The following is a 64,448-nucleotide window of genomic DNA, read 5'->3' on the forward strand; positions in this document are numbered from 1 at the left end:
ATCAAGGGAAGCCGCCTGTATGGGATGTGCGCAAGACCCAAAGATGGCCCTCCTCCCCTTGGTGCCTTCAAAGTGCTATCCTTCTTCTCTGTTTGAAGGTGTCTGCAAGCTGTTCAGCCCTGGATGGGGATTCCTTTGTGGAGAGGCAATCAATTAGCCTGAACTTCATTTACATCTCCCAGTCTGGACTGACCTGCACAGTGTCTGAGACTGTCCTGCCTCCCCACTCTCTCACCTCACTGGGGCCCTCTCGGTATTGTCTACAGCCCCAGTGAACCAATGGGGTCTTCTCCCAAATCACAGCCCAATCCAAGTATTGTCTTCCCTGCACAGACACAATTCTGGGAGTGCCAGAGACATCTCAGCCAGAGTCAGAACTCATTGCCTACTTCTGAGCTTTTCCTGCTCACAGGACCTGAACCTTTTCTACCCTACCCCTCCAAGAGACGAGTGCTTCCTCCAGGCTACATTCCTCAGTTGGAACTTGTTTCATGATTTTATCTCCAGCGAAATAGGCTCTTAAAAAAAAAACAGGGTCGCACCTTTTTCGCGGGTGGCAGGACAAGGTCCAGCGGAATTCAGCTCTGCTCCTGACAGGGCAGGCACATCTTCCCTTCCCTTTTACTTGACATCAACAAACCTGGTTTTGGATATGAGTATCTATATCTTCATACCCCCAGTTACAGTGGGCCAGACCCCCTGTGAAGGTCATCCTGCAGGTCCAGAGATAAGACCACCCCTCTGGCCTCCCTTTGGAGATAGAGCCATTTTTTATGTCCCCCTTAGCTTATCCTGGCTTGATCACACCCCCAAGTGCTATAGTGCTCTTGCCTCTTCCCTGGCCAGGGAAGAGAAACAAAATTTTGTTCTATAAGGATCATGACAGCACCATGGGTTCCCTTGGGCCAAGACAGAGTACTGGGAAGGTCTCAATTTCCTCATCTACATTGCTGACAGACAAACCCATGGTGAATTTCACAGCACCATGCCCAGGAGGCAGGTCTCAGCATCCTGAGGAATGTTGGCTCCACCAGACCTCAGGCACAGTGGGCTTTGCAGGGTGTGGTGAGTGCCAGCCTAGGAAGAGGCATCTCCCAGCCATGCCCAGCCTGGGCCCAGGGCTCATGAGACAGGCTACAGTCTGCCATGCAGAACGCAGCCCTGTTGCCCACTGCAGCACCCTCCAGGCCTGGCTTGTGTCCCAGGTGACTCCAGGAGGGCAAGGGGGCATCTGAGAGGTGGTGAATGGCAGCTGCAACTGAATTAATTGGGTGGAGAAGTGGGCTTTAAAAGGGGAAAAGGCTCTTCCTACTCCCACATTCTCCAGCAGTGGTGGCAAGGCTGGGCACAGGAGAAGAAGGCCATGTCTGATCACAACCAACCTGCCCTTTTTTACTGTGCTACCACTGCAGATATCTCCACCCTGTATGAGCAGAGTGCCTCTCATTTGAGATGGATGCAGCATTAATATTTTTAGTTTATTTAGGTTAATTTAGATGGTTACATCTGAACATCAAAATTCTGTGACAGCTGCTGGCGTGGTTTGAAGCAGCAGAGGGACGTTCAAAAAGGATCCACTCCTGTGGACTGCTCCTGTGCTTAATCCTTTTTTCAACAATTTCTGCATTCTTTGGGGAATAGAATGTCCCCTCTCCAAGGCTGGTGTCAGATCTAGGCATCTTAAGACACCCACAGGAGTCCACTAGTGCTGACAAGCCCGCCCTCCATTACAATCATTGACCCGGGCCAAGGTCACTGTAAAGGAAAGAGCTTTATGAAAGGGCTTCTTCAATCATCTGAAACTGAGTTGGAGGTGGGGACACCAAGAAATGTGATTATAGTGGGATAGAAGAGATGAAGGCTACTCAGAAGATTAGCTTGGGATAGCTTAGAGTAGCACTCAAAGATTTATGGAGTGTGCAAATGCAGAGAAAGCTGGGCTTTGTTGTGCATTTCTAGGTAATGATACACATTAAGAAGGTTTTTTGTTTGTATCTGTTGTGAGACGGTTGGCGATGAAAGAGACGGGGCAGATTGCTTGGATGCAATAAGCCGATTTTATTGATACAGAGCTGAGCATTTATACTTTTTTTGCAGTTATATAAGCAGTTATATAAGCAGCAAACACTATAACAACCATATCTATGTTTCTTAATAACATTGCAAAACCAGAAGCTAGCACTATCACAGGTACATACCCAGCATGCCTTTTATGCTGACTGTTTCATTATAGGCCTTAGTGCCTGCCACGGTTTGCAGTCTAGCAGCGTTAGCGCGTCTGCTTCTGACATGAGTTTAGCAGTGCTCTCACTTCTGCTTTCTAGCTGTATCTCCACATGTATCAGTCTCATAATCTTGGCTGGATGAGTGACAACCAGCTAGTGCAAGAGAGCCTTTTTGTGTGTTGGGGAACAGCTCAGACAGGCATGCCCTCCTACCTGGGTATCTAGTTCTGGTTGACTTGTGTGATTACCATACAGGAGGAATTACACTGTTCAGATAATGCAAAAAGCATTTTCCTACACAGCTGTAGCTTTCTTTAAGCATGGAAATAAGAAGTCACCCATTAAGGAGTACTATTTAAAATGTGATTTATTTGCAGTATTTGGAGTACTTATGTACAAGCTATTTGTTCTGCAAGAAAATCTACTTTCCATACATTTCCTCTGCTTTTAAAATGCTGAACATTTAACTTTTTCTCATCTCTGTCTTGCTGAGCAGCCATGCTATGCTGCTTTGGCTGGAGCTATTGCTCATTTAAACCTGCATTAAGGGACAGAGAATGAGACATGTGGCATCAATATTCTCTAACTATTCCACTTGCACATAAAAGAAAATCATGAATCCTGGGTTCTCAATATCACCATGTAACTACTGTCATTCATAGCAACAACCAGAAGCAGAGGAGCTTGGAAAGCTGTCTGAGGATTAGTTTGAAAGACTTTACCCTTGGGATGAAATGGTCTCTTTGTAGCATACAGTTACTGCATGGGTCCTATTATATTAAGAGAGAAAAAGATGGGCTACTTTCTCACTGAAAATACATGTCAAGTGGGATTGAAAGATCTAGAGGGACATTGTGATGAGAAAAAAAGGAATAAAAAAGATAGAGATAAAAAGGATTACTTCAAAGCATCAAAATGATACCATTTTGCATAAGTATATGTGTATTAAAAAGAGTTCCAGCTGGTATCCTTAGATTAATGTTATTACCTACCATATATATAATGAAAACAGATGCACTTTCTATCTTCCTAAAAGATGATGCTTACATTAAAGCAGTATTGATTTTCAAACTATAAATACGAAATCAATACTACAGCAGGTATGAGACTCATGGACTTTCAAATGCCTCTCTGACTGTCCTAACAGAAATGTGACCCCTGAGTCATGTTAGTGTCATGATGCAAAATTGTTTCAGGCTGGAAATACTGTTCAGCTTTGCTTTCCTCCCTTCTGCTCCAATGTTCAAGTGCTGATTCCCGCCTTCAGCCAGGAGGTATTATACAATGCAGACCAGTCTTAGAGGGCATTTAGCTGATTTGAGTGAAATTTATTGGATAAACACAGAAACAGCTTCCTGAACGGCAAAACTCTTCTCTCTCCATGCTCAGCCATTGAGTTAAGCTGGAATCACCTTTGGTTCCATTTGCTTACTCAGCTGAGATATACTCCAGGAAAAATAAAACTGCTTTCACCAAAAAAAGGGAGATTAAAACTCAAATGGGCAGTGGAGATTCAAAAAGGTGTCATCACTTAGGGCCTGTCTTGAAAGATAACATGTTTGGATTTGAATGCAGTGAGATGGGACATAGCTGACCCAGGTCTTCCACAGCTTTGGTGGGGCCTCTAGCTACAGATAGGGGGTGAGTTAGGGGTTGGAAGGCTCTGATGTCTTCAGCTGCATTGCAACAAGCACTTCCTCTCCATTTCAAAGGTGCTGGTTTCTACCTTCTAGGTTGTGAGAGCAGAAAGTTAGGAGACACCTCGCAGCAGTATTGAATAAGGCACTCTCAGGGAAGGACACACACAAAAAAATGTAGCCTTCACACATAAGCCTTCCACAGTGAGTAGCTGAGTATGTCTATTAAGAGAAATCTCCCACTATACCCTGAAAGATCTCCCTTTCAGGATATAAGATGAAAAGTGAAGAGTTTCAGACTCCGTGGAAACCTTGGACAACTGGGAGGGACTGAGGGGAGAGTGACTGTGACAGAAGGCTCTGTCATCATTGACATCCCATTCCTGGTCCCAGACCTCACAGGTGCAGCAGATTATTGCTCTGCATGGTGAAGATCTCCTCCTTCTGCTAACCTTTGGCACAAAACATATATAGGCTTCCCCCAGATTCCCAGAAATAAGGTAATTTTTATACATTAGTGAGAAAAAAATGGATTAGTGGCTGAAGGCCAGAAGAGTTGAGGGTCACCTGCAGATGTCTGTTTCATTGATAATCTCTAATAATTAAGATATATAGCATAAGCATTCCTGCACTACCCTGCAAGATAAAAGATTGAGGCTAGACAAATACTGGCACTTGCACATGGTAGCTTCTAGTCACTAGCAAGTTACAGCAAATCTTCATTTTATCTTCTGGAGGGCGTTGCAAAGGATCCCAATCTCACCTGCAAAGGAAATAATCAGAGCAGTTAATTCCATAGCTAGCCCATTTCTAACACTCCTGTATATTTTTTACCCTTTATCTCCATTCTCTTAAAGAATAGGGTGGGCAGAGAAGTGCTGAATTGGACATATTTATTAGGGTATTACTGGAGTCAGGTTTGCAGAGTCAGCCTCTTGGCTTCATCAGCCATACAAGGTTGGCTCACAGGATCAGAGGAGCTGGCTCTCTGCAGGCTAGCCAATGTGAGGGGGAAAATGTGATTAAACCCACGTTTCTCCTTCTCTTCCTTACCAAAACCAGCTAGACCCACACATCAGGATCCACCTCAAGGCCATCTGACCTTCTCTAGCATCTCCCTCAAAACTGGGTCTTTCAGATTTAAGAAGCTACAGTCAAGTGAAAATGCTTGTTGAAGCTTGGTTAGAATTGGGAAGTTATTTTTTCATGAGAAAGGAGATGTGTGCTGCCTTATCTTCGATAGGCTCAGAGCATTAAATGCAACCAGATGGAATCTGCCTTGTGGTTCCTATTTCTGACCCAAGTTTTGAGGAATTCAAGGTAAAAAATCTGTAATTTCTTACTATTGATGGTGTCAGCTAAGTTCTTCAGCTGCTTTGCATTGTCCAAGACTTCAATCCTCTGGGTGTAGGGATTATACCGAACAGAGAAAGGACGAGGGATTGTTTGAGCAAATTTCCTGATGAAAAAAGCCATAAACAAATGTACAGTTGAATTTTTTTTTCCACTAACTCTTTTCTCGGTGTGTGCATTTGTTGATTGTGGGGATAAGAAAATCTATGGGAGGAAATAACTGAAATTCCTGCTGAGTGATCTGAGACCTGTAACGTTCTGCAACACACTTGAAACTGCATTTGTCCTTATCACCTCTGTTTTTCCTGAACAGCACTAATTAAGCCATTGACATGGCAACACCACTCCTGGTATAGGCCAACTATGTAGCAACCAGGATCTGCCAAGCTTGAAAACCTATTTTCCTTTCAGTAGTGCAAAATGTAGGAGTTCTAATCCAAGTCTGAGTTTCTGGGAAAATAAGGTCAAGTCTCTATGCCATCCTGGTGTGCCAAGGTGCAAGCAGAGACCTACCTTCAGGCATGGTTTGTAATAGCTTCCAGGTAATTTAAGAGCTAGAAGATGGTTAATGGAGTGAAGCAGCATTCTCTGTTGCAAAATAGTTAATTCCATGTCAGAAGCATTAAGATTTTGGTATCTTGGAAAAATATTAATTTGCATAATCACAGAACTGTGGAAAGAAGGACTCTGAATGAGATGAGATGAGATGAGATGAGATGGTCAGAGCTATTGTTCCAGGCTCCTTGTAGACCCCAGCAGGATACTGGCTTATATATCTGCTTTGTATTACTGAAGTTATTGCTGAAAGAGGAAGGGAAGCACGCAGGAGCTGATTATGGAGCCCCACTACACAGACTGTCACTCAGCAGGGTAAATCCCCTACACGAGAACAGTGGAATATGCTGGATACCACCCCCATAATGCTTCTTCAGTTTAAACCTAATTATTATCAGCTAAGGACATTGTCTCCAGCAGAATTCAGTGTGAAAAGGCCACAAGGTGTGACAGTGAAAAAGTATTACGTTGACTATGATGAATTTAGCAGCATTGGTATAGTTTTTCTAAGAGGAGAGATCACATTAGAAGATAGCTTTCCTAAATCTCAGCTGAAGGTGAGATGCCTGTTAGAAGATGAATGCCTTAAGCTGAGATCTTTTAGGTCAGTATAAGAATAATTCTTCAGAAAGGTATTCTGTTACACACAAACACACATGTCCAGATGCAAGCCACTAACACAGGCATTGGGCCAAGCCCCAAAACCTCTATCTCAATTTAACCACTTTTGTAATTTGGCCACTGAAACAAGTAAAAAATCTCCAAGATATTCTGTTGCTGCTAACTAAGGCAGCATCTTCCACTTCCTCAAGGAACTTGCTACTCAGTTGGAGATGTATACAGAGAAGACAGAAGCTGTGTGCAGGATATTAATAGCACAGACCAGAAGAGAAGGCCATTTTTCCCAGGTCTTTCCCCAGAGAAAAGGGCACAAGGAGAAGCTGCAGGCTTATGACAACTAAGGAAGCAGCAGGGGAGAGAGCTAGGAAGGCCTCAGAGCTGGGGAGCCTGAGGTAGCAGAATATCTTGGGATGCAACATAGTTTCTCTGTGAATGGTACAAAGATAAGGGACTGCAGGTCTGGGACAAGTCCCTGTGTGGCATCTCCAAGTGAAAAATCTGTTGAGTGTGAACCAAGGCTAACTCCCAGTGGCTTGACTAACATCCAGAAATATGGTGTGGTGTGTTGTGTTTCAACAGGAATAGAAATTCTGTCAAGGTGAAAACCAAGCTGAAGCCCAAACATGGGCTGAGATATCCCTGTTACAAGAACCAGAACTGAACCTGGACATAAGTTCAGAGGAAAAGGAGTGGATGCCACGAGAATTTTTCACAAGAACTGATAATTCTAGTAATGGTAAATTTACTTGGTTTGCATTAATTAGACAGATTTAACCTTAAATGTTGGTGTAATTGCAATTGAACTGATAATTTTTTTGTTGCATTTTGGTTAGAGAGATGAAACTCTTAGTTACACTAAGCACAATTCTTGGCTTCATACGTAAGGTATATTCCTGTTATTGCTCATTTTTGCCCAAGATTCTGAAAATGTAAAATGTTTATCATCTTTAGGCATTGCAGAATTTTTTCTAATGCCTCTCAAAACATGACTGTAAACCCAAGACCCCTTATGGCAATGGGATCCAATGTATTTGCAACAGATAAGAATGGGTTCTTCTCTGGAATGACTGGATTACCTCAGCTTTTCTTTTGCATCTTTAAAACTTTCAGCAACATAGTAGATAGGCTGGAACTCAGTTACGGGGTATTTCTGCACGGAAGTCTTCTCCAGGATTAGAGGCTGAATCTCAGGCTTACTTGATAAACAATACTATGAACAAAAAGGTAAGAAATTTATTTCAGTTTAAGAGGGTTTGAATGTGCTGTGAAAGAAATAAAGAGCCACCCCATTTCAGACAGGGAAGAGTTGCTCCTGTGGTATAAAATGATAATGTGATTTATTGGGAAAGAAGCAGGTGTGAGTTCCCTGTGTATCCATACACTTACACATTTATCAGAGCTCTACAATGAAGCACCACATTTCATGCTACTTCTATGCACAAAGTATGAAGCGGCACCAAAGACCTGAAGACATTCAGAAAATAAATTTGAATAATTCTAAAGATACTTGAAAAATTTTCTAGAACACACCTGCAGCTCCCCAAATGAAGACAGCAGCCCCGCACCATATGCCTTGAGGGAATCTCCTTCCTTACACAGTCCAAACTCAACTGTAAACCAGTAAACCTGGAAAGAAAATGAGACAGAGACTTACAATTCCTTGGTCAAAAGTAATATGTGTACACCATTTATTTGAAGACATTTGGAGTTTTCATTTCTATATAAAATGTTGTCGTGTCAAATCCAAGTGTATAAATGCAATAAATGTTCCTTCAGATTGAAGTTTTCCTGGGACAAGCACAGCACTAGATTCTGTGTGCCTGGGAATCAGTTCAGTTCCCTGACAAACAAAGCTGTGTTTTACTGTGCTTATCTTTGTCAGCAGGGGCAATGAAACTATAGTAATAAAGCTTTACTGTGGCTGGCCAACCCAGGGGAAGTTTGAACATTAGTTTAGAAAAGTTTGAGTCCTGCTTCATACGGGGCATCTGACTGCAGCAGGGGCTTAACAGGCTGTTGGTGCAATAGGGAAGGAAGATGGTGTGTGGCCCAATTTGACTCCTGGGTCTGTCCTTTTGGAGAGATACCTGCCCTGGTTCAGGAAAACTACCCCATCTATCAGACACGTCAAAGCTGGTGAAATTCTTTGTCCAGGTGGCCCCCAGTTGGCATTGGGGCGCTAATCTCAGAGGAACACCCTCGTTTTTATTCGAAGTTTGCAGTTCTGGGTCTCAGTAGTCTCAGAGGTAGCATCCAGGTGAGCTATGTTGACTGCAGAGGACATGATCTGCCTGGCAAAGTGCAAGAGATGCTTGAAGGTAAAACAACTACAGAAGCTGTCTCTTGAAATTTCCTGTGGGGATGTAGTAACATACAATCTTTTCTTGCCCAATATGTTTGTGCTGGAGGAAATCTAGTTTGGGCTTCTGTGTTTAATCACAACTGTCACTTTGAATAAGGGGTGCCAAAGCTATTTTCCTTTAATGCAACTGTTTCAGGGTGGGGTTTTCCAATCGTGCTCTTCCCTCTGATCCCATTCAGCTCTATGGGAGTTCTATCAGTGACTTCAGTGGCAGCAGAATTAAGGCAACACAGGGTGCATTGGAAAATTGAGCCCTCATTTATTAAATTACCGTAGCAAGTTTCTCGATGAAATCATCTGGAGCTCCCAGAGATGCCAGTCCAATTTCCTGTAACAATAAACCACTATTCTTCAAGCTGTTTATTGCAAACATTCTTCCTGCCCCCTCTTATGTCATTGCTCACATTTTAAATGTTACCATTGCTTACTACCACACACAAATGTTTACAGGACACGTTCCTATCATGCAAGATCAATTTTAAACCAGAAATCTCGCCAAAAATGAACAAAGGGTCTTGTCCAAATGTCATTTATAAGGCATGATCCTTTGTGCCTGGTACAAAGCCCATTGAAGTCAAATAAAATTTTCCTCTTGCATTGACAGGCTTTTGATCAAGTCTACAATGAACATCTGAGAGAATGATAGGGGTAAAAGGAGGCAAATCAATCACACCTACATACCTTATATATTTCTCTTTGTTTTGATGGGTCCTGATTAAAGGAGTTTTCCTGGAGCCTTGAATGAGCTATTTTTTCTGAATGACAGGGCATGATTTGAAAGAGTTTATTCATACCTTGGAAGATAAAGGAGATTTTTCTGGGAGGCATGCACTAGCTGGATTCAAAAGACAGACACGTGAGACTACGTATAACCAGGTTCCTTTCTTGATTTGCTCTAGGGAGGACTGCATAGTGCAAAAATCAGAGGGCTCCCCCCACACACGGAAAAGACATTGGAGCAGCTGTCACCATGTCAAATCCTACTAAGCCAAGGTACAGTAGCAAGTTGTCTAGAAGGAAAAACCAGTTCTGGGAAAGGACAAAGCCTGAATATGATACTGAGACCTTACTAAGATCAAACTGACTTTAAAATTTTGAGATGTTACATCAAGCCAGCCTTCCTGCCTTCCTTGTTTTCCTCATTCCCTCTTCCGCATTCCTCTTTTTCTCTCTTTTTTCGTTCTTTTTTCACTCTTCCCTTTCTCTCTTTTCTCTCTTTCGTTCCCTTTTTTCTCTCTTCCCTTTCTCTCTTTTCTCTCTTTCGTTCCCTTTTTCAATCTTCCCTTTCTCTCTTTTCTCTCTTTCGTTCCTTTTTTCACTCTTCCCTTTCTCTCTTTTCTCTCTTTCGTTCCCTTTTTCTCTCTTCCCTTTCTCTCTTTTCTCTCTTTCGTTCCCTTTTTTCTCTCTTCCCTTTCTCTCTTTTCTCTCTTTCGTTCCCTTTTTTCACTCTTCCCTTTCTCTCTTTTCTCTCTTTCGTTCCCTTTTTTCTCTCTTCCCTTTCTCTCTTTTCTCTCTTTCGTTCCCTTTTTTCTCTCTTCCCTTTCTCTCTTTTCTCTCTTTCGTTCCCTTTTTTCTCTCTTCCCTTTCTCTCTTTTCTCTCTTTCGTTCCCTTTTTTCTCTCTTCCCTTTCTCTCTTTTCTCTCTTTCGTTCCCTTTTTTCTCTCTTCCCTTTCTCTCTTTTCTCTCTTTCGTTCCCTTTTTTCTCTCTTCCCTTTCTCTCTTTTCTCTCTTTCGTTCCCTTTTTTCTCTCTTCCCTTTCTCTCTTTTCTCTCTTTCGTTCCCTTTTTCTCTCTTCCCTTTCTCTCTTTTCTCTCTTTCGTTCCCTTTTTTCTCTCTTCCCTTTCTCTCTTTTCTCTCTTTCGTTCCCTTTTTTCTCTCTTCCCTTTCTCTCTTTTCTCTCTTTCGTTCTCTTTTTTCTCTCTTCCCTTTCTCTCTTTTCTCTCTTTCGTTCCCTTTTTTCTCTCTTCCCTTTCTCTCTTTTCTCTCTTTCGTTCCCTTTTTTCTCTCTTCCCTTTCTCTCTTTTCTCTCTTTCGTTCCCTTTTTTCTCTCTTCCCTTTCTCTCTTTTCTCTCTTTCGTTCCCTTTTTTCTCTCTTCCCTTTCTCTCTTTTCTCTCTTTCGTTCCCTTTTTTCTCTCTTCCCTTTCTCTCTTTTCTCTCTTTCGTTCCCTTTTTTCTCTCTTCCCTTTCTCTCTTTTCTCTCTTTCGTTCCCTTTTTTCTCTCTTCCCTTTCTCTCTTTTCTCTCTTTCGTTCCCTTTTTTCTCTCTTCCCTTTCTCTCTTTTCTCTCTTTCGTTCCCTTTTTTCTCTCTTCCCTTTCTCTCTTTTCTCTCTTTCGTTCCCTTTTTTCTCTCTTCCCTTTCTCTCTTTTCTCTCTTTCGTTCCCTTTTTTCTCTCTTCCCTTTCTCTCTTTTCTCTCTTTCGTTCCCTTTTTTCTCTCTTCCCTTTCTCTCTTTTCTCTCTTTCGTTCCCTTTTTTCTCTCTTCCCTTTCTCTCTTTTCTCTCTTTCGTTCCCTTTTTTCTCTCTTCCCTTTCTCTCTTTTCTCTCTTTCGTTCCCTTTTTTCTCTCTTCCCTTTCTCTCTTTTCTCTCTTTCGTTCCCTTTTTTCTCTCTTCCCTTTCTCTCTTTTCTCTCTTTCGTTCCCTTTTTTCTCTCTTCCCTTTCTCTCTTTTCTCTCTTTCGTTCCCTTTTTTCTCTCTTCCCTTTCTCTCTTTTCTCTCTTTCGTTCCCTTTTTTCTCTCTTCCCTTTCTCTCTTTTCTCTCTTTCGTTCCCTTTTTTCTCTCTTCCCTTTCTCTCTTTTCTCTCTTTCGTTCCCTTTTTTCTCTCTTCCCTTTCTCTCTTTTCTCTCTTTCGTTCCCTTTTTTCTCTCTTCCCTTTCTCTCTTTTCTCTCTTTCGTTCCCTTTTTTCTCTCTTCCCTTTCTCTCTTTTCTCTCTTTCGTTCCCTTTTTTCTCTCTTCCCTTTCTCTCTTTTCTCTCTTTCGTTCCCTTTTTTCTCTCTTCCCTTTCTCTCTTTTCTCTCTTTCGTTCCCTTTTTTCTCTCTTCCCTTTCTCTCTTTTCTCTCTTTCGTTCCCTTTTTTCTCTCTTCCCTTTCTCTCTTTTCTCTCTTTCGTTCCCTTTTTTCTCTCTTCCCTTTCTCTCTTTTCTCTCTTTCGTTCCCTTTTTTCTCTCTTCCCTTTCTCTCTTTTCTCTCTTTCGTTCCCTTTTTTCTCTCTTCCCTTTCTCTCTTTTCTCTCTTTCGTTCCCTTTTTTCTCTCTTCCCTTTCTCTCTTTTCTCTCTTTCGTTCCCTTTTTTCTCTCTTCCCTTTCTCTCTTTTCTCTCTTTCGTTCCCTTTTTTCTCTCTTCCCTTTCTCTCTTTTCTCTCTTTCGTTCCCTTTTTTCTCTCTTCCCTTTCTCTCTTTTCTCTCTTTCGTTCCCTTTTTTCTCTCTTCCCTTTCTCTCTTTTCTCTCTTTCGTTCCCTTTTTTCTCTCTTCCCTTTCTCTCTTTTCTCTCTTTCGTTCCCTTTTTTCTCTCTTCCCTTTCTCTCTTTTCTCTCTTTCGTTCCCTTTTTTCTCTCTTCCCTTTCTCTCTTTTCTCTCTTTCGTTCCCTTTTTTCTCTCTTCCCTTTCTCTCTTTTCTCTCTTTCGTTCCCTTTTTTCTCTCTTCCCTTTCTCTCTTTTCTCTCTTTCGTTCCCTTTTTTCTCTCTTCCCTTTCTCTCTTTTCTCTCTTTCGTTCCCTTTTTTCTCTCTTCCCTTTCTCTCTTTTCTCTCTTTCGTTCCCTTTTTTCTCTCTTCCCTTTCTCTCTTTTCTCTCTTTCGTTCCCTTTTTTCTTTTTCCTTTCTCTCTTTTCTCTCTTTCGTTCCCTTTTTTCTCTCTTCCCTTTCTCTCTTTTCTCTCTTTCGTTCCCTTTTTTCTTTTTCCTTTCTCTCTTTTCTCTCTTTCGTTCCCTTTTTCAATCTTTCTCTCTTTTCTCTCTTTCGTTCCCTTTTTCAATCTTTCTCTTTCTTTTTGTTCTCCTTTTCTCTCTTTTCTTTCTTTTCTTTTTTTATTCCCTTCTTCCCCCGTTCCCCACCTCTCATTCACTGCTCTCTCTCTCGTTCCCTTCTTCCCCCATTCCCCTTCTCTCATTCGTTGCTCTCCCTTTCTCCTTCCCTTCTTCCCCCTTTCCCTTCACTCATTCATTGCTCTCTCTTTCTCGTTCCCTTCTTCCCCCTTTCCCTTCTCTCATTCTTTTCTCTCTTTCTCTTTCCCTTCTCCCTTTCCCTTCACTCTTTTTGTTCTTGTTTTCTCTCGTTTCTTTCTCTCTTTCTTTTCTCTTTTTTGTTCTTTTTCCCTCTTTCTTTCTTGTCTTTTTTCTTTCTTCCTTTCTTTTCCTCTCTTTTCTCTTTTCATCTTTCTCTTTTTCTCTTTTCATCTTTCTCTTTTTCTCTTTTCTTTCTCACTTTCTTTTTCTCTACTTTTCTTTCTCTTTTTTTCACTTTTCTTTCTCTTTTTCTTTCCTTCTTTTTTTCTCTCTCTTTCTTTTCCTTTTTCATTTTTCTCTCTTCCTTTTTCATTTTTCTCTCTCTCTTACTTTCTCTTTTTCTCTTTCTTTTTCTCTTTCTTTCTCTCTCCTTGTCTCTTTTTTTTTTCTCTCTTTCAGTCTTTCTGTCTTTATGCCTTTCTCTCTTCATGTACTTTCCTGTTTTCTGGTACAATGCAGCCAAAATTTTACTGCTTCACCGAGGTTTGGCTTCTTTTCCAGAGACATTAGCACTACCAAAACGAAAGCTCCTCTCCAGGCTTCTCCCATGCTTAGAGCTGGGACAGTTCCTCACTTTACTCAGCCTCCAATGTTGCTCCAATAGAAAACAAAACAAAATCTCCACTTCCCCTAACATTTGAACATCATGGCGAGGTAATAACCCATCTGATTCATGAGCTATGTGACTTCACTCAGAAGGATCAACATCTGCAGAAAGGTTTTAAGATGATGGCTGCACAGGGCCTGTCACAGGCAACTCACACAAGATCATGTTTGGAGTTGGACTTCATGATTTCACCTATGTGAATTGTGTCCAGATTTCAAGCAATAAATAAATCATCTCAGCAACTCTTAAACAGTATCTTTAAGATGAATCTGCACCAACCTTCACCGGTCTTGGATCATCCTCTAAATTACTGTGTGTTTAATTATATAAATAATATAACCACTGAGTAACTTACCTGGGAAAACTGAGCAAAACTGGGATCAGCAAAAAGAGGAACGTGTCCTAGCAGCTCATGACAAATATCACTGCAGGAAAACATTACATGTGAATAACTGTGATTCAGGAAAAGTCCAGCAATGCTGGAATAATGCCCTAGAGCCAGCACATAGTCAAGAGCCCAGTGAATTTGCTCCTACCAGCAGCTATCATTCACAGGAAAACATTTTGCTCTAAAATTACTCTTGTGATGGAAGTGCTTGCAAACCCCAGGGTTTTCTGTGTTTTTGCATCATACATCACTCAGCATGGACTGTTGGATTTTTCAAATACAGAGAAGTGATTTGGTGAGATGGAAAGGGGAAAGGGATAAGACATCCAAAAAAGGCAAAGTCTATGGAAGACATTACAGGCTGGCTTTGTGCATGATGACAATAGGGTAAAGAAAAGCAGGAAGGAAAATCACAAGAATCAAAAATAGAAAAAAGAAAGGGAAAAGATTTTGTGGAAAGTAGAAAGCAAAAAATCCAGGAAGAATTGCAACTATATGAAGCAGAATAAGAAATCTCTTTTAAAAATGGCAAGTGGAAAAGGGCAATGGATGGGGACAGAGAGAAACTGAAATGAAAAAGGGATGGGTTCAATGGTCTGGGTTTCTCCTATCTTACTGCCAGAAGTAAGTATTGCTTGCAATATATCGAGTCCTCCCTGTGCTAGATTTCATACCACTATTTGGGTGCTAATAGCTTAGCTAAATGCCATTGTACACTGCTCTCTTGCATCCCAGCCACCACACGAAGAGGCCTTCAGTAGCAAAACTGTCTCATCTGCCCCAGGAGAACTTGCAGAAATGGATGCAGATTGCTAAACAGAGTAGAAATGCTCTGTAAATGTCTTCAGAAGAGAGCAGTCCCTTGGCTGCTCTCCATTAGCTCTGTTCCCAGGAGTGCTCCAGAGTCCCACATGGTTATTCCGAGTTGGACCTGCTGTTGGAGTGCTGCAGCTTTACACACTTCTCGTGCCAGAGTACTTACGGCTCTGGGGTGTACATGGGCTTGGAGGCGTGGCGGATGTACTGCGTCGAGTGGAACACCCGAAACGCCAGCCCGGCCAGGAAATCCCGAGAGGAGAGCAAGCCTGCAACAGGACGCAGGCGGAACCCAGTGCAGCCTGAAGGGAGACAAAAAGACGGCGTCTTAAAAACAGCTGATGTGTTTGACTTATCTTTATCCAGACTCCTCACAGTGGGAAAAGTCTGTTGGTTGGTTGTTTTGAATCTCCTTATGTTAAATAGAGTTTGTGTCACGGCAGGCAATTTTCTGCCCATGTATGCCACCAGCACAGCATCTGAGCATCTGTCCCATTATGCCCCTGGAAGCATTAGAGAAGGACCTGGGACACAGGATAAGTGATGTGCCCAAATATTATAGGAAGCCTTTGATAAATCGGGGATTGTTTTTCCTTCTCTGGAAGCACCACCCCCACTGATAGCTGAGGCCTTTCATTTCATTTGGTTCTTTAAGGTGCTTCAAACTTACTCTGCAAGAAATTTGAAATATCTTCAAGCTGGGGAATATTGTCCTCCCGGTAGCCACAGTACTTCTCCAGAAGTGGGAACACGTGGTTGTGTTCATAGCAAGCATGAGTTGGATACAGAGTCTTCAGCTCCCTGAAGACAGTGCCCCAGGTTTTCTTCTCCTCTTCCGTATAGGTGACACGAGGAATAGGTTGGCCGCTAGACAGAAAATTGATACCCTCAATAGCAGCAACTGAAAATGTCCTATGCCACCAACATCATGCTCTTTGTCCTTTCCCATCTGCCATTTTTGAAGCATATTGCATTGTGCTTCATATTGCAGCTTTACTAGGACTGGCCAGGAGCTGCTGGTGCAGGAGGGGAGATGCTTTTGGGCAGACATACAGGTGCAAAAGGAGCCTCACTTGTCCCTAGGCACTGGCTGGAAAGGAATCTACTGACCTTGGCTGAGACAATGGCCTTCAGACAGCTCCTTGCATTATTGTGCTAAAAATAAATCAGTGTTTATTTGTCTTCTAAAGGTGTTCTTCTAAAAACACTTGCTGGCTGTTGGTTTCAACTTATTTTTCCTTCTAGATATGAAGGAGCCATTTTATTTCTTGCTCTAAAGAGCATTATGTTTTTAAAAAAAAAAAAACAGGGAAACCATCAGCTCCATAAAACTCCAGTGCTCTGTACCATAAAAGACTCAGACTCCAGCCAGTTTGACTTTTTATAATTGTAAGGAGTAATTATGAGTTAAATCCCACCCTCAGGCCTCCACATGCTTAGCTCATGCTGAAGCTAACAGGGTTATACAATCCCAAGCAATGCAGTTCGGCCTCCTGTGAATAACCAATTCCTTTGCAATAGTGTTAGGGCCATAGGTGAATCCAGCAGCTTTGAAAAATCAAAGGGTTTTAAGCAACTTAATAGGGTTAACATCACTGCTGGAATAATGCTAGAGTTTTCCAAGCCCCAAAGACCCACTGTGAAACTCTTGATGACACCCCACCATCTCCCACTCCCTCATTTTTTTCTTGAGCCTCAGGGCAGCTCCTCTGGAGAATGATCATTTTCTGCCTCTCTGTATTAGCTCTCCTTGATCTGTGGAGCTTTAAACATCAGGTTGAATTATGAGGATTGCAGGGGGATTTTTGTTCCTATAGCACTCCTAAATAATCCTCAACCACCTTCCAGGGCTACAGGGGGAAGCTATGGCTTAAAAACCTTTCAAATTTCAACTAAAAAAAAAAAATCTGGGGATCAATGGGGCCAGAAGCAAAGGAAGGCAGAGGAAAAAGGCAAGCTAAAAGCAAAGGAAGTCCAAGAACTTCACATTAAAGGTGCATTTGGGACTTCAGTCCAGGTCTGTACAGACTGTTTCCAATGTGTCTGAGGATCTGGATAACAGACTGAATATTAATAAGTCACATCTTGGAATATACTGGTTTCAGTTTGAATCTCAGGGGGAAGGGGTAGTTAATATTTTTAATTTTTTGTAGGACTTGGTGAAACTGCAAACTAGAAACTAGAATTTGTGATCCATTACGCAGGAAAGGTAAATCTTCTGTGGGATATCTATGAACGGACACTAGATCTGTTCACACCTGGAAAGAAAATCTTATCCAAATTTTCTAGCTACAAACTGGGCTTCTGCCTTTTTTCACCTGACATTCTGTACTTTTCATCAACCAGTCCAATTTTGTCTCTCATTTTGTGATTACATTATTAGCTCTTTGGCTCAGGGGCTATCTTTTCATCCTGTGCAAAGTGTAGCACAAAATTTACAATATATGTTAATTTTCTCTTTGCAATCACAGTTTTTATCAGTCCCAGCAAGAATCAGGCCCAGTAGTACTGATCTATACACAAGTGTCTCTGAGAACAGAATTTTTTCTCCTCCAGATCTGATCATTGAAAGCAATCAATCAAGCCTGTTCTAACTGAATTCATCATCTCTATTAATTTATTTTTCTTGGGAAATGAAAGCACAAATTGCTGATTGCAGCTGGATTAGACATGATAAAAGTAGAGTATCAGACACTGAATTAGCATCAGAACCATAAGTTATTCATTATTTTAATAGTCTATGCAGATCCTGCTTTAATGTTAATGATAGGCACTCCTCCCCCAGCCCTGGTTTAATGGGGAACACCAGATTTATTCAATGCTCAGGTCTTTGTAGTAGCAACAGTCTGCTGCTCAATTAGACAACAAAGCTTGGAGAGAGGGGTGTTGTGGGGAGGAAAGGGAGATGATGTCTCTTCTGAACGTGTGCCTGGAACAATTTACTTTTGTTTTGCTGCGATTTGGGGATAAATGCACGAACAGGAAGATCTAAACACATGGCAGAGAAAAGCCAACAGATGCTTGTGGAAAAGCAGGGATTGCCAGCAGGATGAGCACCCTAGGAGAGGGCAAGAGATGAGGGCTTGCTTTCTGCCCATGCAGTGGGTACTCACTGTCTGTAGTTGTAGGCGATATCCGCGAACTCCTTCCTCCGGGCCCGGTACACAGGATCTTTGAACCCCTGAAGAGAAACAGCCACGGTCACTGCATGCATAAGGGAAAAGGTGAAGAGCCTTCCTCCCAGTGAGCACCCTCAGGTATGGCTGGTGCAGTCCAAGAAGTGCAGCAAGATCAGTGGGAAAGCTGCCTCTGTTCTGCCCGGCTCCACTCACACAGGGCACCGCTCCTTCTCGGGCTGCAGAGCCCCCGGAGCAGCCACTCAGCCACAGTCCCTCACCACCCCTCGCCACCCAAGTCCTTTTGTTTTCTCATTTCCCCTTCCTGTAACATAGGGAAACTTGCTCCTTTTACAGCAACAACAAGGTGCTCCTGGCAAGAGCAGCACAGAATTATCAGTACTTGGATAACCCTGCCCTTCTTGTTTCCCTTGAAGCTTGCTGCTGTCCCTGGCACAGCTGGGCTGCTCTAGAGGAGCAGAATCAAAACACATTAGAAACACATTCATCAACTCAGCCAGACTTCTTAGGCAGATTTTCAGCATGAACCACACTTAAAAGCGCTCATTTTCAAACTGCTAGAGGATCAGTAGCCATTTAGCAGGCCAAAAACCCCCTATTTGTAGTACAAATTCAACCATTTGAAGGGAATTAATGACTACAAAGAATGTCTAATAGACCTTGTGGTTGGGAGCTTGACCTTTGCAGCTAATTACCAACAAAACCAAGGATAAGAAATAAAACCTCTAAATCTTCATCTGGGATAATCATTCTTCTACCCCAGTGTGCCTGCTGTTTAGACTAAAAGATCCCCAGGAACAGGAGTGCCTTCATGACCTGGAGTGTAGAAACATCCTCCTTCCAAGCTAGGATGCCTTTCTGCAAAGCAAATAGGAACAGCTCCCTGGGCACTGCATCCCTTAGTGGTGAATAGCACAACTGGACTGAGAGGCCACAAAACAAAACCAAGAACAGGAGGTAGCTGAAGTGGAGTGTAAATTCAAGAGTGTGGATCAAAAAGATGTAGCCAATGGCCAAAAAAATGCGCTGTCCAAGATTAACCTTTCATGGAGGTCGTTGTGATTAAATTCCGTGCATCACTTAACTACAAAAACACAGGCTCCTTTAATGTCTCTTGTTCTGCACTCTGTGGACTGTCACACCTATTTACCCCAGCAGCTAGATTTCTTTTTCAAGGCACAAGTGCTCACTAACTAATTCTAGGAACTGGAGGAGAGACGCTTCATTCCTTTATACATATTTTTCTTTTTATATATTTTTCTTTTCTTTTTTGGATTCTTTTTTTTCAAATACAATCTTGGTCTATTCCTGCGTGACACACAAGGGGGCCATTGGCTCAGTGTACCTCCTTTCATTCTGCCTTTCATGTGACCACAGTGAACATCATGAATCATTGTACATGGTACATAACACGTCTCGAATTAAGCAATAGGTAGTGAATGACTAATCACCCCATCTCAATTAAACTAATAGCAGCAATTTTTGTTGCACTGCATGTAATTTATTTATAATCATCCTGTCTCAATTAAACTAATAGCAGCAATTTCTGGTGCATTGCATGGAACTCAGTGTGTTTTGACAAATGAAAGTGAGTTGTTGTTTGCTTGGAGAGGGAATAGAGGCAGAAAATATTCTTGTATGTGAACAAAACTGAAAAACTGCAAAACAAATTTTTTTATCGCTAAGTCAATGAACAAAACTTTCTGATGCTGCCATTTAAACCACACACTTTTTGAACCAAGAACCTCTTCTTTTGTCATGTCTCACCACAAAAGTACCATGTCAGAGTTAACAAGCACATAACAATACACTGAGCTATATCATGTGTATGTAATCAAGGATGAAAAACTTTCTATCTCTGGGCTATAATATGTTGCTTTTTCTTGTTAGTGACACACAAAGTGAGCCTGAAATCACTACATCAGAGCCTCTTGGGAAAACTACAGGTGTCCTTGTGGTGGCCCTGTGCTCTGAAAACCACTACGACTTTTAAGATCTCCTGGCATTTGCTCAATGATAGCAACCTTTGGTTTGATTTACTCCATAATCAGGGATTGGGCTGATTCTAACCCTAGAAATGTGGTAACCTTCTTGTCCTGTACCATGTGAGATTTAGTCTACTAGATCTGTACTAAAGCAGAGCAAATGTAAATGAGAGAAACATCTGTGCCAATAAATAGAAAAAATGCTAAAAAAAATTCTTACAGGATGATCAGCATCCAATTCTGCTCCATAGCTTAGGATCTGATTGGCAAACCTGTCCAGCTCCTGGATACTTCTCGGGAACCACGGCACTGCAAAACAGAAAAGAAATAGAGACTGGTGTATTTCTTTGTTACGTGGTTTTGGGCCTTCTTCTGATATTTTCATCTTTTCATCATAAATATAAAGAAACATGTGCTAAATTCTTTCAATCCTTTTCCCTGTAGTAGGAGACAAGAACAAACCAAGCAAGTTGCCTTGAATTTGTAGTTGTTTTGCACTGTTGGAAGAATACAGAGCATCAAGAGTGTCTGACCCTTGGTGCAGAGACTGCTTGTAACGTTTGTGATTTTCTGTTTATTACTTCTGTTCTCTTGGCTTGTCAAAATGTAGAAAATTTTCACAATAAGCCAGAATCACCCCTTTCAAAGGAACAACAAGAAACCCCACAACAAGGATACAGAATTTTTGTGCTCTCTGAAACTCTCTTTCTAAGACCTACTCGGTGGCCCCACTTGAGCTAGGATTCTGAAACAAAACTATCAATGGCATTCTAATACCTCAGACTAGCATTGGATCAGTGCAGTCGTTACGCAATAATGCATTAACTTGATTAACTTTCCTGGCCTGGTTCTCTATTGCCTTGTAACTCATATTCTATACACGCTGTCTATAGCCCAGCCAGCAGGAGAGAAGGACCATGTTGACTACACAGCGTGTAACGCCCATGCGACCCTCTCTTTACCGAAGGACATAAGGTGAAGGACAAAGGAGAAGCACAGGGACATCCAGATGTGATGTGTTGAGATAGAAAAAAGAGTAAGTCAAGTGTGTTCATGGCAATTCAGTACAAAGACTGAACAGGGGCAGCCTGTATCAGTAAAAGTTTGCAATTCATTGAGACACTTTCTTGCACAAATGGGTGTTGCTTGCTCAGCCAGTGCTTGGAAAACATCTGATCCCCCTCTGTGGCTCTCTGCTCAGCTGGGAGCCCTGCTGCTCGGCCATACCTCCCCATCTTACGTGGGGGGGTTGTGCCAAGTGAACCCGATCCTCGGCCAGCAGCTGCTGAACGAGCTCCCTGCAGTGCCTTGGTGATGGGGCTCATACCACACCTGATGGACCACCTACGGGATCGGAGGATCTCTCTGTCTCCGGGACTATTCAGCCGTGCTTTGTGCTGAGCCTCACAGCACGGAAGGCACTGGTGGCACTGGGTTTCTGCGAGGCACCTGCGCAGAGGCGCTGCAGCAGCCTTTCAGGGCACACTTTGGCCGCAGAGAGAGCGCCCGCTCCCCTGACTGCTGTCCCACCGCCAGCCTGGCTCCGTGCAGCGCTCCCGCTGGGAGCCTTCACATCAGTTTCCGACAGGCCAGGAGGAGCAGGCAGCTGGCAGCTGCTGGCCAGGAAGATCCTGGGCTGCCCGGGCTTCCCGGGATGCAGAGACCCGCCGCGGCGCTCAGCGGTACCCCCGGCCGTGCCTCCCCTTCTCCCGCCTAGCAGAAGTGCGATTTGCTCCGCCCCTCTCCAGGATGCGCACGCTTCTCTTTGCCATGAAAACCAGACTTGAGCAAGTCACTAGATGGCAGCAGCAGACCCAGGAAAGTCCTCAAATGGGTTTCTTCGCTGCTGGATGTACCGCTGGTTCTTCTAGTTGCTCCAGAAACACTCTCCCCCCTCGCTGTTAGAAACTTTCCGGCACCTCCAACTCCTTCACGTAAACTGGTCATAGGGGGGAGTAGAAAAAGGTGTGTTTGATCCATAGGGAGGGGTCACTACTTAGACCAAGTGTAAGGTGAGCACATGCAGCCATCCTGCCCATTTTCTATATGGCTTTATCTCCTGGCTGTATCACTGAGTTTTCTGTGATGGCGGGGAATTGCTTCACTGGTCTGTGCTTCAGACTCCCCACTACCAACCTGAGGTGAGGCACACTGGTGAATGGTTTTGTATTAGGCGCTAGGAAAGAAAGCTGCCTGGCAGTCCCACAGCAAAGGATTTGTCAGTGTGAGAGAGAATAACCACTCTTCTCAAGGATGCACCATGACCTGAAGGGTCGAGGCTGTGCAGAAAAATTGCTGGTGGGGGCTGAAGTCTGCACTGCATTTCAGCAGTGATGTCTGTAGGGCTTTGCTGGCCTGAATCTGGAAGGTCTCACTGGGCAGGGTTTGAATCATTGCTGACTTAGTTTCCACGCTGACTTACTTTCATTAAACGTTTTATTCTCAAGATTGCCTTAGTACTTGGTGCAGAGCTCATGATAAACTCGAGGAAAAACTGACTCTAGGCTGATGTGGTGTCGGTCCTGGCTGTGGAGATAGCTGACTTCCTTTTTCCCTACACAGGCGCAGCAATTTGTCTTCCTGGCATGTAGTACTGATCCTGCCTACCCAAACACCAGCAGCAGCTAAATGAGAGCAGCTCTGAGCTTGCAGAGTTGGGTGAAAGTGGCAGGCTGTGAAAGGAAAATCCCAAAGATACTTCATGCTGTTTGCACCGGCATAACTGGTGTTAAGTTGGGTCCTGGAAAGTGCTGGAAAGAGCCTTCTCAGCTCTCATGGAAACAAGAACCAAAGATTCTGAGCAGAGTCCTGGGGCAAACACTGCGCTAAGTCCATAGAGCCTTCACATCGAGGGCCAGGGTGAAAAAAGGCTACTGGTGGGTCTTCTGCTTAGATATGATGTGCCAGGATGCTGTCCCCAGGCCTCCCAGAAACTATTGAAAAGACCAAATCAGATTACCCCCCGGCTGAATCTATCCCATATTTTGTTTGCAACATCCTCCTCCAGCCCGTTCACCAGACTCGCTGTCTGTCTGCACAGCCATTAATGAATTGCCAGGGCAAGCTCTTGCAACAGTGGGCCTCTGTGAAGGTCTGAGGAGCAAACGTGGGCTGATCAGTAATAAATATTGATTTGTCTGTAAGTGAAACAGCAGCATTTATGGGATGGTGCTGGACACCCAAGTGGTGACCAAATTACCGTGGGGTCAAATGCTGAGCAGAATGCTAATAAGCCATTTATATGAGAGGCAGCGAAGCAGGGGCAACGAGGACTTCTGCAGAATCCTCCATTTGGACCATAGTGAGGAGGGTCAAAGACAGGTCTATGCAATTTATAGCAGTTCAAGGCCCAGGTTTAGCCCTTTTTTAAACAGTCTCAAATGCTCCGGGCCAGCCTCAGGGTCTAGCAAACAAGGCCCCTACAGATCCTCAACTCCCAGCTTGTTTCAGAAATGCAATAAATTGTCTGCATTTCCCTAATGCTGCAACAGAATAATATTTAATTATTTTTATTTATGGGCTCCAAGTTTTTGGAAACAAGATACCCATCTTGTTTCCAAAAAGAGTCATTAAGAGATGCACTGTGTTTTTACAACACATCTTTCCATCTACACAAAGAGCTTTGGGCCCAGCAACTGCCAGCCCTTCTCATCTGAAACTCTAAAGCTACATTTGGATTTAGAGCATTATGCTGGCCTGCTCTCACCTAAAATTACACTGTTGATCCAAATCTGATATTTGTAACTATTTAAATGTGTCAGTTAAATTTTGCATTTAGTTACGAAAAGATATTTAACTTAGTTACGAAAAGATAAAAAGCAGTTACAGGGACCCAAAAAAAAAAAAAAGAGAAAGAAAAAAGAAAAAGCCATTCATTTATCCCTTGCCCAATAAAGCACATATACACAGTGTTTAACACTGAGCTATACAGAAGGGACAGAATACAGAAATTTCCTCTGAGTGCCCACAAAGCAGTGCCCCAAGAATGGGACTGTGTGCTTCCCACAGGAAACAGAAAAATAAGGTTTTTCTTTCTCAAATCAAGAGCATGAGCAAAATGAATCCTTAGCGGGGAAGAAATAAGAGCATCTTAGGCAGTGGTAAAAGAATCAGTCCCACGGGATCCCAGACTTCCTCTGGAAGAAAACCTTCCCAGCCTTTACCTGCCCACTGAGACAAGTGTGGCAATAGCCCCACAAACCATATGTCTGAGATTTTGCTCCCTGCAGGCACAGTGCTCTTGTTCTGTGTTTTGGGAATACGATTTCTCACAGGCACATCTGTGGACTAGGACCAGATTTGCCAGAAGGATACGTTTGAAAGACAAGCTGGCCTAAAATGCACCACAAGGCCTGTTATTTGTAATGCCATCACTGATAAAGGAGAGCATCTTACCACACTTCCTACAGCTCGGGCTGTCCCCATCTCACTCTGCCCTTGTAGCTGCCTCTGCCCAGGATTTGCCACCCACAGCTCATCCCCTAAGCAGGGCTTGTTTGACCTTTCAAAATATGGTCCTTTGGGGATTTCAGTTTGACTGGACCCTTATTACTCATGAGAGGAGCTGAAATCAAAAAAAAAAAAAGAGAGAAAGAGCAAAAAGAAATATCACTCTTCCTCTCTCTCCTCAGCAATAAATTGTTCCCGTTTCATACTATTTCTGAATTACTGAAACTAACAAACAAATACAAGTTATCCTCTCAAACAGAAGGGGATCAAGTCCCTTTTTGAAGCACTGACAGGATAATCTAGCTCAAAAACTCCTTTGATCAACACAGTAACATGCAGTGAAATCCTAATCCTACAGCTGACCACAGAAGTTTTGACTTCTGTGAGGTCAGAATTTCACATGCAAGACTTTCTTGGATGATATTTAGAGCTGTATCTCTGACTCTCGCATATGTTTATAGAAAACTTTATTATTTAATAAAATTTAATATGAACTTCTTCATAGTAACTAGAAAAATTAATGTTAAGCCCTGGTAGGTGCTGTAGCTTTCTTCTGGAGATAAAAAAAGCCCCCAAAAGTGAACCTCTTCAATCTGACACGATCATAAATCACCTAATCAACCTTTTGTCCCCTTGTCTCACGAACAGAGAAAACTGACTCCAAAGAGAATCTGCCTTCCTCTTTTTCATCTTCAAATGTAATGTCATGGGTAGGACACAAAGGAAACAGTAAAAGGATTACCAGCATTGATCTCAAGAAGGTATTAATGTCCTTTCATGTTGTTCCTAGGAAGGAAGAGGAAGATCCAGACCCAAAGTATTTAAAGTCTGAAATCCTATTAAAATCACATCTGTTATCTGAAAAGGCATTTAAGTAAGTCTCAGACTATCTGCTGGGCAGCCACCACTGCACCAAGCAGCCTCAACTCCAGTAAATCTCTGAGAATTAGAAGCATGAACAACCCACAAAATCTTTCCTTTTTTCCCTCCAAAGGCAGAACTGCAACTGACCTCCCTGGGATTTCTTACAGTAATGGAGAGTTAGTCCTGTTCCCGCCAAACTGGATGGCAGAGCATCCTCTAGCTTCCCAGAAGACCTAGTCAGAAGCATGGCAAAAAGTTTACACTGACAGAAAATCTCCAAATGAAAAAGTTTACAGTATAGGAAAATTAGGCACAGAGAGGGAAATGTAGCCATAAAGATCCAAGAGGATCTCCATCACTACAGGAAAAATAAGTAATTACAGTATGTGACATGAATAGTCCACATCAATGTTAACCTTGTCAGCGCATCCTTACCAGTGTCCTTCTTCTTTGTCCGTGAAAGCTCATGGACTGTTGCTCCAATATCACTTCTCAAGGACTTGATGATCGCGTCCAGTGCTGGGACATTCTTGCCTTCCAAGTTAATGAAGAATTCATACTCATCTTTGTTGAGACGGGAAGGTCGGGACTCAATGTGGGTCAAGTTTATGCCTTTTTCCTACGAGAAAGAGAAAATTTGGTCCCATGGTTTTTGGGGGAAGGAATATGACATAAAGACTGGATAAATACATGTGTCAGTCAACAAACCATACTGTACAATCCAAATAAAAGTACACACTCGCCTCTTGTGGCCACTGGACTTGAGGACCTTCACAGCAGAGAAAGAACCAGAAAGGAAGAATGAGAAATATGTGAGATTCACCCTTGTCCAGAGCACTATCACAAAGAATATGCACTAGTTAAGGCTTAGAGAAAGGTGGAAGCAGGATACAAATTGTAAACAGGCTTTGTATTGTAAATAGCAACTCCAGTTCCTCAAGTACATAATGAGAGCTTGTCTGTGTTGACAAAGACTTTTCCCCAGGATCAACACAGGAAGTAGGCATTCCACCTGTAGAGTACCCTCTCATGGGAAACTGAATGCTGTATTGATGGGCATCTTGAAAGAAGATTGGACGAGCAAGCAGCTGGGCACCCTGTGAGATAAGCTTCTGCAAAGCCACCTGCACAGTTTCCAGGGCTGTGAGCAGCTGTTGGGCAGAGATCCAATGGGAAACATGGATCTGCACCAAAAAAGGCAGCCCAGGTTTGTGCAAATAAAAAGATGGGTGATTCAAACCACAGAGTTGCTGAGGTTGAACAGGACCTCTGTAGAGCAGCAAGTACAATAATCTGCTCAGGTTGCCTGAGCAGATTGCCCAGGGCTATGTCCAGTCAAGTTTTGAGACTCCTCAGTCTCTCTGGGCAACAGCTCACAAGTTTAATCACCCTCACAGAGAAGAATTCTTTTCTTTAGTGCAGAAATTCAAGTTCTGTCTCGCCAAATATCTCTGCTGACCATCAGCAGTCTCTTAGCTCTGAAGAAAGAGATCATTGTCAGCTATAGCACTCACAACTACAGCCAGTGGGAACCCGACCTCAGACATGCTGTTGTGTTGATGTGTAAGCAACAAGTAGCTAAAAATCCTATTTTTCCAACAAAAAAGTAAACAAAAATGTTGGGGTCTCCCCCTCCTGCTATGTGGTCCTGGGAGAGGGGCCCTGGGGGGAGGCACGGGGTTTCCCTGCCCCTGGTCAGCCTCGTTCCCCATTGGTTGTTTTGTGTTTCCCGGCACGGGCAGGAACCCTCAGGTCCCGTGATTGAGCAGTTCCCCAGCAGAGCCCCGGCCATGCGGCTGGAGAAATAAACATCTCTGAAACATCTACCAAGAATCAGTCCATAGATATTTCTTTCCATGGGCCTTGTTGTCTGATACACGTGTTGCAGTATTCCCCACTGTAACACAAAAAAAGTCCAGGAAAACAAAAAAGACCAGGAAAAAAACAAAACAGAAAGTCCAAAAGAGAAGTCCAGCAACATCTTCCCCAGTTAACTGAACTCAAATATTTTCTTGAGCACTATAATTTGAATATAAAAATGCTGCTTGGTTTGTTTGGGTTTTTTTTTCCTTTTTGAGAAAAACCTTATAAACCGGTTTCAGTGGACACTGCATGCCATGGCCAGGTCTGGGCTTTTGTCGCCTGGGAGGAATATACAAATCCCTGGAGGACATCTGGGCCTGAAGATCCCAGAATCATAGAATCATTACCCACAGAAGAGTTAGAGGGGTTGACACATGGTGCTCAGCAACCCTAGAGAAACTTTTGTTTTTCTTCTTTCAAGCTAAAGAAGACCCCAAACTACATGAGGTGAAGTATTGGCCCTGCTGGTGTCAATGTCAAACCCCCTGCTACAGTGGGGTGAGGATTTCATCCATGAAGTAACACTGTGAGGATCTACTTTTGACCTACAAGGAAGAAAAAGGGAAGATTTTTTTATCTGTAAATCCCTCTTTCTGAGCCTCTTTAGGGTTTTCTTTGCTCCTCTCAGTTCTTGCACAGTGCAGGAGGGCATCTGGCCATCAGCAGCAAAGGCCTAATTTACTCCTCCACAAAAGGCAGTTCATTCCTTGGTAGGAAATGTATATGTCATTCCTCTGTTTCCTGAGCACTGCACACTACAGATGAACTCAAATTGTTTGGCTAGATACCAATACAATGAGTTGAAAAGGTCAAAAGCACATTCACCAACTGCTGCTCTCGAGAGATGCCGTCCTCGCAGAGCCGTCTGCGGGAGAGAATGGCCACCACTGTCCTTGGCGCTGGGGACAGTTTGTTTTAGGCCTGCAAAGCCTGTTTCCCAAACAGACTGCACATTGTATCCTCTGCATGGTGAGGCACTGGGAGCTCCTGACAGAGAGCAGGCAAGGGAGCTGCTGTGCCTTTGCTGTGTCTCATCATCCTCATCATAAAAGTTTTCATCCTTATGCCTTGTCTGCATCTACACTCTTTTAGTTTAAAACCATTACCCCATGCACCATCACAAAAGGCCTTGCTAAAAACCCTGTCCCCATCTTTCTTTCTTGTAGGACCTCTCTGAGTACTGGAGGGCCACAATAAGATCACCCCAGCATCTTATCTTCTTGGGAAGAGAAGGCTCCTTAACTTCATCCCTTTGTTTTTTGATCAGGTGACCTTTCTGCTGTACCAGCTCTCCAGTCAGGCTCAGTGAGCAGCTGCACAGATGGCAGTGTCCCCAAAATGAATGGAATGATGGAGGGGTTGGGAATGAAGAGATAAGCTGCAGGGTGGGCGTGAGGCATGCTTAAGGCAGCAGGAGTATCAGTACCTCTCAAACTATCACAACCTAGGACAGTGAGAAAAATGGGGGAAAAAAAGAAGATGGAGGAAGGAGCTCATGGAGAGAGTAACCTCCTTTCTTACACCTGAGAGAAACAGCAGAACAGCTGCCCACAGAGCATCAAGCTGCTTTGCTGTTTATTTGAGGGATATCTGCCACTCAGCAACGTGCAGAGCCAACCTGTTACTTCTTTGTGCCATGGCTTCAGGACCTCACAACAGAGAAGCTGAAGGGAGAACCCTTCTGGTGACTGTTTTTAGAGCAAGAATCCAGCAGCATATGTCCAGCTCCCTGAACTGACGCTCCTGGAAGAATATGTTCTTGTGTGCTGTGCCTTGCTACTAAGCCCTTGATTTCAAAATATTTACAGTGGCTCTGTTACTAGAGTTGCTTTACAAATCACAATTTCATTCTAGGCCAACTACTCCATCTAGTGTTTAATCTTCATAGTTTCACATTGTTCACTTTTCTGTAGCCTTGATGTTGCCAAAGCTTGGAATTACATCCATTTTCTCACAATAGTTGATGTTTTATTTAAAACTCCAACTTCTGGAGACAGACAGTTACCTAACAAAGGAGAATGGGGGCATTTTTTTTGGTTTAGTTGTACATTTGGAACAGTTATCAATCTCTATCTGTTTTTTTAGTAGAGTTTGAAATCTTGACAATGGATGCCTTCAAAAGTCAGCTAATAAAAGTTATTTCAGTTTTATGAGCTATTTTTTGTTTATGGAACCTAAATCCCAGCCTAACACCTTTGGAAGATCTCAACTGTCATATGTTTGTGGCTGGATTCACACTTGAACTATTAATATCGATCTCTTCTGCCCTTCCCATTTCAGAGCTGGTAGGAATCAGATGAGCCCATAGATTGAGATTAGATGTGTCTTTGCTGAATTCACCCCATCATCCATTGCAGCTGCAAAGAGCTTTGAGAGCAGACTGGTACTTTGCTCCTTCTCTTCAGGTTTGTGACCAATAGAGAGGTGGAGTCTCTCCTCTGTGGACACATCCTGTCATACAACCACGTGTCTGCTGCAGTGATTCTGTGTCAGTAGAGAGGAGGGATAGCTGTTCACCTTGCTCTGTTTCAAAGCAGTCTACTAGGCCATTTCTAACATAAATTTTGCAAGTGTTAGCAATTCTGAACAGATTTTGCACTGAGGATTGAGGGTAGCATTAGGCATAACAACTAATAGAAATTACAGGAGTATAGTACTGACAGATCCCTTGAAGTTAGTCACTCCCAATTTCTTGCCTTTTTTCTTAAAACCCGCACTCCTAGGGGTAGAAGAACTCAACTTTCATTATTTTAATACCCAATTTAACAGTACCTCTATCACTGCCCATTAGAGAAGGAAGTCTCAAGACATGTTCTCGGAGCTCAAAAATCAAGCTAGAATTAGTCCTAACCAAGTCAGAAGGGGGTAGCAATACAAATATCAACTTAAAGCACAGACAGTAGTGGATACAGGGAGGAGATTGCCCATGCTCCTCCCTGCCTTACCTCACAGTGCTGGATCTCAGCCTTGGCTGCCTCTCAGAGTCTGTGAAGAAGCTCCAGCCCCTTGCCCAGGTTATTCCAGTTATCCCATCCTGACTGAGTGCCACTTAGGCTGCAGCTGCCCCACATCAGTAATCAGACTGGTGTTACACTACACCAGCAGTCTTGCAGTGATCCCTGCCAAGAGAACTTAGTGCCACCCTCTGTTTAATGGCCTGGCCACAGGGAAAGGAAAGTTGTGTGTTCAAAGCTACACAGGGAAGCTTTCAGTAAGGATGGATACTTTCTGGAAATGTTATGGGTTACTGTTTCTCATGACACACACACATCCTTCTGTTTACTTATTACTAAATGCTCCTATGCATGGCTCTAAAACTAAGTACAGCTGTGAAATCCAGCTGCAGCTTGTTTTCATGACTGTTGTCATTAAGTTTGGCTTCATCAGGATACCCCACACTGTTACCAGATGAAGAACTTTTGACAACACTGTGGTGCCACTAATCAACATTTAGTGAGAATCTGGGTAAAATATCCAAGAATAAGGATTTTAGTTGTACTTCCTGATACCAAAAATAAAAGGTGAGATGTTTTTTAACCCTTGCCATGAGCTAGTTCAGGGTTTCCTGAAGGAGGACACTTTCAAAAGCACAAGTATAAGCTCAGTGCTTAATATTCATAGATGAGATGGCTTAGGAAGTTACACGAAGTTACAGCCACGGATTCCCAAAGCAAAGGCAAAGGCAACCATCAGCTTTACTGGCCAAGAGCCTGTCTACTTCTCAGCTAAAGACAGTGCTTCCCCATCTTCTCCTTCACATCTGTCAGGGTCTTCCTTCCAAGCTCATGGAAGAAAAGTGTCCCAGAGCAGGTCCCTGCCAGCAAACAGCTCCAGAAGGCAGCTGGCCCTGGAGCAGCCCCTGGTGTCCATCATTCGACACTTCTCCTCCAACCCTAAAATTTGGTGTGACACTTGCAGCACAGTCTGGCTACAAAACGTGAAGCAAGACAAACCAAAAACATGTGACAGCGTGTGGCATTGCACAAGCACCTGTGAAGAGGCCATTCTTCTCTTTAAATCCACATTGGTTTAGTAGAAGTCCTGCTCTTGTGGCCCTAGGAAGAGGAGGGATAAGACCAAGGATGGAGATTTGGAGCACTGTAATGAAATGATCGTAGCTGTGCGTATGTACAGTATAATGAAAAAACAATCTTGGTAGGGGCAAGCCTGGCCTGTTCACCTATTGCTGTGGACACTTCCAATGCACCCCCTGGCCAAAGTGACTGTTTTATTCCCCTGATTTGGAAACAACCCAAACCACCGCGGAGCCAATACCTTCCCGGGGGACAAAGAGAGGACAGTCACATAGGACTTTCTGTGGAATGAAGTTCCTAAACAGAAACAGAGCCCAGTTACCTCTGCTGACTCTGAAAGTGCCAGGTTTCATTTAGTACAGTCTCTTACTCCCATCCCATCCTTCCATGGAGCAGTAATTTATCCCCATGGAGCAGTAACTTACTCTGGGAGCAGGAGTATTCAGTGCAAATCAAATTTTTTTTTTTTTCTTTTTTTTGCTTTTGAGCTAGACCCCCACCCACTGATGGCTTTACCTTGTACTGAAGTCCTGCTCTGTATCTGAGAAAGTCCCATCAGGGAAGAAAAAAATAGAACGGTCCTCTCTGAGAATGGGTTGAGCAAATTTGTAATGTATTCCAATGTTTGCCACTTAAAATATCTGATGATCTGCTACTTGTAAATCCATCAGAAAAAGAACTTCAGAGAAGATTAATGTGTTCACAAATTCATGTGGAAAATCGGCAATTGAAACTGAAGGCAATCCTTTTTGTATATGGAAATTCTTATTTCTGGTATTTTTAATGATGAATTTAACTATAGAAAAGCCAGTCTTTGAGGGGGAACAATGTGGGGGTTTTTCTTCACTTTTTTTCCTTTCAGAATGAACTTTGTTGTTTAAAAAAGTTACCTCAATTTCAATAGGCTTTTATCACTACAGACAAATAAGTATTTCTACCAAGTGTAACACTTGGGTCAACCCAAAGTGCTCAGCTTTGCTTTTTCAGTTTTGATTAGAAACCTGGAAGATTTCTCTTTTCTTGGCCTCAACTTCTGCTCAGTACATTTTTGATGTGTCCAGTGAATCAAAAAAGAAACACAATTTCATGATGACTGTTCTGTCTTCCTGATTTTAAGCATGATATTTTACTCATGTGTGCTATTCTGTTTCAGATGAAGGTATTTATTCAAGTTTTGGCTGCCTAGCTGTCATCTTCTACAACACAAATAAACAGCACATGGCTGCACCAAGGAGTACCACAGTGTACAGCAGATCCCATTAAAATGAAGTTGGTGTAAAGACCCTGCTGGTGGGTTTGTGCTGTCTCTATAGCCACCCTCAAGCCTGCCACAGGGACAGAGGTGGCAAATGGGCTTTTCAAGTGCAAAACAATTGGGTTTGACAAGCAAAAAGTAAATGTCTGCCACATCCCAATATACAAACAGAGCAGCTAGGGTGGAAGCAAAGTGGATTCAGTTTTAACAATCTGCTTATTGGTGAGGATGATTGAGCTGCCATCACTTTACAGCACATCAGAGTGTGAGTCTGGCCCTACAGACACATCTCTCCACAGGACAGATGAAGAAGAACTGCAGGAGCTGTACTGCCAGCAGTGGCATAGAGCACTCCAGGAGGAACAGATTCATGCAGTCAGGAGAGGATTCACAAGGAGAGAAGAGACAAGAGCCAGGGATCAGAAAAGCTTAGAAGCCTGCTGAGGTCTGGTGTTCAGATGGATCTTCCTGAGTAAACATAAGAAAAAAGTGGAAACAATCAAGTATGTTTTGGGCATAAAGCCAGCAGACATAAAGAGCTGAGTACATTGAGGAGATTCCTCAGGGAAAAAACCTTCAAGCCACATAGGAAAATCAACAGTTGTCACTGTAGCCACATACTTGTATGCACTGGGACCTGAACAGAAAACTAGAGTTTGGATCTTTGAGCAAAAAACCAAATGTGAGAGCGTGCAGTACTCTGTCAACTGCATGAGCAGCCCTGAAGGATGCTTGAGTAGGACAAACATTACTGTTTCCACAAAACACATTGGAATTCTCTTAAACTTGGTGTCTCAGAGGATGGAATTCTGTGCCATGAGCACTTCACAGCCCTTAGCCTTGTGCCTTCCCCTACCTTCAGTCCATCCTGGCTCCCATAATGGGGGCTCACCCCTTCCATCTGGGCTGTGTTTGGACACTAATTCCTTTCCTGGTTGGTGTGCCCCGTGGTGAGCACAGATTCCATCTGCCATGATGCTTGTTGAGCCAGAAGTCCTAGACCTCATGATATAGAGGTGCAGACCCAGGCTAGAGCACACCAGAGCTCCCTTTGGGCTCTTGCACAACAAACTGTGATAGGGGCTAAAGTCTGGCAAGTTTCACCCCAGCACAGGAGTAGGACATGGGCAGGATGTGAACCTGGGAGCGCACAGCAGGGAGGGTCTCAAGAGTGGCTGAACAATCCTGCCAGACTAACAAATTTTTTTTTCAGTTCTTAAACCAAGGAGAGGATGAACCTTCCCAGGTCAACATGGACACCTCCTCTACAGAAAGGCATCCTGTGTGCTCATGGCACCTCAAGATCTCTCCTTTCTTTAGGCATCCCCTCAGTTCCCTGTGTCTCACTCTGGATCTTTCATCCATGCTTGCTTCCCTGGTAGAAAGGGTTTATTTTCAATTCTTTCATATTTGCAGCTCACTCAGCCCTCTTCCTCTCCCCTTCATGTCCCAGAGTAGTTTTACAGACTGTCTAGACAAGAGGCAAAATCCTCAAAGCCAGTGCTGGAGGCACCGTCCCTTAAACCACTCCCAAATCCGAGCTGGGAGGAGAGGGTTGAGCTGTGCTCTCTGCCTGCATTCTCATTCACGAGTGCCCCAGAGAGATTCCAGGAGTCTGGGCAGCTCCCAGCCTCAGCAAGGAGCAGAGAGTTTACAGACATGCAACACGGGGCCATCAGCACCAGCAGCTGCACAAAGTGTGGACCCCCTCCATGAGGTCAACAATTGCAGCGCCATATCTGCTCCTGGGAACAGCCTGATCCCATTCTGTGGTTTGTCAGTTTTCTCTTTTCCTACTTCATGCAGTTGCATGAGGTCATAACAGCCAGAGCAGCCATCCTCATATCTCCTCTTGTGATGCCCCTCTGAGACAAACCCACTGCATTTCCACAGGCCAGCAACAAGTTGGTGACACAAACCTGGGGACAAGGCTGGGTATCTCCCTGCCCAAGGAGCCCACCCACAGAGAGTCTGAGCTAACTCCTGTAGCATCTCACAGTTGATGTTATCAGGCAGTGAAGGAGTACAAGATGAAAAAATTCTCTCAGGCTCTTCCTGTTTGTTCCTATTCACCTGCATATCACATATTTTCCCTGTCTATGCTGTGGATGAGCACAAAGTCTGTGTCTCTGGGGCACCATGGCTATGGTTCAAGTGGAAAAGGGGGGAGGTTATCTCAGCTGTGCATGTACATAAGACTTACACCTCTGTGCAGCTCTTGGAATGGAGTTAGAACAGCCTACAGACTGCTCTGGCTTACACCAGGAATTCACTAACAGCCCTGAGGAGCTGTTCTTGTACTATTAAATCCCATCCATTCACCTCCCCACTACAATGCCAGATGTAAAACTGATAAAAGAGCACCTATGCCAGGTCTCTTGTCAAGCCTTGGTGCTGGAGGAGACTGAAAATTAGCACAGAAAGCATTGGCTTTGTTGGGATGGAAAACCAAGTGAGTTTGGGAAACCAACCAACCCCTCAGAGGCCCTCAGGATCACAGAGTAAAACCATGATTCAGATGGTCTAGCTGCAGTATCTGCTTTGGGGCAAGAACAATGACGTCCAAAGAACTGGATATTTCTCTCTTTCCTATACTAGTTCCCCCAAAACTTTCTCTTTAGAGCTGATAGCACTTTAGTTAGTAGACAGCAATGCATTTAATGAGATAATATCAACAGCCTCCTTAATTCGCTTACAGACATGCACATCACTGACATATGGACATTTTCCAGGACTGTATCACAGTGGTCAGTTCACAGATTTAGGCTTGCTCTGCTGTTGTTGGTGTGAGTGTCCTTTTATCCTAATGAATCAAATATGTCCTGTAACTCATAATTATTTTTCCTTTACCAATAACACACAACCTTTCATTTCCCAGTAAATTCAATTTATGAATGGAAAATATGCAGGCCACAACTTCTTAGAGTGTTCTAAAGAAATCACTGTTTTCAGGCACAACTATTACATGAAAACAAAAAGCCACAGAACCAATATAACAGTGTATTTGCTCGGGAGCACAGAGAACACAGCTGTGTGTGTTGCAACACAACCATCCTGCATTTCAAGGATTTTGTGCTTTTCTAACAACATTCATGACATCTGGGAAATATTTCTGCAAGAATAAAAAGGCACACAATGTCCTGAAAGGTAAATGGCTCCTTGTTTCCCCAAAAGCTTTCCAAATCACTCAGCATAAGTTACTGAGTCCCTTTGGTGTAAAAAAAAGTCCTGTCATTTTAATGCTGTTCTGTAGGTACCCTCTACCCACTCTGTAGAAGTGTTGCAGGTGGGAGCTGATAGAATTTTTTATATCAGATTTGTTGAGGAGGACAAGAGCTAAGAGGTGCCCCCAGCAGAAATACCTCATGCAACATGCACTGTCAGTCACATGGCTCACATGCAGGGTATATTTGCCTTACAAGTTATAAGGCAAATTATTTGGTTAAAAGTCAATCTCACGTCACAGCCCAACTCACTCCCACCTGTTACTAAAGCAGTTATGATGAAGTATTTCCCTCGTAAGTTGGAAAAATGCATTTTTCCCACCCTTGTGTCAGTTAAAGATAGAGGTTTTCATTTTAAAAAGCTACTTCTGCTCCAAGACTTTAAGGGATTTTAAGCCCAGAAAAGAAATGCAGGCTGCTTTCTCCTGCAACAGCAATGAAATAGAACCACAAACACAATCTCAAAGACCCCAAGAAAATGTTGCTGCAATACAAAATTGTAAAGACCTGAAGGAAAATATTTACCTCAAATGTGCGCAGGACTTTAGCCAATGCCCCAACTTCTTCTTTCAGAGAGAAAATCAAAGAAATCACACCATTTTTATTGGGGGAGTCTTCAATGTACCTAGATTCCTGAAAGGAAAGAAAAAACACACAAATAAAAATGATTAACATTCACCCTAGTGAGTTTTGCCTTTCTCCATTCCCCTTTTGCACAGCACCAGCAATGCAAAGAGGGTATAAAATAGCTCTAAGTGGGAATCAGGGCAACCACTGCTGCCAGAAGCAGAGCAGATCTCAGGTTGCTCTGATTTATGATGGTAGAGATACAAATCCCTTCCCTCAAACTAGAGCCCTTGTGAGAGCAAGGTAGTCAAAAAGGACATGCAAATAGCCTAATATCATCTTTGCCTTGCTTCACCTCTCAGGGATGACCAGAAATATTACTCCACTTTGGTTTCAGCTATAGTGCAAATTCTTTCCCTCAGGCTTCCTTTTCATCAACACTCAGGGTTAAGCAGAGCAATGTAGATGAGCTCTGTGCAGAGGTGCAGACCATGATCTATGTTTCCCTTCAGTTCTGCTTGTACCTTCCAGGCATCCCCAGGAGCAAAGTAGTATTCACAGGAAGGATATGGAAGGTGATTTTAAAACAAAATAACAACATCAAGGAAAGAAAATAAAAGGCGGAAAAAAAAAAAAAAAAGAAAAATGTTGGAGCAAACATTTAGATCTTCCCTAAATCCCATCATGAGTAGACTCACGGCAAAATGTGGTTTTGTTTGTTTGTTCCCTTTCTCTCATTGATTTTCTGCTCTGCAAATTCCAGTACTCTCAAAGGTTTATTTTCATTATCTTCATGGTTCTCATTACTAGAATGTCTTTGCATGTCTCTACATGTGTTTCTTTTCACAAAAGCCCTGTTAAGCAGGGAAGAACTATTTCACCACTTCAGAAACAGGAAACTGAGCCCTGGAGTGGAAGCAGATCTTAAAAGCAATCTGGGTACTTGGCATGGCAGGTAAATGCTGCTGAAATTTCAAGAATCACTTAATTTTTCTGATATCAGAGTAAATTTGATGCACAACCATCATAGACTTTTGGAGGTCACATTAGTGTCATATTTGCTTGTTTGTTTTATTTTTTGACCATCTACTGGCCTCAGACAAATTGCCTGTGGTTGGTATTTCAAGGATCACACAGACATCTGCAACACAGACGGGTCCTGGTGTAACAAGTGCTGGGCTAAAGCTATGTTCAAGATACCCATTCAAAAATTCTTTATAAACATCTGTATTTTCACTCAGAGTCTGTCCTCATTATGGCTACTGCTCAATTGAACATATAAATCAGATTTTAAAGAGTCCCAGTTCCCAAATATTGTCCTCAGTAAAGACAGCCTTTGTAGAAGACAAATTAATGATCTAATCCAGCTGCCCTGAAGCCATAAAGTTCTTGGTGGGCCTACATGTCCTGAGGCAGAGCTATAAAGAGCTGCCTTCTTTTGTAAAGTAAATAATTGCTGATGCTTCGAGTTGTCTCCAAGGCTGCTGCTAACAGACTGGCCACACATTTTTCTATCTGACTCTGTTTCCAGAGGCTGTAGTGTTTTCCAAATGACTTCCAGCTTTATGAGGGACCTCTAGTGGGAGCTGTAGTAGAAGTGCTGGCTTTATGTACCAGAAGGAAGATTGCCACCTGTTCACTTGTGACACTTCCTGCAGCATCTCTGTGTCTCCTGAGTCCTCATCCAGCCAGGGAGTCAGCCCAGCTCTTACACGGGGAGGACCAAGAGGAAAAGCAGCTGGAAGTGATGTGTCAGCTGGCTAATGAAACCCATTTACACCTCAGCAACCACAAGGGAAAACAATGACAGGAGTCTGGCAAAAGTCAAAACAAATGTCTGTACTACTGAAATTTTATGATAGTGTGACCAAAACTGTCATCTCAAATACTGTCCATGCATTGCTTTTTCCTTCTGTTTTCACCCACCACAGCCAAAACTGATCTTAAGGACAGAGCTGGCTCCACCGCTATCTGTCCAATGGATTGAGATTTTGGTTTTCACTGTCTGCAATGAAACTGCTCTAAAAGGCATGCAGTTATATCTTTTAAATATTCTTGCCAAGTCATGCCGTGAGGACCAACTTATATGACAGATTGACTTGAATGTGTGTGACAAATGAAGAATTTGTGGTTCGGATACTTGCAGGGGATATAATGCAAAGTTGAAGTCCTGCAAGGTAATTCTGATAATAATTATTGATCCCTTTGTACAACGAGATTACATGAAAAACTTTTCCAAACTCATTGGTCTCTAGCCTTGATTTGTTGAGATCAGCTGCTTTAAATCTGTCCACAATCATTTTCCCACTCTTGCAAATTGATTTATACTGGTGCTTAAGAGAAAGACACATTGCAGTAGGGAGCAGGCACTAATGCCATAAACAGCCTCGTAATTGCTTAACTTCTTGCACATCTGCATATGCACTCAGTTCACTGGAAGGTCTTTTAACAACCATCAGTTCACACCTGAGAGGTGATGTCACATCTCTGAGAGGTGACATCTTTAATTGCAAAGGGGGAGAAGACTAAAATTACTGCTTTCCTGATACCCAGTTCTTATCAGTATATATGGGGGCAGTGTGCATCAATACAGTACACTGCAGGCAAACCTCAACACATGCACTGGAGGTGATACACAGCAGCACAAACACAACATTATTGTTGAGCTTTTTCTACTACTTATGCATACTTTTAACTGTTAAACAGCTTTCCCATTCCCATTCTCAATTTCCCATTCATTTTGGACTTTAACTTCTCATTCCTCAACATACATGAAGGAATTGCAGCTTTAGGGTAGTTTGACTCTTGTGTTACTATTGTGATTATGATTCAGAGTTGAAGAAATAATTTCATTGAAAATAAAATTGTGTGTTGAAATTTTGTCTCTATGATATGTATATGTGATTTATAAATATATTGTGCAATGAATTCAGCTCTATTTTTCTTCCAGCTCTGGTTTTTTTCTAGGAAGTAAAATAAGAACCAGTTGATGAGCATGAAAAACCATTCCTGGACCTAATACAATCTCAAAGAAAGTCATATGTAGATGCAAGAATAGGCTTACCTGAGCACAAATCTGCATTTTTAGTTAACCACTTTGCACACACATTGATATTGCCTGACACAGGTGACAGTATTAGGAGTCAATAACATAATCCTGTCAGCTCTCTAATCTGTTGCTGAGACATTTAGCTAAAGCCCTTCAGAGTGAATTCCAACACTGTTAAAGCCAGAGAAAGTTTTCCTTGCAATTTCAGGGACATAAAATTTTCACCTCTGCATTGTAAAGTTCAAACTTACTAGATATGCAAAATAGTAGGGGAAAAAAAGGGGAAAAGTATTTCAAATTAGAAGATTTCTAAGTTATTTGTAAAAATAGAACTAGCTTCCAAGGCAGATTTCTTAAGGCATTTAAATGCTGATCACCACAGTTATCATTGGAACCAAGCAATTACACAAGTATGATAAGCTGATAAGCAGCAAGGTGAGACCCTAGAGAAATGTTGTGGGAGTTCAACCGCAGCACACAAAGCAGTAGGAATAGAGGCTTCCTTGGCATCTCTGCTCTTAAAAAAATAGAAGCCCCTTTTTTTTGCACATCTCATGCAGCTTGTCTCTGGCTTCAGCAGCATTGCATAGGACATATAAGTGCAGAATTTGGTCCTAATAATTAACCATGCTGGCCTTAGGTTACATCACTTGCCCCTGCAGTAACATCAGTGCCTGTATTCAGAAGGCACGAACTTCAGACTTTCCTGTATTTCCCAAAGCAAAGAGTTCAAAGTCAATCAGTAAACATTAAAAAAGAGGACATCAGAGTCCCAAAATTTAACAAAAAGCCCCGCCAGAAAAGAACATAACTTCATCTGTTTTCCTTTAACAAAAGAAGACAGATTTCTTTCATCACATACATTTAAGACCTTTAATAAGCTTCTGATTCTTTCTCTTTGCCATGTATGCAAGGATACTGTTGCAACGTTTCTTTGCATTCTCACTGCACTCTTGTGAGCACAGTTAACAGCAGACAAGTACAGGGGCCACCAAAAGTGTTCAGGTACTGAAAAGCATCAAGACAGGCCACCTTGATTCTTCTCTTCTTGGGTCACACTGCATCTCAGAGAGTGGAGGACAAGAACAGGAGCACAGGAGTCAGGCAGGACACCCCTCTACCTCTGCAAAAAGCAGGCACAGATCCCATCGCTTACCTGGAAAGGGTCACCACTCATTTTGCAGTGCTGTGAGTCCATGTTGCAGAGGCAGCAATGCCCACACAGGGAGGCCCTTTCACTACAGCAGGTAAAGCCTTCTGACCTAACTGCAGTGGCCAGAGATCTGTGCAAAGGTATTTAAAGTGGAGCAAGCAAGGCAAAGCCATCCCCTTCCCCGGCTCCCTCCCCTGGACGGCATGCCAAGGGGGCGTTCTCCCTGCATGCCCACCACACCCACCCCTGGCACACGAACCAGCCGCCCCACGTCGGCCATCCCCTACAAGTCCCACGCCTGCGTGGAGAGACTCTCTAGCAGATTGTTTCTATCTGCACTCAACGTGGATGAGCAGCATGCTCTGAATTAACAGCGTTCCTCCTCCTGATCAACATCAGCTGTTTTCATTTCTTCACATCAACACATCGTTTTCAGTTCAGCCTCCTGCCCATTTCTTCCCGCTGCAGCTGCGTGCTCAGCCTCAGGTGGGATTCCCTTCGGGGTCACTCCCCTTGAACAGACATTAGACGTTCTCCAGGATCTGCTCTTTGGATGTCAAACGCCAGGCATGGAAGGCTCTGGCAAAGCACAGCTGAGGGTTTTGTCCTTTAGCAGGGCCTCTGGGTCTGCTTCCAAAGAGGTCAGAGAGCAGGAGACATCGCTCCACTCACCAGACATTGGAGAGACACGCAGTGCGAGGGAAGCATGAAACAGGAGTTTCACACACTGGGATATGAGCCAGAACATGGGGAAAGGGAAGAAGGTAAAGGAAGGAAAGGAGCAGGCAAGAGTAGGTCAGAGCTCTAGGGCAGGAGGATGTAGAACTGCAGATGGTGTGTGTGTGCCTGCATATAGTGTCAGCCATGGAAAGCACAAGGGGAAGAGGGTGGGGCACATAAATGATTTCAGGGAAGGTTAGTAAAGTACTGATACAAAAGAGCCCAGATTTGGTTTAATAAGAGTCACGAAATGGGGTAAGAGAAATTGGAAAGCTGTAGCCTGATATCAGAGGGCAGGTGAAAAAATGAAGCAACTAGGCAAGTATCTCTCTTGCTCTTTGGGAAGATGAAGTCTTAGACAAATTGTGTCAAGGCAGGTGATCTTGCTATATTTTCCTGATGAAGACAAATTGTCTACAGTTCTTTTATCCTTGAAGGAAGATCTACTACACATACCTGTGGAAACTCAGATTGGTGAACACTAGCAAAGACTTACTGTGAATTGTTCATACATGTAAAATCCAGTAGCCTTACAGTGGGGAAACTGAGTGGAGCCATTTTCATGGTTCTCGGTCCAAATCCATGTTGAACCCCATGACTGTGGAGCCAGCATCCATCCCACTGAAATGATCAACTATATAACATGCACCTGAAGTAACTCAGAGTTTTGGGTGCAAATACATACATTTTTCAGAAGAGCTGCTTCTTTGTGCATCCTGAAACTGCATGTAGGGATAGAAAGTTAATTTCTGAAGTGGTCAGCAAGCCTGTGGTATGGGCTGGCAGGTCAAGATAGACAGCCAAATGTGATGCACACTAAATACACTGGACCCTGCTGACATGGCAGTAGCACAGGGCAAGGAAAGATGGAGCGGTAGGGGAAAATATCCCCGGTAATTGCCAGCAGCATATAAACTACTGTTTAACTACTCAGCCAGTAACTTCATTAAAGTAGCCAGTATTTTGTATCCTGTGTTTGTGCAGCACAAGGCATAGCCCTATCCACAATAGGGACACTGAAGGCCACCTTGGAAAAAAATAACAGTGAGATGAGGATGGTGACAACACTGATTATAGTCCCTGTGCAGGACAAGACAGACTCCAGCAACTAGTCTTGTTTACTTTCCCCACCCACCATGCCTTGCCACCTGCTGTATTTTCCAGTGAGATAAACTATTCTTTCATCTGTTTGTGCCTTCCTCTTTCTTTCCTTATCCCTTCTCTTTTCACTAAACTTTTATCTCTCTCTTTTACTTCTTTGTGGCTTTTACATGCTCTTTGTTTTTCTCTTTTTCCATCCCTTTTCTTATGTATGTTCACTCTAGCTAATGGTAATGGCAAGACAAAGTAAAATATCAAATACCCAAAATAATGCCCATGCCAAATCACTGTAATTATGTATTTTGCCTCCTCCTACCCCCTGCTTTTTTTTTTTTTTTTTATTTATTTTGCAAGTTTCTCTCTTACCCTCATTGTTATACAAGCATAATAATATTGCCGGTGTATTGCCACCAGTTCACTCAGTCTGCACTGTCAGAGGTTGCCTGGTAGCAAAAGGCACTGGCTGGAGGAAGCAAAGCTCCATCTTGCCAGGAGGAATTCCAAAATTCTCCTGTTTTGGAGCAAAGTGGTGTGTGGGGGTGTGTGAGTGTGTGTGTGCTCAGTGACGTTACTCTAGGAATATGCAATTGCATCAGTGTCTGTTACCTTGGGCCATTTCGGAGTCCAAATTGCTGGAGCTTCCCTGTCCTCTTTGAAGTACTAGTTCAGCATACCAAGCATCAGTTCATCCCCCTGCAGTGACACTGCCAACCAGGTTTTCCCACTTGGGTTTCAAGTTTCCTCATGTGCCTGATTCTCCAGCCCGTGTGAGCACCTGAGCTTTAAGTCTGTTTGTCCTGCTCTGGGCTTTTGCTGCAGCGCTGTTCAGCCCCTCTCCTTTCAACCATATGCAGATATGCACTGATGTCCCACCTTGCGTTTGCCTAAAAATACGTTCTTCCTCAGAAACACAATTTCTTTGGGTACACACACACACGCACGTGTCACATGCATCCCTTTCTGGCTGTGCTCTCAGCCACAGCTCACAGGGCTCTTCGCGCTGAAGTTGGCAGGCTCTCCTGGCCAGCACGATGCGAGTTCAAGGGGCCACGGACTTTGGCTGCTTTTCAGACTGCTCTTTGCCGCCCTTGCCTTTAGCCAGTATTTGCAGACTGGCAGCTTCCCTGGAGCTGTGAGTCTTCGTGTCTGGCCAAGGATGTCCCTTCCTGTGCCAGGACACTGGGCCTATCTTTGGCCTGCAGTTCCCTGCCTTCCCTGCTGGTTCAGGATGTCCCAGTGAATGTGAGGGAGCAGTGAGCAGTGGAAGAGGAATTTTCTAGTGAAAACAGAAGCTGGCGGGAAAAATTCCCAAATGAGGATTCCGTGAATGTTTCAGGTGGTTTGTGTGCGTGTGTGCACGGCAGGAAGCCATCCCGCTTATCAGTATCGTGAACGCATTTACCAGAGGTCTCAGGGTGCTGTAGCTCTCCTTTACACCCCAGACACGCAGGATTTCCTCACACCTCCCTCTGCTTCGTGGTGGCAAAGCCGCCCAGCCATATCCCCTCTCACTGCAGAGCCGGGCTCCCCGAGACCTCAAGGCTTTTTTGGCTGCACCCCATCCATCCCGTCCCCAGTGGATTTCCCTGACTCCTTGCCGCCGGGGCACGGGTGGCCGGGAGGTGGCACTGTGTCCTCGCGGCAGAGACGGCTGGCGGGCGCGGGGGACCCCGGCTGTCCCCGCTGCCTGGCCTCCCCGGGAATAGGGGGGGATCCTCTTCCCAGCCTGCGCAGGCATCACCCAAACCCTCTCCTACCCTTCCTGCCAGGGGACCACTGCTTCGGAGGAGAGGGGAACAAACTACCCCCCACCCAAAAAATTCAGCCCTCCAAAAAGGGGCGATGGGGGTATGCGGGGGGGCAGTCCGGTTTGATTTATACCCCGGGGCTGTGACGGACGTACAACTCGTGGCCGCACAATGGGGCACCCGGCAGAGCCGGCAGCGAAGGACCCCGCTCCGCGGGCGCGGAAGGCAGGGGAGCAGCGGCGGGACCCGCGGGAGCTGCGGAGGAGAGAGCGGGACGGGGCCGCGGGGGGAAAAGCTGCCTCGGCGGCTGGCTTGGTTTGGGGGGGGTTTTCTGTGTATTTTTGGGGGGGTTTTTTTTGCAGCCCTATATGCAAACTGTCACTTCAGGTTAGCGCAAGACCTGATGTAGCTCATTAGCATGAGCTGTATCAAATATGCTTAAAACCTCTAATTATTTATTATGCGCTAATTGGCAGCCCAAAAAATGTCTGCGAAGTGATGAGTGTTCATCCCAAGACGCCTTTTGAGGAGAGTTCAGCAGTGTCCCTGGTCAAACGTCATTTTTAGTTCTTCATTGGGGCACAGGCTTTATTGCTCTTGTAGATGATGCAACACCAAGAAAACTCGAACTTGCTATCCCGATAAACAGCCTCCTCCACTCTGGGCAGGATGGGCAACAATTACTCAAGAATAAGGTTTAACGCTAAAGTTCTTATTTCCATAAAGGGATGCTTAGGAAGAGGCATTAAATTTTATCAAGTATACAAAAGTGCAAAAAAACGGTCCTTCAAAATTACTTACCCAAAGGAACATCTCGCCTTTTCAGGAGAAAATCACTTTCCTGACTTCTAAAAGTAGCAAATTTTGAAAATTATATTCACGTGGAAACTGTTTCAAAATAAGTTTACCTCTCTGGGGTTGACCCCCCCACACTCCCTTCTAAGTGCCTCTTTTTTTTTTCCTTCCAAGTCTGTATTATGTTTCTTCAGGCAGCACCAACTATTTATTTATCTTTATTCTTTCTGTCTTTCTTTTCATTCATTATTCGCTCTCCCTCTCTTTTTTCCCCCCTTCCTTGTGTGTGTGGCTTCTCGGTCTGATCTGTAGCTTGTTACCACCCACTGCACGCTCTCTCCTGCAGCCGAGGTGTTTCTATACAAACTTCAGCGTCCAGTTGTCATATTAATTATTACACTGAGTAATGACTGAAATAGTCAAAATAAGGGGAGACTCAAGAGAGCTTTTTCTTGCTGCTCAAAGATTCAGCAAAGAAGCCTTGCAACAAAGCACTAATTGGTCCCCAGAAATACTCTGACAAGGCATGGAAGATAGGTTTCATAAAGCCCAGCAATTGTGAAGGGGGAAAAGATCCTTGAATAGACCCCACGCTTCTTTTCTAAACTCTCTTGCTGAGCAAAAAATGGACTGCTTCTTGAATACTGGACTGATCTTGAATGCTATACCCAGCAGAGAAAAAAATGCACCATTTATTGTAAGTTTTTTTCCAGCTATTCATGTGTTCTATGTGGAGAATAAGCTGGTTTTGTTTACCATGAAAGACCTTTTACTTTATTTTCACTCTTGGGGGGGAAGCTGGAAAGGAGAGGGGGAGGGCGAGGGGAGGGAGAGAAACACATGTGCCCAAATCCAGACGAGCTGCCTACTGTAACAAAATGGAGTGTAACAAATCCTACAGAAGTCCCTAATGTATCGATTCTTTGAAGATCTATATAGATTAACGACTTTCGTTCTGCTTTTCCAAGACAGCATTTAATCATAACGTAAATGGCCTTTAAAAAAGAAAAGAAGTGGGAAGAAAAAAAAAAAGCATACCAGAGTAGGTATTTTTTTAAAAAGGCAAGGACTTCAAAAGACCTTATGAGTGTGGCTACAATTTAGGCACACAAGAAAGTCACTATAACATAAGGAAAGTTCAAGATTTAATAAATAAATAAACAAATAAATAAATAAGACCAAAATAAAAGTGCCACATGAAAAGGGCAAGGGCTATTTATCATTATATTAGAATTAAGAATTTTAAGGTGCAGGTGCAGGACTGTGCATAGGACTGGATGGAGGCAGGGGACCTTGGAACAATATTTATTATTTAGGAATCTGGTCCCTTACTCTGCACAGTGAGCAGAGCCCCAGAGCCCTTACCCTGCGCAGTGAGCACACAGAGGAGCTGGTGAGATTGGAATCATCTCAGACATGAGGGGTGAGTTTGTTCCCAGGTGGCAGTGAGTGGAAAAGGACCATGATGAGACAAGGGAGGAAAAGGCTCGGCCCTCCTCATCCATCCCCCCCACACACACATACCCTGACCCGGGGTAGCCAAATGGGTACAGGGCCACGGAGGCACAATTACATGAGTTACACTTGGTGACCTCTGGGACTCATAGGTTTTGCCTTTTTAAGAGCCCTCTGAGACTGGAGAAGAAGGGACCCGGAAATTCCGGTCTCATACTGCCACTTCCAGGAAAAAGGGCAGGGCTGTCCCTATGTGCTGTTTCTACACCAGTTCTAGAAATGGGCTGCTCCAGAAGAATTAGTCTGTTTAAATATATTTATAGTTTACAGGGCTGCAATTAATTTGATATTTCTGTTAGCACTTCCCAAAGTCACAATGCGGAGCTGGTGATGCAACAACTGCTTCCAGTGCAGTCAGTTCTGACATCAGACAAGGGATGTTGAACAAACCATCCAGAAGACTTGGAACTGCCTGGAAAAGGGAGAGCTGGCCAAACAGGAAATACAAGCAAATACGTTATCCTGCTAAGGTCTGGTTGGCCTGCCCAAGAGCAGATAAAATAAGTTAAAACATTTCACATGTGATGAGACAGTAGGCTAAAAGTCAGAAACTGGTCTGTGATCAGTGAAGAGGCCCCAAATAAATATTACCACACAGAACTACTTCACATTTTTCATCACACCTGCATTAAAAGCCAACATGTTAAAAAACTACTAAAACACTAGTTAGCAGGTGCACATTAAGGTTCTCCTGTGCTATGTTTCTGGTTATCACTGCTTAAACTCACACACACAGCCAGGGTCAGGGATCCAGTGGCAGATGAGAAGTGATTCCTGCAGCTCCAGGCTGCTGTAATTGAGGTCAACAACAGCACAGGGCTTACTTTTGCAGTAATTTCCACCGAAACCTGAACATGGACCCTGCAGGTCCCCTCCTTCCATGCTTTGGAGCTGCTGTGAGTAACCAGGGATTAAAGCCACCTGCCAGGGACTTCCTAGAGCTGTAATATGACCATGGCAAGACTGTCATACCATGGCTCTGCTCTTTTTAGTGGGTTAGAGAGCACACATATGAGTTTGCAGAATAGAAAGGTGCAGAGAGAAGTGGAAATGAGACAGAGCTGAAGAAAATGTGTTAAAGGTTTCAGAAAAACATGGATATGTGAAAGGCAGGAGGGCAAGGAGAGAATGCCAAGATCATCATTATCCGATGCTGAGCCTGGTCATGTCTCCCAGGCTGCCTACACCCCTGCAGCCCCAAGGGTCAGTGTGACCCCCAAGGCACACCAGCCTCAAACTCTCAGCACCTCAGTGCTGCTTTTCCTCATTTGGTCCTGAACCACAAGTGAGACTCCACCTGGGAGGAGCAATAATTTCCCCTGCATAGGCCGGGTCCATCCTGACTCCCCAGTTACAAGCCAATGCCATTGCCTGCTTGGAAAGCTGGTGACCTACTTCCACATTGTGAGGTGCAGTGGGAGGAGCAGGGGATCAGTGGGTTCCCCGGGACCAGCAAGCAGACTGTGTGGCCTGGGAAATGGGATCTGGCAGCGAAGGGCGGGCTGGCTGCACACCTGCCGGCTCTGCCCAGCACACCCATAATTTATGAGACAAACCTCCTCTCTCCCTGTGCTGGACCTTACAGGGACCGTCCGCGTGGGACGTGCTCAAGACTGGTTTGTTTTTCCTCTCCTGACAGGCTCACCCCATGGTGCTCAGCATTCCAGAGGGGTAATTCAAGGTGACTTCTCCCGAGAAATCTTTACCCTGCCCTGCTCTCAGCCGTCCTCCTCCTATCACCCAGCCCGGCTCACCCGCCGTTGTCGCTGGCTAATAGAGCCATCAGGCCGTCCGCGGGGCGTGTGCGGGGCCGGGCACACGCGGCGTCGGCCGCTGGAAGCGGGCGGGGGGGGGGACGACAGCCTCCGGCGGTGGGTCTGGGACACTCACGGAGCTCAGCCTGGCAGCGCTCGGTGAGCGAAGGGAGCGATACCAGGCGTCCCGGTGCTCTCTAGGCACAACGGGAAGCCGAGGTCCCGCACACGAAGTTTCCCTTCCCGGCGGCCCCTGAACGCGCCGCGTCCCGCAACGGCAAGGGCGCTTCTCCCACGGGGGCGCACCGCTCTGCCTGTTCACGCCGCGGGACGCCCCCATGCCTACGCATCCCGCACCGCCGCTCTGCCCCCCTCCAAACCCCGGCAGGTGCCGCTGAGGTGGCCCCAGTAGAGAATGCCCTGCCCACGCTGGGGCTCCGCCGGGAGTCACCCGCTGCCTCTCCCTCAGCCCGCCGCCGCAGCGCTCCGGCCCGCACCCCATCTCGGACACCCCTCGCCGGGCGGGCAGGGCTCCCCCCTTTCCCTTTCTCCCTCACGCTCTCCCGCCCCCGCGCCGCCCTCCCGCCCCCCCCCCCGCGCCGCCCACGCGCGCCGCCCCCGCCCCGCCCCCGGCCCGCGCGGCGCCCCGGCGCGGGTGTTTGCTCAGGGCCGGGAGCGCGGCACGCGCCGGGCGCACGCACTTGCGACAACAAACCCGCGAGCGGCGGGGGCGGCGCGCGGGGCGGGGGAGCGGCGCCGGGGGGCGGCGGGGGGGGCGGGGCGGCGCGGCCGCCAGCGCGTGTGCGGCGGGGGGCGCGGGGGCTCGTGTGTGTGTGTCCGTGTGTCCGTCTGTCTGTCTGTCTCTGGGGGTGGGTGGGTGTGGGTGTGTGTGTGTGTGTGTGTGTGTCCCGCGCTGAAAAGGCGGCGGCGCTCCGCGCATCGCGGCCGGTAAAGCCGGGGGAGCGTGGAAGGCACAAGGTGCAGGGTGTGCGTGTGTGTGAGCGCGGGGGGTGGCGGGGGGAGAGTGCGGGTGTGTGTGTGTGTGTGTGTGTGTGTGTGCGTGTAGGAGAAGGGGGGGGGGGCGAGCCCCGTCCGCCCCTTATAAGAGACACAATCCTCAGCCACTTTTTTGCAAAAGGGGCTTTGCAAAGCAGCCTGCGCACACGCGAGCGCCACGAGCCTCCCCGCGGCCGCCGCACGGAGGGCGAGAGGGAGGGGGGCGGGCAGAGCCGCCCGCCGTCCCCGCTGCCCGCCCGGCTCCGCCGTCCGCTCCCGTCGGTCGCCGCTGTCCCTTTCCCCTGCCGTCTGTCTCCTAGCTCTTTTTTTTTTTTTTTTTAATTTTAAACTGAACGTCGCAAGTTTTTCCTTTTTCTCTTTTTGATTTTTTTTTTTCCTTTTTTTTGTGGTGGTGGTGGGGGGACGGGGACCGGCCGTCACTCGGGCGCCCCCGCCTCGCAGGACGCCCCCGCGCCCATGGCCAGCGGCAGCCCCGCCAGGATGTCCAGCGCCACCGGGCAGCCGCCCTTCCTGCAGCCGGCGTGCTTCTTCGCCGCGGCGGTGGCCGCCGCCGCCGCCGCCGCCCCTCCGGGGCCGCCCCCGGGGGCGCCGCCGCCGCAGCTCAGCCCGGCGGGCGGGCAGCCCTCCCCGGGCGGCAAGCCCTCGGCGCCGCGGGCGGCCAAGCGGCAGCGCTCGGCCTCGCCGGAGCTGATGCGCTGCAAGAGGAGGCTCAACTTCAGCGGGTTTGGGTACAGCCTGCCGCAGCAGCAGCCGGCCGCCGTGGCGCGGCGCAACGAGCGGGAGCGCAACCGGGTGAAGCTGGTGAACCTGGGCTTCGCCACGCTGCGGGAGCACGTCCCCAACGGCGCTGCCAACAAGAAGATGAGCAAGGTGGAGACGCTCCGCTCCGCCGTCGAGTACATCCGCGCCCTGCAGCAGCTGCTCGACGAGCATGACGCCGTCAGCGCCGCCTTCCAGGCAGGCGTCCTCTCGCCCACCATCTCGCCCAGTTACTCCCATGACATGAACTCCATGGCGGGCTCCCCCGTCTCCTCCTACTCCTCCGACGAGGGCTCCTACGACCCACTCAGCCCCGAGGAGCAGGAGCTTCTTGACTTCACCAGCTGGTTCTGAACGCCGGCCGCCCTCTCGGCAGGTGGGTAGGCGCCCGCCGAGGGCCGGGGGATGCCGGGGGGATAGGGGGGGGACGGACGCGGGGCGGCGGAGTCGCAGCCCCCTGGGGAGGGGGAGCAGCTGGGGCTGCCCCCGCGGGCGGGCACCGCGTGTCCCGCAGTACTTACGAGCGGCTCTGCGGCCCGGAGCGGCACCGGTCCCGGCGCGGCTCTGATCTCCTCTCTCTTTTATTGTTACAGGACAGTTGCAAAAGGGAAAAAAAATAAAAACCAAAAAAAAAACCACGCAAAACCAGATCACACACAGAGTGACAAAAATCCACCTGTTGCATTTCCAGCTCCCTTGCCGTCGGAGGGCGGTGCGGGCACGTCTCTCGGCGAGTGGGCACAGCGCTGCGCGCCGCGGGGGTGGTCGGGGCGGTCGCCCCCCGCCCTGGAGACCGGCCGGCCTTTGCACTCCGTCGTACTGCCACGGACTGCGCCCCGGCGGAGCGGGTGTCCGACGGGGGAGCCCCGGGCCGCGGGAAAGGGCGCTGCGCTCCTCGGCCGGCGGAGGAGCTCTTCTTCCTCTTCCTCCTCCTCAGCAGAAAGGCGGCCCTCTCCGCACCTCGCCGCCACCGCGGCCCTTCAGAGACTGGCGTTCATCATCTGCGGACAAAGTTAGTTTCCCGATGTCTGTGGAGATGCTGAAGTTAAGCTATGCTGTACTCAAAGAAGTCCCTGGAGCCCCGTCTACCCGCCATGTACCCGTGCCTCTCCCTCCCCTCGATCCAAGCTTTTCCTCTCGTTTCCACCATAGAATGCTTCCAATCTTTTTTTTTTTGGTGAATTTTTTTATGATAAGAAAATCTATTTGTATCTATCCTAACCCCGTTGGGGATATATTAAGCTATTTTTGTACATAAGAGAGAGAGAGATTTATAGAGGTTTTGTACAAATGGTTTAAAATGTGTATATCTTGATACTTTTTTTAATATGTAATGCTTATTACCTCTTCATGTTTAGACTCGTAGTCAGCGTTACCTTACAACTGCCATTTTTGTATGTGGTTTTGTAAAAGACTTGGATTTCCTCCAGATGTACTTTAGCACCAATGTGTCTTACTTTATAGAAACTTTGTTAATGTATTAATAATGTCATTAAACAATGTTCAAAGTGAACAAAGTTTATGCAGCTATTGTCCAAACGCAAAACGGTAGCCATTTGTTTTCATATGCTGCCTTTTGGGAAAAAAAAAAAAAAAAGGAAAAAAAAGAAAAACCAGAGAAGCAAACAAACAAACAAAAAAAACCCCGACACCACTGCCTTTTCTTACTGTTTTATTAAAAACTTACAAAGGTCCTGTATAACCCTATTTTATACCAACTAGTTTCGTAATAAAACTTTTTTAAAATTAAAATGATCAGCTGCCTACCGCATGCAGTTTTTTTTTTCTTTCTGCTGTTGACAACGATGAATGTAAGGACAGAATGTTAATTGATGTTATACCGGAGCTAAGTTGCATATGAAGTGTTTGTATGTGATGGATGTAACATATATATCTTTATCTATCTCTATATAAATATGCAAAGATGTAGCGCTATCACCATTGTTTTCTTGCCCTTCTGTGTTGCAAATGTGTATCCAAATCAAAAGGCGAGGGGATGATTAGTGCTTGCATTGTCCTTCCTGAAATCACTGCACATTACAGAATTCTCCCCAAAGTCCAACTCTTAAAAAAAGAGGGCGCTCCATGCCGCGTTTCGGCGGTGTGACCCTGTCCTCCTCCGCGGCTCTGACCCAACGGGACAGAAAAATACGGGGGATGGCACAGCCGCCGCCACCCAAAACATGGGGCGCTGTGTTGCCTCTGCGGAGGCAGTGGCTGAGTAAATAAAACCGTCGCGGGAAAGAAGGGAAGCGAGGCGAAGGGAGATAAAATTAAATAAATAAATTGACTAGTAGAAATAGGTGGCAGCGTAGAGATATCGGTCTTTCCAAACTTGTTATTCTGCCCAAATAGCGTGATCTGCCTGTAAAAGTATCCCATTACCAAGACTCAAAAAGAAATTGTACTCTTCCCCCCATTCCCCGCTTTTTTTTTTTTTTTTTTGGCTAGCCTGCTTGTTGTCAGTTAGTAAGGACGTGACCAGAATTCGCCTTCTTTTCGCCTGGCTCCTGCATCACTTGCAAATTCAGTTTGCGTGCACCAAGCCAAGCGGAAAGCAAAGCGCAAAATGCATCTTAAAAAAAAAAAAAAAAAAGAAAAAGAAAAAAAAAAAGAAAAAAACCCAACAAAGACGGGGAGAGCCAGTGTGTCGTACGGAGTTAAAAAGAAAAAAAAAAAAATCTAGCCTGCTCCGCTACAAATGTGCCGTCGAGTTGTGAGGGATGAGCTATTTTTAAAAAAGAAGAGGGAAAAACTTTGGTGGAGGAGCCCGGAATTTTCCTTTCCTCTGTGTGTGTGTGTATGTGTAACTATAGATTAGAGATAGAGATAGAGATAGATATGTGCAAGGACGCATATGCACACATGGATGTTTATACGTGTGTATGTCAATGTCCTTCCTGCATTGCTTTAAAAGTATACACACATTTGCCCCTTCGCCTCCTCCCCCCATGCCCTGAAATGATCAATACGTGATTTAATCGCGGGGGGGGCGGGGGGGGGAGGGAAGAGAGGGGGGAGGACGGGACGGAAGGACGGGACACGGTGGGGTCACGAAATCCCTCATTACTTTAGCACAAACACTCATTGTTTTAACCGCTCGTGGAACTAATGTTTAGTTATGAAAATAATAACCGTTATATGCCGCCATCCGCTCTCCCTTTACAGCATCTCCCTTTTTATTTACCCACTTTTGCAAGTGCACAGATAAGGTATGCAAAGAAAGTGTAGCGAGTAATTTATAGCTATGAATATAACATTAGGATAATGTTTCATTCTGTTACAAAGGCGAAATTTCTCTTCCTTGTGTAGACAGGTGTTCTTTTTTGCTCACTTCTGAATAGTAAATATCCAGACTCATTAAACTAAAGGCAAAGTTACGCTGTTGTTCGCTACAATGTATAAGACAGGCTCAGAAATTCACCACCTCCTCCCTCCCTTTTCCCCTCAGCCCCCTCCAGAAAGAAAGACAGAAAGAAAGAAAGAAAGAAAACACACACACACAATTTTACTCAAGATAGGGAAAGGGCAAAGCAGGATTGGGGTAAATCTCATTACATCTGCTCTAATCGCTTAGCAACACAAAGCCTTTTCTTGTATTAGCGCGGAGAGCCTTTCAGCGCTGCCTGACAGACAGTATTCAGTTAGCATTAGTAAACTCCATAAATCAGGGACTTCTTTGGGCGCAGTATAAGTTTTAGAACTACTCAGGATTTGGTGGGGGGGAAGAGGAGCGGAGAGGGGATGTGTGTGCAGATGAAGGTTGCTTTGCCACGGATTTATTAATTTATCTACCTGTGTGTTTATTTATCGTAATGCAGGAAAAGTGTCCCGTTAACACATGCCAATCCCGGGGTGTGTGCCCTCCCCCAAGCCAAGACCCTCGGGCAGCGGTGAGGTAGCACGGCGAGGCCCGCGGAGGCAGGCAGCGCTGCCCCCGCCTCCCCACACCACGGCCCGCGAGATCCGCGCCCGCGGAGCCGGGTGGGAGTCGGGGGGAGCCTCCCCGCGGCGTGGAATTTCCCCTCACTCCCCATTCCTGCTCCTCCGCTGCCCTCTCCCCACAGCCTCCCCTGTGATGCTATATTATGCCCAAACTTTTTTACGCACGCGGGAGCAGCGCCGGCCCCGCGGAGCCTCCGCGCCCTCCACCCCTCCCGCACAGGTAAGAATGGAGGGGGAAGCCCCCCAGGTCCGGTCCCCGGGAAGGCCTGTGGGCACCCCTATGAGCCTCCTCTTGCCCCCAGCCCTCCTCTCACCTTCCCCTCAGAGAGAGGCGCCGACCCGCACCCAGCCCCGCTAGCACTGGGTTTTGGGGAGCCCGGGGATTCTTTCCCTGCTTTAAAAATCTTTCTTTTCCCCCTCTCTTTTTCCTTTTTTTTTTTTTGTTTGTTTGTTTGTTTGTTTGTTTGTTCCCCCTCCTTCTTCCTTTTTCTTTCCTGCCCCTCCCCGCGGCGCAGGTCCTGCCTTTTGTGTGCGGGCTCGCAGGGGCAGGCGGGGGGGCGGCGGGGGCCGGGCAGGCAGCGGGCAGCGCTGTCCCCGCGCGTGTCGTGCCTCAGCCTTTATCCCGGCGGCGGCGGCGCGGCGGGGGCCCGCCGGGCTCGGGGGCGGCGTGCGCCCGCCGCAGCTGCCGCCCGCCCGCTCTCCCCGCCCCGCTCCGCTCCGCGCTGCCCGGGCCGAGCGGCGGCCGGGGCCGGCAGCACGAGAGGGGAGCGGGCACCTGCCCAAGGCGAGGCGGGCGCGGCCGGGAGGGGGCGGGGGGGACACACACGGGACGCCCTGGCTCACCGCTCCATAATGCAGCGCGTATTACTCAGTGCATTCAGGGATTAGCCCGACTTGAAGTGTGGGGCGATTCTGCGTCTCCCTGCTTCTCGCCTCTTGGAAAGGGGAGAGGGGAGAAGCGGCCCCCCCGGTCGCCCCCCACCCCCCCGGTCCGTCCCAGTGCGCAGCAACTTCGAGCTCCCAAGCGAGCGAGCTCTTAGCGTGTCAGGCCGCACAATGCGGGGCTAATTCCTGCTGCAAAAGGCAAGTGGTGAAGAATCAATCGCAGGCTTTATACAATCAAAAGGGATGATGGGCTTAGGGTTGCGAATATTTTTTCTTTAAAGTTCCCTGCCCCAGTCTGAATTTCTCCTGCTCCTTACCCCCGTCCTATTAATAATCCCATGCAGGCGATTGCAGACCGAGGTAAAGCTATCATTTGTATGCGCCTGAAGATTAATTTCCCCCATGTACCAACTCAACGGCATAGTTATCTCTTTAACAGGGAAAACAGTTTGGCTCCATTGTCGGGTTGCCAAGACCGCCTTTTGAGAAAGGGAGCCCGGCTAGCCTCTGATCAAACTCAAAGGTTAGTTAAAAGACAAAAACAGCTGAAAATCTTCATGAATAATGCTGTTTCCCCGAGCCCAGTGTAGTGCAAGCGCACATTTCAATGCCAGAGCATTTTGTTATGCTGCTCGCCTAAGTCAGAATTTCACAGAAAAGGCAGAGAAGAAAAGCTCCAACAATTAGAGGGGGCCTGTCAGAAAACATTAACGCCTTCCTCGCCCAGCCTGTCAAGCGTGCTGGAAATAAAAAACGGGCATAGCGAATCGCACCTCCACCCTCCGGAGCTGCAGGAGGGGGGGGGGGAGGGCTTGGGTTAGGGACAGAGAAGTAAAGAGAGAGATACAAATGGACAGGCCCGGGCAGTTAACAGTCCCCCTCAGCTTTGCAGTTCATCCAAAAGCTGAAAAAAGAAGGGGAAAGGACCTACAGCTGGATGCTCTAACTTGATATTCATCTTTCTGTTTCATGTTCCAGAATTATATTTGCTCTCAGGACCATCACACACACACACACACACACACGCACTCACACTGTCCCTCTGCACCTTCAACATTTTCCTGCACCAGCCCTGCAAAACACATGAGGTACCTGGTGAAATAGCAGCACGGCATTTCTAAGTTTCCATGTCTGTGGCCATGCAGATGTCCAGCGTGGCCAGCCTGCAGCTGGGCTGAAGGACCTCATGTCAGAGAAGATGTGCTCATGTATAGCACCAGAGCCATCTTACTCTTTAGAAATTTTTAGGAAAATGTGTTTTAAATGTACAGCTTTAGCTAGCCAGATCAACAACCCATATGCTTGAGTCCTTTTCCCTAGTTAAATACCTATTGACAAGGATACTAAAATATTTAAAGCTTCCCCTGCACTGATATTCATTGCTGTAAGTGAACAGTTAGACTTTGACTTTCCTGGCCAAAGCACAGATTTTTACCAGTCATTTAAATAACAAGAGAGCTCTGGTTCTTCTCTTACTGTGAGCAAAACCTCAGACCATCACTTAAATTCTTTTTTTTTCTTTTGCCCTTGTTGCCTTTGTTGTCTCATTGCAAATACGTGCATATGTTAATAACTGATAAGGAGCAGATCAGTACTCTGCAGCTTCTATACTCAGCCTTCTGCTGGGTGGGAAAGTGTGGAAGAGATTACTGCTGTGCATTGTAGCATTGATACGTGGATTGAAAAAATGTAATTCCAGCAAAATACAAAGTGACTGAAGGAAAGGAGTATCTCCAACCCTCCAATCTGAGGTGTTCTAGGGGTTATATCTGTAAAGGGATACAGCAACACAGTTCAGACAGAATGTGAAAGACATCAGACTTTGCCCATGGTTAGAGAGCTGTGTGATTCCTAAATATCCTGTGGGGAAGAAACTAACCTTGGGGACAGGAGCCCCAGCCCTCCATCCCACGCACACCCTGGAGCAGCACAGCACATCCAGGCAAAATGGTACTTGCTGCTCTCCTTCAGAGAAGGCAGGGATTTCCTGTGGCTTTGGAGCCAGATATGTCCCTTGAAGGATGTAAGCGAAAGAAAAGCCTCGCTGAGCACGGGGACTTTCACTGGCTCTGAGTCCTCAGTCCTGGAGAAACACAGGCAGCCATTAGGAGAGGGGAGAAGTCTCAAGAGATATTTTTTCTCCCTCTATCTGGCTACCTGGTACTTATTATTCTAATTGCAGAGGGGTAAGATGGACAAAAATGCAGGGATGGTAAACTAAGGGCATTGATCCTGGACTGAAGCTATCTAGATTCATTGCTGGCTGTGACTTTGTCCTAACTCAATGCATTTTAGCCCGAGATCCACAAGTGCTAAACAGAGACCACAAGTAGTTTCTCACAGGTGCCTGGGGATATGCAGCATTGGACGAACATGAGAAAACTGGCAAGATCGAGGGGATCTCTGATCCAGACTCTGCTTTGTGCAAGGTGCTGTGGGAAGAGCCAGTGCATGCTAATAGTCTGCCTTATTTTGCTGGGGGACAGACAACCCATGTTTCCTTTTATCCCACTGCAAACACAGTTCAAGCCAGTTTTTCATCTTCACCTACTACCCAGAAAATGACAGTTACATATCCTAGAACATCAGAGTAAACATCTGTATGTTGCCCAATATGTTACCTGCAAGTTGCTTCAGAGCAAAATTCCTTTGAAAATGTCACCCAACAAAAAATGTGTTTCGATCTTCTCTTAGACCCTGTAAACAACTGCAGCAGTCAAGTTGCAAAGTTTTCCACTGGTCACTCCTGCTTTACACAAACATGTAGCTTTCTTGCTTTCTGCTTCTATATAGTCCCAATAGCACTGGGGAAGGAAAGGTAAACTTCCCAAAGACACCCTATAACCAGCCCCAGTGGCATAATCCAGGCCTCTGCTAAAGGGGCGGGGAACTTTCTTCTGAAATGGAACCCAAACTCATTTGGTCTAGTTTCACAGAAGCAGATCACAGAAAGACCACAGGTTCCAGTTTTGGGATGGGGTCCTCCTCCCTCCCCACCAGTCACACCATTCTTTTGCTCACTCTCCCCTCCTGCTGCTGGTCACAGCTTGGAGCTCTTTTAATTTGCACTTGCTGGACTGGCAGGATGATATTACTCTGGAACAGGAAAGGAAAAGCCCCATATTAGTAAAGTGTGAAATGCAGTTTTGACTGAAAAGGGAAGCCATTTCGACATGATTATACCGTGACAGTGCAGATTAAAACCCTGCCATATGGCCTAAGATAGGTTTGTTCTTACTTTCAGGTAACAACACATTGCTAATTAAGTGGTGATGACATTTCCAAATGAAAAAGATAAAAAGAAAAAAAAAAGCCACCTGTTTGTGAAATAAAGACAGTCAAGAGAAGGGAAGACATCAATCGGTGCTCATAATAGTGGAAATCAGCTCTCTTTTATCATTGTGGTTTGCTTTGAATAGGAGAGAATTTGTTTGATTGGTTATTGAGTAAACAATAATTCATGTGTGCACTTGTAGATGTGAACACAGTGCTCCTGAAAGGCACCTGACTGACAGTGCAGGAGCGCAAAGTCCTGCGTCACATCCAGGACAAACACAGCCTGGGCAACAGCACAGGGAGGTTCCCCACCCTACTTTGCCAAGGGCCTGCCAGAGGGTGATGGAGGTTTCTGTGAGCAAGGCAGGAAGGCAGCCTGCCTCTTAAATGGCAGTCACATTTAAGCACATACTTTAGTGTCTCTGTACTGGAGATCTTTGCTTTTGCATCTCAGGGGATACAGCAGCAAATGATGGTAGAACCAGCTGATACAAAACCCACAGTCCTGCCTACATCCACTACTGTGTCTCTGTGGGATAGCAGTAGATTTAAGACAATAAATGGAATAATAGCAGACTGTTGGTCTACAAGCAAAGGGTCACTTTAACCATTAATAACCAGCCCTTTGAAACTTTCAGATGAAAGGCATTGTCTAAAGACCCAAGAGTTTACTTGCAGTTTCTTTTACTTGCACATATATGTATGTGTATAAATTCCTCCATGCCATACAGACTCCATTTGGAGCAGCTGATCGAAAAGTCTGAAATACAGGCAGTGGAACATACTTTACTTCATCTTAAGTTTCATAGCAAAGCACATTTTAGGTTACTCTGATGCACACCATGTGGGCCTACCTAGTTATGACTCCTGACTTAGCAAGGACATTTACAGTGCCTATGAAAAAAAAAGGAGGCACAACTTCCATACTGCCAGAGTATCACTTCCATCTCTTCCTGGCTGCGTTGCTGCTCAGATGAACTCCAGAGTTTCATGTGGTTCTCACAGATTTTGCATGCTCGATGATTTGAAGTTGGAATTCAGTAGCCAATTAAGGTTCTAGACAGATGTATGTCCATGGATGAGCCTGGCAGCACTTTATAATTTCTGCTCTCAGTTTTTTGTTTCCTTCTCCTCTACCTCTTTGGCCTCCTGCTTTTCATATCTGGGGCTGCACCAACTTGAGAGTTATGCCTGAACCAGCTTCCAGGGTAAATATCCATTTGCAAACATCTTCATGTAGACATTCTCACATCTCTCACTAGCACAGCATATTGAGAATAAGTGTGGGTTGGAAGGAGACCAGAAAACCAAGAAGAAAGCACAGATGAAGCCTTCAGAAGGATCTAATAAGCAGCTACTACCTACAGGAATCCCAAATCCCCCTGGTCTTCACCAAATGTTTGGGTTCTGCCCCTTAGGGTCTTGTGGGTGAGGATGGTGGCCAACTTCTTCTGCCTCTGAGACCAGCAAGCCTGTAGAAAATAATGCTGGGTAAAAATGCTGGCAATTCTCTCTTCATGTGCAAGGAAAGGAGGATGGAATGGACCTGCAGTGTCAGGATGCAGTGCAAGAGGCTGTGGCAGAAAGTCACAGATATCATGACAGGGAGAGGGGGTCTTAGGGGGTCTTAGCAAACAGCAGTGCCATGTACAGCACAGAGCAGGGCTCTGATGAGTAAGATGGGAGTGTACAGAAAGAGCAATGCTGAGCAGATACTCCTGACACCCTGGCAGTGCCAGCCCCAGGAGACTATTCTGTAGCAGTCAGCAGCACCCCAGGGCTCCTGCAGGTCCCTCTCCTTGTGTTCATGCACATGTCAGAAGAGATGTGTTAGTGCAAATCAAGAATCTTGTGGAGAAGGCTGGCAGGAGTGTGAAATAAACAAAGGAGGATGATGGCTTTGTCCTTAATTCACCTATTTGTTCTCTTTCTGAAGGCAGATGTATTTTCAGATATATTTTCATCTTCTCCAACACCCTGTGGCTATCACTGTGAGGAGATTACAATGTACAGACAAACAGAAATAAAATAGCTGCTGGAGAAAGCAGTGAGCAAACCTCCTTCCCTCCTCCCCTGCTCCAAAGTTTAACCTCAGAAGACCACTGCAGCCCCAGGGCAGGTGATGAGGACAATGACAGATCCAAGAGGGGCACTTTACTCAGTCTGGCTTGTCCCTTGGCTTCTCTGCATGGCCAACCCCCATCTTCTTGGCACTTCACTTCTAGTTACCACTACTCCTCTCTCTCTGTGTGGGGAACTGCTACTGACCAATGGAGCATTCATAAATAGAACAATGTTTAATTAACACAACAGTAGGACAGACTTGTTGAAATACTTCCCAGACAGCAGGCAAGGGTCCTGACAAGGAGACTATTATGGGAATTTTAATGAATCCTTCCAGAGTGGGACAGCTTCCATACACCTACATTGCAATGACTAATTTTGTTTGTGAAAATTGTATTGGTAAATGATGCAGAGTGACAATAATGTTGGGGACCAGCAAACTGAATAAAGTCACTGGGTTACTGTGTGAAATACTGCCTACAGACAGAGCAGAGTGCTTACTAAATGCACTGCAGTCATGGGTCCGAGTGCCCAAAAGCCCAGCTACAAATGGAGTTTGCGTTAGGCAGGCAAAGAAGCAATTAAATAACCCAAACAAGGATCTAGCTGTGCCAGATGACACCACAGCATGAAAGGAAGCAGGGGCTGAACAGCTACTTCTGTGAGACACGACCAGGAGCATGAGCCTTATTAACACCACTGTTAAATGCATGCCTGCTAGCTGCTGCTGCTGTAATTCAGACCACTCACAGGTATCCTTGCCATCTCCCTTTCTAAGAAAACAGGAAATTAAAATTGTCTGCCCCAGTGATGGGCCTGTGTAAGGTTCCCACCTGATACTTCTTCTAACAGGGATGTGAGAAATGTGAATCAAGGGGCACTGGAAGGACAAGGTGTACAATGTCAGTGCATTCCCTTGAGCTCACCTCCTCCTAGCTCTGTAAACTTTTCTTGCTCCTCTAGCAGGGACATTGTACACCATCAGTAACCCAGTGGCTGCAAACAGTAAGTACTAATGAGCTGAGAATTACAGAAAGAGGTTTTTATCCTTAGAAGTCTTAAGAAACGAAGCCCCCAGGAATACAGTCTGCAATGACAAATGAGTTATTCTTGAATTTTCCAGTTCAGCTGTCCACTGCTGTGGTGTATAGACAGTAGCCGGCAAGGGACTCTCTGCAAGCCCTGTTCTTCTAACTTCATCATTATATATTTGAGGTATTTTTTCACCAAAGATCTAGATTTTAATGAATGGATCCAAGATATGCCTTATCTATCCAGGAAGTCTGGCCACCACCAGTTTTCTTCTCTAATTTTGCCATTGTCTCTTCCTTACAGGCATGTCACATTTTTTTCTGGAGTACAACAAATTAGGTGAATGCATATTGACTATTGAAACATGTTGCAATGCATTCAAAACAAAACAGTGTTAGAAGGTTAGCTTTGCATGGAAGTGTATGCAAGAATAGTAAGAAGAGCAATCAGATAAAGGTTTTGGCACATTACTTCACAAATTCAGGAGCAAAATCATCTCTGAATTGTTGGGCTTCTTGACAATGATGTACACAGACCTGACCAAGAAAGCCAACAAAATTATTGCTGGAAACTTCAGTAACACATGAGGATTTCACTGAACTGGACTCAAACTTTGCAAACTGCTTACCATAAGCTTTCATTTGCTGAGGAAAAGAGATGAGGAAGGAGAGGATATATTCTTTCTACTGCTACAGACGCTGCATTCAGAGGTGCAGGTTGCAAAAACATTGATTAATTTTTATCCCCACGCATCTGTTTCCTGTTGAATTCTTCCTTTTGCATAATGTGGAGACTTGCCTGTCAGATTAACGCAATGCTTCGCCCCCAGACAAAAGTGCTGGCCTCTGACAAATCCATCTAGAGCACACCTAGCTCCATCAGTGGGCATATTATAAAAGGTAATGAGCTTGACACTCCCCCCAGCTCCAGCTGCTGCAGCAGCGTGTAATGAGCCCTGCTCTACGGGCTCCGACACTCGCACTAAAACACCATTGAGAACTGAGACAGCATGCCACTGAATTTAATTTACTGCTTAGCATCAGCTGGCCCCAGATGATGGAAGGTCATCTGTATGGAGGGTCAAGTGGGATAAACAGCTCCAAATCTCCCTTCTGCCCAAGGGCTCGGAGCTGGTAAGCCCCACAGCAAGCAGGCACAGACCTGATGGGGGCATGGTGGCTAAGCAGGCTCCACAGGCAGATTCCTTTGGAGCATCTGTTCTCCCAGATGAGGAACCCCTCCCATTGACCATATCCTACCAGCATTTTCACAGAAATTTAGAGAAAATCCCATGCAATAGGCCAGGTTCCTTGGAGGAGTTAGTCTGCCATTGTAGGTATTTCTTTTCTGATGGAGTAACTTTCCTACCTTCATAACAGCACATCACATCGTATTTTGCTTGTAAGGTATTGAGAATTTTCAGATCACAAAGTACTATCATTCTGTTTCAAGAAAGTGAGGCTGGAGGGAAGGTTTGAGTAGTTCAGAAAGGGCCAATGCCAGAGGTAGAGGGAAAAAATAACAAAAGAGAAGCACATGGTGATACTACCTTCAGTGGCTCCAAGGATGTGAGTAGCCAAGGCAGCGACATTGTATTTAATTGCTCCCGGAGATTTTTTTCTGCCGTGGGTTTGTATAAATATGTTGTAAGTGACTCTAAGCTTTGGGTGGATATAGAACTAAACCCAGTCACTGAGAAAATTTAAAATATTAATTTGCTGTGTTCAACCTAAGGGTTGGACCTGCCTCTGCTGACAGAGACTAACTAGTCATAACTGGCAGAAGATCTTGGGAGAGCAGGACTGAGAAACACCAGTCTGGCAGGGAAGAGGGGCTCTTTCCATCTGAGAAGATGGGTAATGCTCTTTAAGGATGTCCCAGACTTAAACCAAGAGATGTGACTATGCAGTAAGAAATAGCACAGCCAGATCCAGGCCCCTGAAAAGCAGAAAGATGTTAATGTGGATGGGGGCCTGGGGCATGGTGTGCTCCAGGCAATTTCTGCATCTGCTCTTCAAAGACACAGCTATTGAATCCAATGAGACCACCTGAGGAGTAGGAAACCTTCCTGAGAGAGCAACACAGGCAGGATCAGACCCCCAGGGAGTGTAATATAGGTCTTTAAAAATTTGCCTCACTGTGTGGTGGCAGGTTTCTCGCTGGCTTCTTTGCCTGCGCGCCCGCTCGCGTGTCCGTACTGCGCGGTGCATGTGCTTCGCTTGATGCAGCCCTTATGTGTGCATGTTCTTCCACTGTTCACAGGACACCAGGGGCTTCAGACAGGCCACAGACACACACGTGAGGCTGGCAGGGCCCAAAGACAGAGCTGCACAACTACCTCCATATGGGCAGGCTGTGCGGCACAAAGACAGGTACCATCGCTCTGCCTGCATACTGGTACTGCACAGACTGAGCTCACATTCATACCCCAAACATTTCCCTTTCTTTAGGTATTGCCACCTCTTCCAGTGCAGACAAAGACCTGTTGTGAGGCTATGCTCCTGTTCTGTGCAGATGACAGGTGGGAATGGAGGTTTGATATAAATATACCCTGGTCTGAAGTGGATTTGGAGCAGGATCTGGTCTAATTTTACACCCTGAACAAACAATTTTGCTTTGCTCAAAACTTTTTCTAAAAAGAATAAGCTCAATTAAGAAAACCACAACAGCACAACTTTTAAAAAATACCATCGTTATTGTTCGTGTGGGTTTTGGGTGGGCTGTGGAAATTGATTTACGAGTCAACCACTTTTCTCTTTTCTTGCCATCTCTCGCTTGAGTGGTTTGTAGGCCTTGGCCCTTTCTTTCACTCAAGGAGAATAAGGTTGTCTATGGAAGAGGTCAGCATTTCAAATTGGTGGAGTTCAACTGCACAAATGACATAGAACTGACAAGAAAAGACAGGGGGTTTGGAGGTCATAGACTGCATAGGTCCTGGTTAGGGTTTTCGCTTTGTGATGGGACCTGGCACCAAAATGAATTAAATAACAGGCTTAAGGACTATTGAGGGAGGGCTGAATGCAAATCAAAGATAAGTAGAAGTTTTCTTTCCTAAAAGGGGAATAATTTTTTTCCTTACCTCCCCCTTTCCATATCTGCACAGGCAAGGTCTGCATGTTAAACATGATTTAGCAGGCATTATTCTGGAGCCTTTTCATCAGGTTTCTGCAGTGATTGCCTATCTTGGCCTATGATTAATGATCTGCTGTGCAATTTGGAGGCTATAATGACTCAACAATCCACACACAAACTATATAGTCGCATTCCTTTTGCAGATTTGCCAAGCTGTTACCAAGGGGCCCACAACCAAGCAGGATTGTTAGAGAGATAGCTAAACATTTCTGCAAATGCCATTCTGCTCTTATCTTGCTGAGAAGTGCGTTGGGCAGCAGGCTCCTTTACAAAATTCAAAGCCTAGATTTTAGCGGTTCCTTAAAAAAAAAAAAAATCTGGACTGAAATAATCATTAAA

The 64,448-nt window shown here is 45.4% G+C and overlaps 2 protein-coding genes across 3 annotated transcripts; one reads left to right on the forward strand and one right to left on the reverse strand.

The window, feature by feature from the left end:
• Positions 1 to 2,105: 2,105 nt before the first annotated feature.
• PAH (phenylalanine hydroxylase) lies at positions 2,106 to 40,514 on the reverse strand. Its single transcript, XM_032107173.1, has 13 exons — positions 40,370 to 40,514; positions 36,123 to 36,230; positions 25,657 to 25,840; positions 20,129 to 20,217; positions 17,900 to 17,967; positions 15,457 to 15,653; positions 14,953 to 15,088; positions 13,938 to 14,007; positions 9,025 to 9,081; positions 7,922 to 8,017; positions 7,468 to 7,601; positions 5,206 to 5,321; positions 2,106 to 4,625 (listed from the first exon to the last, which is right to left on the reverse strand). Exons 1-13 carry the CDS (start codon positions 40,409 to 40,411, stop codon positions 4,582 to 4,584), a joined length of 1,341 nt encoding a protein of 446 aa, XP_031963064.1. The 5' UTR covers positions 40,412 to 40,514; the 3' UTR covers positions 2,106 to 4,581.
• Positions 40,515 to 49,061: 8,547 nt separating this feature from the next.
• ASCL1 (achaete-scute family bHLH transcription factor 1) lies at positions 49,062 to 51,710 on the forward strand. Of its 2 annotated transcripts, none has more exons than XM_032107695.1 (2): positions 49,062 to 50,151; positions 50,369 to 51,710. In XM_032107695.1, the coding sequence occupies exon 1, from the start codon at positions 49,473 to 49,475 to the stop codon at positions 50,127 to 50,129; it is 657 nt and encodes a 218-aa protein (XP_031963586.1). In that variant the 5' UTR covers positions 49,062 to 49,472; the 3' UTR covers positions 50,130 to 50,151; positions 50,369 to 51,710. The 2 variants fall into 2 exon arrangements, with proteins under 2 accessions (XP_031963586.1, XP_031963587.1); XM_032107696.1 differs by having other exon boundaries at positions 50,467 to 51,710.
• The last annotated feature ends 12,738 nt before the right edge of the window (positions 51,711 to 64,448 follow it).

Source organism: Corvus moneduloides, chromosome 4, assembly GCF_009650955.1.
Source record: "Corvus moneduloides isolate bCorMon1 chromosome 4, bCorMon1.pri, whole genome shotgun sequence".
Taxonomy (NCBI): Eukaryota; Metazoa; Chordata; class Aves; order Passeriformes; family Corvidae; genus Corvus; species Corvus moneduloides.

Coding starts and splice junctions, on each gene's coding strand:
- PAH (XM_032107173.1), bottom strand. CDS start 40,411: ATGGACTCACAGCACTGCAAAATGAGTGGTGACCCTTTCCAG. Junction 7,602..7,921: donor CTTCATTTGGGGAGCTGCAG/GTGTGTTCTAGA, acceptor TTTTGTTCATAG/TATTGTTTATCAAGTAAGCC. Junction 5,322..7,467: donor GATGCAAAAGAAAAGCTGAG/GTAATCCAGTCA, acceptor TTTTTTCATCAG/GAAATTTGCTCAAACAATCC.
- ASCL1 (XM_032107695.1), top strand. CDS start 49,473: ATGGCCAGCGGCAGCCCCGCCAGGATGTCCAGCGCCACCGGGCAGCCG.